The sequence below is a fragment of the Oncorhynchus kisutch genome, linkage group LG2, assembly GCF_002021735.2.
Source record: "Oncorhynchus kisutch isolate 150728-3 linkage group LG2, Okis_V2, whole genome shotgun sequence".
NCBI classification, from domain to species: domain Eukaryota; kingdom Metazoa; phylum Chordata; class Actinopteri; order Salmoniformes; family Salmonidae; genus Oncorhynchus; species Oncorhynchus kisutch.
In genome coordinates this window covers 23,347,230-23,419,318 of record NC_034175.2, presented here as the reverse complement: position 1 = coordinate 23,419,318, position 72,089 = coordinate 23,347,230, and the positions used below count along the sequence as shown (strand labels likewise).

General features: G+C 41.4%; 1 protein-coding gene across 1 annotated transcript; it reads left to right on the top strand.

Moving 5' to 3' along the window:
• The first annotated feature begins 39,983 nt into the window (after positions 1 to 39,983).
• On the top strand, positions 39,984 to 67,476 carry LOC109902152 (R-spondin-1). The gene is made up of 6 exons (XM_020498268.2): positions 39,984 to 40,406; positions 50,861 to 51,583; positions 53,938 to 54,129; positions 59,188 to 59,331; positions 60,516 to 60,722; positions 65,682 to 67,476. The coding sequence occupies exons 2-6, from the start codon at positions 51,484 to 51,486 to the stop codon at positions 65,957 to 65,959; spliced, it is 921 nt and encodes a 306-aa protein (XP_020353857.1). The 5' UTR covers positions 39,984 to 40,406; positions 50,861 to 51,483; the 3' UTR covers positions 65,960 to 67,476.
• Positions 67,477 to 72,089: the final 4,613 nt, after the last annotated feature.

The following is a 72,089-nucleotide window of genomic DNA, read 5'->3' as shown; positions in this document are numbered from 1 at the left end:
CAACATATTAAGAAAAACTATCAATCAACAGATCAAATATATTTGTAATAAATGCCATAACAGTGAAGGTCGATATAAGTTCACAATTTGATCAGAAGACTACGGCGATCCAGACCAGGGCTTATGATACTCAGCAGGAATAGGTAAACGAGCAAGCTTTCTTCCCATGATTATTTTAAAACATGTCATGCACACGCGCACACACACACATAAACACATACACACACACATACAGATCAGTTGTGGTTGGTGCCGTTTTTTTTATGAGCACGACCTTAATTGTATAATGGATGACTGTCATTCATATTCCATTAACTCAGCTCAATGTAACATTGCTAGGTTCAAGGTGATACTCAAGTTTTCCCTATACCCACCATCAGTGAAACATTCAATACCGTCTTGGACATTCTGCATCTAGCTGATCTATGATGTAATCATTAGTCCAATAGTTGCAAATTAGAATTTCTATTGGACAAAATCAGATATGTTTATCCCCATCTCATTCCATTTGCTTCCGTTTATGAAACATTTTTCTACGGAATCGGCAGAATGAATACACTCCTGATCACACGCAAACACTGTTCACTTTCATTGCAGCCACATACAAACAGCATGATCACTTTGCTAGTTGTATAATCCCTTCTCGCATCTACGCGCTCTACTCCTCTCACCTTTTCCCTTCACTTGTGGACGGCAGTGCACAACAAATCAGCTGTCTGTAACCAGGTGAAAACCCCGCTCCGCTTGAGGCTCCCCCCACTTCGGTGGCGCCTCTGGTGCAGGGATTGTCGCTGGGGGCTTCGGACTGGGGACCGTCGCTGCAGGCTCCGGACTGGGGACCGTTGCTGGAGGCTCTGGACCGTCGCTGGAGGCTCCTTTCCCTGGATCTTCACTGCAGGCTCTGCACCATGTATCATCACTGCAGGCTCCGCGCCATGTATCATCACTGGAGGCTTCGCGCCATGGATCATCACTGGAGGCTTCGGGCCTTGGATCATCACTGGAGGCTTCGGGCCTTGGATCATCACTGGAGGCTTCTTGCCATGGATCATCAATGGAGGCTTCAGGCCTTGGATCATCACTGGAGGCTTCGTATGTGGAGCCGGAACAGGTCTCACCGGACTGAGGAGACATACTGGAAGCCTGGTGCGTGGAGCTGCCACAGGGCTTACCAGGCTCGGGAGACACACTGGAGGCCTGGTACGTGGAGCCAGAACCGGTCTCACCGGACTGGGGAGATGCACTGGAAGCCTGGCGCGTGGAGCAGACACCGGATACACTGGGCCGTGAAGGCGCACTGGAGGTCTCGAGTGTAGAGCTGGCACAACCCTTCCTGGCTGGATGCTTACTTTCACCCGGCAAATGCAGGGCGCTGGCACAGGAGGCACTGGGCTGTGAAGGTGCACCGGGGACACAGTGAGCAGAGCCGGCGCAGGATATCATGGGCCGAAGAGACACACCGGAGACCAGGAGCGCTGAGCCGGCATAATCCGTCCTGGCTGAATGCTCCCTCTAGCCCGGAAAATGCAGGGAGCTGGAACAGAGCGCACCGGACCGGTCACACGCTCCCCACGGTAAGCACGGGGAGATGGCTCAGGTCTAAACCCTGACTCCGCCAATCTCCCCGTGTGCCCCCCCAACAAATGTTTTTTGAGCTGTCTTGGGCTTCCGTCGTTTTCTTAACTCCTTGCATCATCGCTGTTCCTCTCTTGCTGCCCCCGCCTGATTCCATGGCAGGGTCTTGTCCCCTGCCATTACCTCCTCCCAGGTCCAGAATGTCCTCTACTCCATTTTCTCCCAGGCCCAGGATCCCTGCTCCTCCTGGCCATGCTGCTTGGTCCTTTGGTGGTGGGATCTTCTGTAACGGCTCTCGTCGAAAGGAGTGGACCAAAGCGCAGTGTGGAAGGAGTTCATGATTTTTATTTTTTTTAAACACTCAAACAAAATAACCAAAGTGAAAACGAACGCGCACAGTTCTGTCAGGTACAGACACTAAACAGAAAACAAGATCCCACAAAACCCAAAAGGAAAATGACAACATATATGACCCCCAATCAGAGACAACGATAGACAGCTGCCTCTGATTGGGAACCACATACGGCCAAAAACAAAGAAATAGAAAACATAGACTTTCCCACCCGAGTCACACCCTGACCTAACCAAACAAGGTCAGGGCGTGACAAAAATGTTGCATTTGTTCATTTCCATTAACAAAAAGAGTGATCAAATTAAGATCCTACATCTGTATGGGCTAAACTGTCTCAATTCTCTCCACCTCATATCTCTCACACACACTCAACCGTGCACACACACACAAATACACATACAGCCCTATCAATTTACTTGTTTCCCGACTAGGAATTTAGGGGTCCTCTAAAAACCATATAATAGCCATCTATAGGAATAATGCATAATAAATCTCACTTTATAGCTGTCAATTAGTTTATAGGTCCAAAGAGGAAGGGCCTTTGACTTAGTCAAAGTTAAGGAGTTTACAAACATGACCCCAGCCAGACCACCCAACAGATACCATCATTTAAATGCAACAGAAAACACAGAGCCAACACTTTCTTAATGTAAGAATGCATTTGCTGTCTATCAAAATCATATAACAGTGGATTAAATATCATCGTCTTTCGAAACAAAACATTGCTGTAATTGAGACAGCTGGGATGAATTTGGAGGAGAGGGGGCAAGATCACAGCCTTATTTGTTGTTCTTCCTTTGTGTGCAGATCTTGTTTTTTTCTGGAACATGGCTGTTGCTGGTTACCAGTCTTCTTCATTTACTGCATTGGGTTCAAATGCTATTTGAAATTATTTTGAATACTTTATTTGTGCCTAGTTGAGATTGCCTGGCATAATGGAGCCAATGGAATAGTCCCAAAATGGCATGCCCCTCCCATCTGGCCCTTCAGGCAGACGAAAGCAAATGCTCAAAGTATTTGAAAGATTCAAATAGTATTTGAAGCCATGTCTACTGTATTGACTAATTGGCTGGATGGAGATTGTCTTCTCCCCTCCATGACACAGAGTGAATTAAAATGCTCTCTATTGTCCTCAGATGCAAATCAAAGGCATTTATTTGTGCATGAGAATTGTAATCTCTGGGAAAATACGCCCTCTCCAGCGGAAACTTTTCGGGGGATTTTATTTGATGCAAATCTTTCCATTCTGGACTGCATTTTCAACCGCCATAGTTTGGCTGTACTGCTTTGCTTGCATTGCTGAACTCTTCTTGACTTGGTATGGATGGGTTTATTCTGTAGGCTTACATTGGGGTTGTAATGATCACGTTTAAATGTTCACATTTAAGTTCATACTCAATGTCTACTGAATCTATTGTGATTTTATTACAGAAGTAATATCCTACACACCGTTGGTGGATGTCAGTATGATGTCAGGATAATGTGGGGGAAAAGAGCTTATAGCAACTTTTGATCCCCTTTTGATCTGTTGGTAAGATCCAGTAACTGACAAAAAAATTACGAGAAAGTTGAAATGTCAGAATAAGACGAAAAAACGGCAACATAAAGTTCAGAGAAACTGCTCTTTGCTCTGAGTTTTGATTGGGGCAAGTCATTGACATCATCACTGTCTTTTCGAAGACTTTCCTCTTATTAAATATTTAACCTCAACAGAGACGGTCTCCCACTGGAGCACTCTGAGATGAACTCAATGTTTGGGCTGTGAGCAACATGCCAGGAGCTCAACTGACATTTACACTCCCAGTGGTAATTTACTTTGGTGTGTGTGTGATTGTGTGTGTGTGTGTGTGTGTGTGTGTGTGTGTGTGTGTGTGTGTGTGTGTGTGTGTGAGTGGGCGCATGTGCACACAGACTACATATGACCATCAGTATGTACATGAGTAATGGAAGAGGGTTAAAGGCTTCAACATTATCAAACCCTCTTGATGAGTACTGTGTTATCACGTTTATTGTTCAAACAGTGTCATCCAAAACACCAGTTGTAGTATTTTACTGCATAACAAAAACAATCAATGGCCAAATACAACTTCTGTGCTCTATGTCCCATTGAACTCCAATCAGATGGAGAGTTTGAGTCGCTGTATATTGATACTGGCCTGCCTTTAGTTTCAACAAGAAGTGTATGACATATGTGTACATCACCCTTGCCTGGAGTGTGTACATCAACATTTGTGATCACTACTGATTTTTTAGATGGCAAGAAGCCATATTTCTTGTCGCCTACTGAGCAGAACTACTGGGGCTGGGAAGCTCGATTTGACTCATGATGTTTATCACACAGTGACAGACTAATCACGAGCACATTCACGTTTCCAATACATGGTCTCTCTCGTGTTTGATTGCTGCAGATGTGATACTTCTCTCGTAATCCGCAGCCTCCACCAAAGGACACACATGTATGCTCAGGGTTTGTCTTTGCAACATGGGTGATTTACTCTATTTTTAGAACACCCACGCTTGTGCGCAGGTATGCAACCAATGCAAACACATGCACTCACGAACGCACGCACACACCTATGCATTCAAATACACGAATGCACACACACACATCACACAAACACACACAAACACACACAAACAAACCTGAAGATACATAGTAAAAAGGAGGGAAATTCCATCATTCATGTTTCTCTTTGTTGTCAACATTTCGCATGAAAAAAATAAACGACCCAGTTACCAGATACACAATCTTGCTTTTCTTTTATCTGTAGTTGTCTAGTTTATATTTCATTGCGGTAGAGCTTAAATAACTCTAGCATAACATTAATAACTGCTCTCACTCTTGACATGTCCAATTCAGCTCCAGATTGAACTTTCCTGATCTACCGTCTGAATGTGCAATGCCACACTGGTTGGAAAGGGAATGACATGTGAATGTGTGCCTAATGTAAATAGTTTAAAGCCACTGGTCGCCAAACATTCATTTTAAACCACAAGTAGAGTTAGGCAACCAGGGATGGATGGCAGCATTTGTCTGTTTGACGCCTCTGTTTGACACCTACATGGCGGAGAGGGTGCGAGACCGTGAGCGAAAAACTCCACATAGTGAGATATGATGCAAATAAAAGAGAGAAGATCTCACTTCTTGTAAAACTCTTCTTTCAGCGAGGAAACACAGCCCCAGCCCTGGGTACACTCTCTTTGTTGAACTGCTGGTGAGGAAATACCTCCTCTGGATGCCACCTTGGCCATAAGGGCCCCATGGCATGGATATTTGTGTGGAGAAGTGGATCTGCATTAGTAATGTGGGACAAAAATAGGGCCAACTATGTAAATGGGATTTGTGGCAATACAAAAAATAAATATTGTGAAATCAAGTGAATACAACTGTTGACTGTTATGGTGAAACCTGTGAAACCTTTATGGAATTATAAAATACTTATGGGAAACATACTTACCCTCTCCCTCAGATTCAGGGCCTGTATTCACAAAGTGTCTTAAAGTTGGAGTGCTGATATAGGATCAGGTCCCTTGTCTATTCTAAAAGGCTGGTCCTAGATCGGCACTCCTACTCTGAGACACTTTGTGAATATAGACCCTGATCTCAGTAGCCTACCTGTGACTCAGCCCCATGACAGCGCTGCTCTGTAACAGGTTACATTGGAGAACCTGTTTCTTCTTCTTCACCTTTTTCTGTTTAACTAACACTAAACGTGTTGAAATATATATTTATTGAAGTTAGACTGTGAGAGTTGATTCAGATGGTTTCAATTCATCAGCCAGATCGGACATCTGTTCCTGGCTCTCAGACGAGAGAGAGGGAGAAAAAATAGGCTTAACTTGCAACAAAAAAAAGTGTTTATTTTGGATAACTTTTTCAATGGCTTCTCCAAGCCTAACAAGTTGTCAAGTATGTCCAACAGGCAGGTAGGTAGGCTACATTATATAGGGCTGCCTGTGACATCACCATTTACTATCAAATTTTATTAAATGATAAAATGATTTTTGCATTTCAAATCGTTTCAGATTGTGGAGAAGTGATTAGAGAATATACGCCTTGGTTTTATATAAACGTTTGTTTAATATAAAAAATATAAAGTTTTTTCGATCTGGGTTTCGATCTGACCAGGTTGTCTGCATGATTACTTAGGCATTAGCTGGTGAAGGCATTAGCTGGTGAAGGCATTAGCTGGTGAAGGCATTAGCTGGTGAAGGCATTAGCTGGTGAAGGCATTAGCTGGTGAAGGCATTAGCTGGTGAAGGCATTAGCTGGTGAAGGCATTAGCTGGTGAAGGCATTAGCTGGTGAAGGCATTAGCTGGTGAAGGCATTAGCTGGTGAAGGCATTAGCTGGTGAAGGCATTAGCTGGTGAAGGCATTAGCTGGTGAAGGCATTAGCTGGTGAAGGCATTAGCTGGTGAAGGCATTAGCTTGTGAAGGCATTGGCTTGTGAAGCGAACACAGTTCTTCAGGTTACTTTTGTAGTTTGTTGAACCATCTCTGTTACACTTCGTCTGCCATTGAACTTGATTATTCCGCTGTCAGGACCATTAATGCATCACATGCAGTGGTGTAGAGGAGGGTAAATGCACGTAAACGCCGTTCACCTACTTTATTCACCGCGAATGGAGATCAGCGCTTACCCACCTATTTTGTTCACCACTAATTACATGAGTATAGTTCACCGAACCAAACCACCTCATTGATGTGCTACAAAGGTCTTTAATTCATTTGAATCACATAATGATCATATCTTAGAGTGACTGAAAGACAGATGTATTGCTTTTGTCATTACCAGACAAGAAAGAAAACCTGGGCACAATTTGGCTTTTGCTAAAGCACCAATTTTCTGCTTGTCCAGAGCTGAAAACTGTTGTTCCGTGCAATAATTGACAGCCCTTTTAAAATTCCCCTATTATTCATTCCTGAACCCGCCATTAGTGACCAGGGGAGTACGGGGGAAGTTATTTCAATGATTAACGGCTTAGTTTACAAATGAATAAAAATGGTCTGGTTTCCTTTTCCCCAAAAACCCTGTTCCAATTTTCCTTGAAGCCTGAAATATAAAAGAAAATTCATCCAAATGAACATTTTCCAAAAGGTAAAAGGTGTTATGGATATTACACTTAATAGAAATGTCAAGTAAACAGTGAAACATTTTGATTGATCGGGATGCATCCCATATTCCACTTTTGAAATCCCATATTATTTCTTGAGCAGACAAATGATTGAATCTGTTGCACAGGATTGGGGATATATTGCACTGGATGTGAGAAACAGCAAACAGTTGTAAATTCTCATCATCATATGGGTGAGCCTTCACTGCGCTTTAATGAACCTTGTCTGAAGAGACAATATGTCTGGGGCTGCATTCTCTCATATTGGACGAGTTTTAGCTTTTATTGTTTTTGGTTCAGATTTAGAAATTAGGATCATAAATGCCCTACGAATTGGAGGCAGACATCTCAAACAGTATGTATATTATTTGACCACCATGGTATCTGATTTCAGAATCGATTCATGGTGCAGACTCTGCTCTTAAGAAAATGATGACAATTAAAACTTTTGACAACATGTTTTTGACACCTGGGTGTTGAAAGGTGAACTTCAAGAAACTGTTTGGTGAGTAACATTTTGGCTTCGAAGATCACCAAAATCATCCTCTTTAAAGGGGTACTCTGATGGTATTCCTGCCAAAACCAAAATAAGCCCAAGGCCCCTGCCATGGTTGATTTTCTATTACAATGCACAACAAGCTAAGTACTACAGCTTAAGAGGGCTCCAGTCCCCTTCTGTAGTTACTTACTGTGTGGGATGCAAACAAAATGTGGGACATTTGGTACATTTCTGTGTACCCAGACTATTTTCTTAGGGTCATACTTGAGAAAGGGGGTCGCTTAAGGATAGATCTCAGTGGGGAAGTCATGAAGTTCAGAATCTCCTATTGGCTCTGAATTACTGCACTCCTTTGACATCCCTAGAGCAGGAGAGCAGTCCAAGTTTTCTTCCTCAATGTGGTGCGTACTGGGGTGATTCTACCCATGAGTTTTCCCTAGCAGAGGCAGTTCTAAATGCAGTCAGTATCAAATAGAACCTCAAGAAAATCCAACTTTATCCTTCATTTGGACCCCAATAGCTGACGCCGTAGTGACCACTAGTCTTCATGGAGTCTTCCAACTCCTATTCTCTATCAGATGTCACAGACATGAAGACAGTTACATTATATGCCATTTGAGAGGCAGGATTACTGTTAGGCAGGATTGCGATTATGGTGAACAATCTTTAATTGAGACTGCGGATATATTTATAAGGTATTTTATCTGAAATGTTTGGATTTAGGCAACGGTGTTCCCTGACCTAAGCATTCTCAAGACTTTCTTACGCTAGTCAGTGAGATCTGCGTGCCTAACTCAAATTGTTGTGAAAATATCACATTTTGAATCTGACCTTCATTCTGAGCATTGCAGAATAACAGAATGAGCGATAGTCCTTGAAATCTGTTTGGTTGAGATCTTTCCCAAATTGACACTCCGGGTAATATCGTCATAGTTTCACAAGTTTGTTCAATGACTAGCAGAACTGTGTCTTTTGGGGAGACGCATTTTGTAGCCAGCTGTCCAGCTTTTGAAGACGTGCATTTTCTCATTTTACATTGTGTGATCTATCAGGAATGGATAGCTTCTGATTGAGTCTCGGAGCAGGTGTTGCCATTTGATGGCTTTTGATATCTGGCTAAGATATTGCCATTGTGTGATTGTGCAGACATCAGGGCTTTGATAGTGAATGGCCACATTCTGTCCTTATGTGGATGAGCTACTAATGAGTTATTGAGTGTCAATAGCTTTTTAAGGATTTGATGATAAGTGTAAATGTGCGAAACATGCTCCGCAGCTGACTTCAAAGCACTGCATGCCTTCAGAGTTCATCGCTGAGAACAATAAACAGCGTTAATAGCTGTGAAATAACACAGCTCATTGTCCGCGTGCTACAAAATTGTAAACTCTGGCTGGACCCTCTCTGGACTGCAATTAGTCAACATCTGGTGAAGTTATGCCACCATTTAACACAGAACAAACAAGTGTCACACTCTTCTTTGAAACTGCTGAAATATTGCAGAACATTTGAGGAATCACATGTGATGATATTACTGTCAACATAACAGTCTGCTCAGATAGACGTGCTTTTTCACATTCAGAGACCAGCATAGCAACACGTGTACTGTATAATGCGTTTTATTGTGAGTTTAAATAGATAGTTCACCCAAATTACTAAATGGCAGTCTATGGCAGCCAATTCAATCAGTATACCAAGTGGATTCTCACATTTCTTCAAACACCTGGTAAGGCACGTTAACTTTCAAAAATAGAAATAAATTGTATGATTGTTATCAAGTCAGAAGGATCAAAGAAACAAAATATGGTGCCGTTATCTTGGAGTACGCCCAGATTCTTCAAATGTCAAAATATTTTGAAACGTCGGTATTACTTAGACCCTCTTGAACATACTCTTGGAGAGACAACCAAACAACGACCATAAATGGAAGAAAAGCTGATTTTAATCAAATTTCCTTCGTAATATGGTGTTTTGATTTCATAACGGGATGTCTCCTTTCATGTCGGTCACAGTCAAAGATCACGTTTGAATCCAGCGTTTCTCGTCTAAAGCGTTGGCAGCTGAGGGTGTCTTCTCACAAATCAGAAACCAAATCTGACATCTGAGTTCTGGCCTCAATGTTTCCAAACTCACGGTTCAAACCCAATCAGAACATCTCTCCTAGAAATGCCTCCCCAAAAACCCATGGAGAGCATCAAACCTGTGGCTTTTGTTTGCCATTCAAGCTAAAAGACAGCTTGGAGCTTATATAATTTTAGACAATTTCACAAAGTCACGTGAAGCAATCTAATGTCCTTGCTCTAACATTGCCGGGGCCAGGCTGAAATTGTCACGTTCTGACCTTTATTTCCTTTTTTTGTCATTATTTAGTATGGTCAGGGCGTGAGTTGGGGTGGGCAGTCTATGTTTGTTTTTCTATGATTTGGGGATTTCTATGTTTCGGCCTAGTATGGTTCTCAATCAGAGGCAGGTGTCATTAGTTGTCTCTGATTGAGAATCATACTTAGGTAGCTAAGGGTTTCACTGTTTATTTGTGGGTGTTTGTTTCCGTGTCTGTGTTTTTCACCACACGGTACTGTTTTGGGTTTTGTTCGTTCCATGTTTATTGTTTTTGTATTCAGTTGTGTTCACGTTAAGTATTTCTTATTAAAAAGAACCATGGACACTTACCACGCCGCATATTGGTCCTCCGATCCTTCTCGCCTCTCCTCTTCGGAAGAAGAGGAGGAAATCCCTTACAGAAATCAGATTTTCAAACAAAATCTGTTTCCCCCTCCCTTCTCATTTTTGTCCCTCTTTCGTTTTTGTCCTGCCTCTGCTTCTAGGTTTGTCTGTGTTTATCTCTAGTCAAAACAATGTTTTGTAAGTATTAAAGGTAGACTCAGCGTTATGCGATGAGCGCAATGCAAGACTTTGCTCTCACACACTACAGAGTATCTGGGGTATAGTATATAGTATAGGATTTTGAGAAGTTGACAATCGTCTTCCACGGCTATATTTTAACGGCCAACTGAGACACATAAAGGGGAGTGATTAATTAAAGTTGAAAATATTCAGATCTCAATCGTACATCTGTTAAAAAACAAACCTTCTCCCTCGCCCCGCATGGTGCATGGATTCGACAACGGCCAGCCCATGCTCCTCTCCTCTGACCAACGTTGCTTATGTTTTGCCTGAGCAGAATTCTCATCTCACACAGATGTTCTGGAACTGTCCTGGGTGTTAATCACAGGTAATGTCCTCCATGGTGTAAAGTAGCCCTGACCCTCTTGTCAATCTTTTCTATTCTCCCTTCACTCTCGCCCTCCCTTCTCTGGAGCAATGGCTCTTGTGTTTTTCTCATTGGAAGGCTAGTGTGGGAGCCCTCAAGCAATGATGCTGACTGTACTCAACGTTTGGATGGGCACTTAGCTTCTCAATTCATAATTTTGCGTGAACTATTAAAACATGTATCTGGGATTAATTGTCTGGTATACTATTTTCTCTGTATTGTGGCCTTCCAAACTGAGAATATCCTGGTAAGGAAACTTAGTCTGTGTATATTTACCTTAGTGTGAGCAACGGTCTCATGTTAAAATAGTCACATTTGAAACACTGTAGTTAAATGTCACCCAAGCTGACATATTAGTAATACACACCTGTTAACACCTGTTCTGACACCTGTTTGCAGGAATGTGGCATGAATTGAACACGACAGGTGTTCATGATGAACCTGTCAAATCCCTGTATTTCGGCAGATCTCCTGGTCTTGTAATTTACATTCTTGTTGAGTTTTTTCAATTATATTTTTATTGTCATCTCATTTTAGGCGTAGCTACCAAATTAACTCCACATGCTAATTTTATGGGTCATGTTTCCATGGTTTCAAGAACATTATGTTTTCATCATGCTTTCCATTCACTTTGTTCACAGATTTGAATGATTTGGTTCTTACACTGTACAAGGCTACTCTTTCAATAGAAGTGCCAGTTGTTACTAGTATGTCTATATATATGCAAATAATGTGTGTGCAGTGTCAGTCTACGTTTTATATCTTGATGAGCCTCCCTGACATCTTTCACACATATTGAATATTACTGTTTTCTCACATATACAGCCTAAAATGCATCCCTGGGTTTGTTGGATGATATTGGCTTTTAATTGCATGGCTGTATCCCACAGACAGTATATGATTCATTATGAGCAGAAGACGCCTGTCTGCAGTTACTTAGACAAATTTAGATAATTACACATTATTATTTGTGAATTTTGCAGAATCATTAGTAGCACCGAGCCATAAATATTGCTCAAAATCTCTTTGGCTCTAAAGTAACCATACCATGTCATTGTGTGAGCTTTATCTGCTTTTGAATGAACATATGGTACTTGTTTACATTTGAAATGAAAAATCATACTCTGAACTTACATCAGGGCAGGTATGAGGTGTGGTCCTTCACTATAATATTTCCTATTTTTAAAAAGATTGATATGTTAATAGAAAATGGAGTATTTCGTGGTATTCTATTTCGATAATGCACCTCAATAAAGCCATGGGTAATTGTTATTACGGAAAACTCCAAGGGAGTACATTGCTCATCTTCTCCCCTCTTAAATACCATGGCATCCATCCAGGAATAACTTATTGGGCAAACTAAAGGTCAGAGTTGTTGCTGCGTTTACCCTCGTTCTTCAACCTAATTTAATTATGAAACCACACAGCAAATCCCACGTAAACAACTGCAAATAATAGCAAGTCTATCCAATAAAAAACCAAGCACTTATCATAGTACAGGGAAGAAAGGAAAAGTTCAACTCCCTAATCTCTTGATCTGTCAGTCATAGTGACTAGGCTAACCTTATGGCTGTCACATACTACTAGACTATATCCCCATTGTGTCACTTCTCAGGATTTACAGTAGGCTGCATGACCTCTGAGACATTTGAGGAATGTAACCAAGGGCAGTTATCTCAGCACCTTCTTAGAGATTCTAGGTAAATGGTCAGTGATTCTGTTCAGGCTGTTCAAAAGACGATTCCACCCCTAAAAGACACCTGCTGTTGTGGTAACATGGACAGATCTTAAAGGTAGACTCAGCAAGATGACGTAGATGCACAAAGTAAACAGCAGTAACAACAACAGGTCAATTGTTAAACCATGCTTATTTGGGGTGTAGAATAAATGATAAGGTTGTTACAGGTACTTGAGTACCTGCTATGCAGTGTTTACCTAGTGCACTTACTCTTTTATACTTGTCACATAAGTAATAGCCACCTGTGATCAATCCATTGGCCTTTTATTTTCTAAAATGGAGGGCAGTTACAAAATGATTTCCCAGGGACTGATACGCTGTTGTTTGCAACTCCCATTTTCAACTACTTTAGTTTGAAGCTGGCAGACCACACCGTTGTAATAACGGTACTTTGGAAATGTTAAGTCGTCCATAACTTAATCATAGCAGCACTATCCATGTATCATAGCCAATCAAAATATGTTTATAGAACAATGTCTTGTTAGTGCCTGTCTTGATGACAGGGAACATAATACAGTATGAGAGTGAAAAACGAATAGGTTATTTTTGAAGTATCAAAAACATTTATTTCTGCAATATGTGGTTCACATGGACTATTTCAAATCCCTTCTCATGTTGACCTAATTATCTAATAAGATCTGAAAGCGATGCTGACCTGATGAAATTTGCACATTTGCGCTATTTTATCACTCCCCCCATTTACGCAACCTCTTCCTCCATCAAGTTATTTTATTTTTCTTCAGTCAGTCTTCTCTTAATAGCTGAGTTTGCCGTGGATCCCGTAATAATGAAATGGCTAAGATACAGATGACATGAACTATACCCTTGGGTGATTGCCATGGGTGTAGTTTATGTGAACATAAAAGCACAAGCAGTGTTTCTCTCTTAAAGGGATTCAGATTAGGGAGATGCTAGACAGTCAATATATGAGATCAGGGTACATAGTGGAGAGATGTCGCTTGCCAGGGTCAATTCTATTTCAATTCCAATGCCAGTACATGAATTAAAAACTGGTTGAGGGAATAAACTGTTCATAAACAAATTGTATAACTATTTGGAGAACATCGGTTCTGCGGGATACTGACTACTAGCAAAGTTGACTAGGATCTCAGTGTAGGGGGTCTTGCTTAAATTAGTCAAAATGTCTTACCAAATCTCTTGATGAAAAGGTCAAATCTCTTGATGAAAAGGTCAAATCGATCATTCTAAAATGTATCTTAAGTGTTTCAAATGTCAAGGGTTGCATCACTGTTATTCTGTATCTGCCATTTCCTTGGGCTACAGTAACTGTGACAAAGACAGGTGTATACGGTGTCCATATTAGGACCTAGTAACACATTCATAGAAGTTGAGTCCTAATATGGACACTCTGCTCATGGGAATACACCTTTAAAACAATCATTTAAAAAAGAACTTAAGGGTACATTTTGTCTTTCACCGTTTCTGCTTTACTCTATTTTTTCTCCCTCTGGCATTCAGATTCCATGCCACATTGGTTTAGCCCTATAAATATTTATCAGACCAGAGCTGTTTTCCGACACACTTGACAAGCGTTAAGATTCCCAGTCTGATCCTCTGAAAAGCCCTCTCTCAGACATCTCCTGTGTGGTGAAGAGTTCAAACAGAGCCACGCACGAGGGGAAGTCCAACTAACCTGGGTCAGTGTTGACATTGCACAGACATGGTCCAATGGGCTTAACTCATCTACTTTTTGGGCTCATTTTCAGTGGTGTGTCCAGAAAATGTTTTATGGAGTGGCCAAGGTGTGGCACAGATGCAGTTTAGGGGTGCCATAACATGTTTTACCTTAACTGATGCAAGGTGGATCTTTTTCAATATACAGTAATTATGATGGTTCTACGCATTTAATGCTTCAGCATAGGTTTGGTACATTTCCCTTTTAAAATCATAAATCAAATCCAAAAGCCTACGGGTATTAGCATATAGCAGTAAATTCATTTGAAAGTGCCACCCTAAATGTGAATTATACCGTGACAGATTTTTTTTTACGGGACTTCAAATCATTTTTTTAAGGCATTTATAATAACGATATGTAATTTATCTGTAAAAATGTATTACCTATAACCTGTCATGAACACAACCAGTCATATTGTTTTCATCTGATTGTCAAACTGATCACTTCAAAAAGTAGGTTAAAGTTGCACTATACAGAAATCACTCCTGGTTGCTAAAACACTAATAGTTTGCCTAATTTCAGTTTATGTGACAAAATAAGATAGTATACTGTAGAGAATCATTATACTATCTAAACCACTGTGAAATATATTTTCCAATATCAAAAATATTGTTGTTTCAGCTGTTTGAACTGGTGCACAAAACCAAAAGTAAAAGATGCAAAAACAAAACTTAAGAACAGAATAGAACAGATGTACTACTTCTTAGACTTGCTGTCAAGTAGAATGATAGATCTATAACACACATTTCCATGTGAATTTGGTCGGGTCACCCAAAAAGTTACATATGTCCACTTTAAATATGTTACCTGCACACATTCGTCTACTCCAAAATAAGTCAAAAATCCAAACAGTGCACTGTCCACCCGATATTTGAATGTAATGATATTCAGCCAACTAAGTGGTACGTATGCATGGATGCCAAAACAATTTCCAATTAAAAAAATGAACAAACGTATCAAATGTTTCTAATTCGTGTCAATCCGTGTTTCATAACTTTCCTTCAATTTGCAAGAGGTTGAATCTACTTCACCAGAGAAAGCAACCGAGCGAGGCAAACAGCACCCCTATGTCGTCTTAGTATCTGTAGCCCATGTATCTGGTCATGTCTCTTTTTGGTCAGACAGCATCAGATACTGCTCTCTCCGGTGAGATTGATGAGTCTTGCTGTCGGTGCACATCTTGTCAAACGTATCAATATATTCAGAGACGACCTATCAGATCTCAGAATTCCTGGGTGCGGGGGCACTGGGGTGGCCAATCAGATTTCAAGGGGGCCCGTGGCCGCTGTTCATTGTCTCACTGTCTCTTCTTCACGTTTTCCATTGTTAAAGCAAACTCGCCATTTGAGTCACTTCTGATGGCTTTGGTACTGACATAGATGACATGCAAATGAGGGATAGTTCCTTGCATCCTTATAGGATGTGGCTAAAATTATCTGACGCTATGTTGGGGAAAAGAAAACACCTGACAACCTCCGATATTCAGATGGATGTCATAATTATTGGATGTCATAAGCACCATAACATTTTAGTAGGATCTTGACGAGTCATGCCAAGACATACAGTACAATAAACAAATTCATAAAACATAGTTTTGGAAAGTTTTACTGCATTGCTTTTCTGGAGGGTATCTGAAAATTAAACGGGATTTGGAAATATGAGATCTTGAAATCTCGGCAGCGGCCAACTTATTAGTTCACCAGCCCTATTCGTGTGTCTGTCTATGATCAACGAGGTCTTGCTGTTATGGTTGTCTGAGTCTTCATCAAGTTGGCATAAAACCCCTGAAAAGTATTTTTTTATGTTCCACCAACTAATATAGATCATCCGCTTGTACCTCTGCCAAGCACTATTGCAGGTTTTTGGTACTGGTTTTCATGGCCGGCTTCACCTTAGGATGCCTTTGCCCTCACGATGGAGGCACTGGTGCAGTGAAATGAGGGCAAACACTATATGACCAGTGCTTCATACCATGTGAGGTCATACATCTTCCTCCTTTACTAAATATGTGAATGTGTCAGAAAAGAGAGTCAAGACCAACGATCTTACAAACAAATGTATTAACTTAGAGCCTGATGTTATGAATGTAACAACACCGTTTAAGGAAAGAACCTCAACCACAATCCTTCATGTGGATTGTCACGCCAGAACCAGAAAAACCTGCAGCAGTGCTTGGCTTCTCTGTCTCGTATGTTCGCTAGCCTTTTATACCTTCTGGCTCCGACACTTGCTCCAATATCTTGGCTTATTTCTTTGCTGCACTGTACTTTCCTTCACCTGTTCTGGGCTGTAACCTTGGCCTTGGAATCCAAAAATACCACTTAAGCTTCAACTCAATTACAATGATGTAAATTCAAATTGCTGAAAAGTATTTAGAACCCTTTGTATGGAGAATATTGAATTTGTACCTAAATTGCTTTGAGGTTTTTCAGTCAAAATTGTTTTCCAAAGTTTTTGAAACCTTGGAGCATTTTGCTCACCTATTTGAAATTGTCGGGCAATAAAACATAAAATGTCTCAACATTTCCAAACATAAACACCAAGAAGAATTTAAAAGAAATCCCATGATGTTCTACTGCATTATAAAACAGAGGATTTATTCTTTACGAGACATCAGATAACAAAGCATTCACTGTCCTCACTTTCAAAAGGGCATCTTAAATCACTCCCCGTCTCTAGCTGCCCTCAAGAGTAAAATGCTATACTGTGTACTTTGCTGTACTTTGAGTCATCTCTTGCACAGTCCGGGATGACATGTCTTCAGGAAATACCGTAATTCTTAAAACCAGTTACAATAGGACAACTAAGTGATACCTGACGTAATTAAGCAATAAGGCACGAGGGAGTGTGGTATATGGCCAATATACCATGGCTAAGGGCTGTTCTTATGTACGACGCATCGCGGTGTTCCTGGACACAGCCCTTAGACGTGGTATATTGGCCATTTACCACAAATCCCAGAGATGCCTTATTTATATTATAAACTGGTTACCAAAGTCATTAGAGTCACTGATGTGATCTTCCTGTCTGGGTTGCCCCCCCCCCCCCCCCCCCGGCCTTGTCTCAGGATGGTAAGTTGGTGGTTGAAGATATCCCTCTAGTGGTGTGGGGGCTGTGCTTTGGCAAAGTGGGTGGGGTTATATCCTTCCTGTTTGGCCCTGTCCGGGGGTATCATCGGATGGGGCCACAGTGTCTCCTGACCCCTCCTGTCTCAGCCTCCAGTATTTATGCTGCAGTAGTTTATGTGTCGGGGGGCTAGGGTCAGTTTGTTATATCTGGAGTACTTTTCCTGTCTTATCCTGTGTGAATTTAATTATGCTCTCTCTAATTCTCTCTTTCTCTCTTTCTTTCGCTCTCTTGGAGGACTTGAGCCCTAGAACCATGCCTCAGGACTACCTGGCATGATGACTCCTTGCTGTCCCCAGTCCACCTGGCCATGCTGCTGCTCCAGTTTCAACTGTTTTGCCTGCGGCTATGGAATCCTGACCTGTTCACCGGACGTGCTACCTGTCCCAGACCTATTATTTGAGATCATTTATTTGCTGGTCATTTATGAACATTTGAACATTTTGGCCATGTTCTATTATAATCTCCACCCAGCACAGCCAGAAGAGGACTGGCCACCCCTCATAGCCTGGTTCCTCTCTAGGTTTCTTCCTAGATTTTGGCCTTTCTAGGGAGTTTTTCCTAGCCAACGTGCTTCAACACCTGCATTGCTTGCTGTTTGGGGTTTTAGGCTGGGTTTCTGTACAGCACTTTGAGATATCAGCTGATGTACGAAGGGCTATGTAAATAAATTTGATTTGATTTGATTAGAGGAGTAAAAATAAATGTTTTGTCATACCCGCGGTAAACGGTCTGATATACCACGGCAGTCCGCCAATCAGCATTCAGGGCTCAAACCACCCAGTTTATAATTCAGCTTATACCATGGCATTGAATACTTGTTTCTGATTGGCTTGAAGGGCATTCTAGAGCATGCATTATTTCCCTATAATGCACGGTATATTTGCGCTATAGAATTCAATGGCTATAGTTCATTCTTACATGTTCTATGTTTCAGCTGCGTTTGAAAACAAAATCGAAAACATTATTGGCATTGTTGATTTCGAATTTCATAATAGCAAGCTACGACTGATGGTTTGGTTAGCTAAACTGGCAAGTCTGTTTGTTTGAATACCATAGCAACTACTGTAGCTATCTAGTAAACTTGCTAGCAACTTCAGTGCATGTTAAATACATTTCTACCAGTAAATGAACACATTTCTTGCGGCAAATGTGTTAAATTATAGCCATGGTATAAAAGGGATAATCAACTCAGGGCTGTATGCATTCTCTGTTAATAATGCAACTGCGTGGAAGGTCGTTCATTATTTTCCAAAGAACACATAACCCCTCGTTGATTATCCCAATGCATGTCTTGTCTGTCTCTTGTAAGGAGAAGAGTGACAGAATACATCACAATAACACAAAGATTACATTTTGCCGTGCTGGGGATTTTATGAGACAAAGAGAACACGGGTGATTAGTGCGAGAGATAGATCACATGCTTTTTGGCAGTGAAGAGGGTGGCGTTTGCCAAAACCTATTGAACTGAATTGATTACCTGTGAGAGACTAGATCTCTGTAGAAGATGTCATACCTATTTAGCGTCTCTGGCACAATTCTGTCTGTGGGTGGTATAGGACAGTCCGCTTGCTACATCCTTATGACGAACTACTGGCACAGATGCATGAAATTAAGGTGATATTCTGCCTGTTCTTATGAGGACCAATATGGCAAACACATGTTGGCAGCTGCAAATGTTCTGGGCACATTGTTTCCAGTGTGATCAATCGTTAGTTTGAAGCAGTGGGAAGAGTTTCAAAGAAAAGCTTCCCATAACATTCTTGTGTTCCACATACATCTATTCAGATGACAGGATAGCTTTTATTTGAGTGTTCTCGATAGAAATGAATAAATTGGGATGATAAATTACTGTGCGGGCCTGTGCTCATCACAGGTGGTTACAGAGTGATTCCTCACGAAAACCATTAAAAAAATACCATGAATTGGGGGATTTTCACAAAATGCAATCCGTAGAATAGTCCTTTGGAAGAATGATTGTTGACATATTTGACATTTGTGTCACGCCCTGACCTTAGAGAGCTTTTTATGTCTCTATTTTGGTTTGGTCACGGTGTGATTTGGGTGGGCATTCTATGTTCATTTGTCTAGGTTTTGTATTTCTTTGTTTTGGCCGGGTATGGTTCTCAATCAGGGACAGCTGTCTATCGTTGTCTCTGATTGGGAACCATACTTAGGTAGCCTTTTCCTACCTGTGTTTTGTGGGTAGTTGTTTTCTGTTTGGTGTTCTGTACCTGACAGGACTGTTTAGGTTTTCCCTCTTGGTTTATTTTGTTTTGAGTGTTTGTTGATCCAATAAAATCATGGACACTTACCACGCTGCGCTTTGGTCCGATCCTTCATGCAATGACGACCGTTACAATTTGTATCTAAAAGCATACGTGAGAAATAATTCATCAAAGTTGGCATATTTATGAAATGTTGACATTAACCAGGCCTCTTTAAGACTCCATAATGTTTAATCTGAAGACACTACAAAGCAAAAATGTGTATCATATGAAGCTTTACCACTTTCTCTGTAATATGAGTGGTATTTTGATTTCAAGTTTTAAAAAAAATGGACTTTAATTTATAAATATTGAAAAATATAAACATGAAAATTGAAAATATAAAATTTTGGATTTGGCAAATGCTTCTTTATATTGTTAAATATAATATACTCTATGGTAAGTTTGAGTGGTATCCAGATTTCCATCACCTTCATACAGTTCCCATACCACTCCAGGGAATACGTTATTACCGGCAGTGCACACAAGGGATTCTATTTCTTTTTTTTTATGCTAACGAAGTACTAGAAAATTCCCATAGCGGACACTAGCTTGAAAATCATTCCGTTGGTACTTCAAAATACCCTGGTATACAGTATATACAGCATACAGGCCAAGCATGTTTTAAAGTTATGGCCCATTTTATGCAGAGAAATTGGCATAGGAAGCAATGTAACCAATCACAGCCCTCCTTTTATTTGGATTGTTGCATATCCTGCAAATCACCAGCAGAGGGTGACCATTTTGAATCCATTTTCACATTCACTTAGAAATTGGAATCATAACATGAAAACTAGCAGAGATCCCACTCTGGAACTTTGACATGCCTGTAGAGTATATTATGTTCAACAATATTGAAACATTAGTCAAAATTCTAAAATGGTATATTTTCAATATTCACGTTTGTTTTTCTATATTCTTATATATATTTTTTAAGTTCCTTAAATCAATATACTACTCATATTACAGAGCAATTGGTAAATCTCTATATGACACCAATGTTTGCTATGTAGCACCTTCAGATTAAACATCATGGATTCTTGAAGGAGGCCTGTGTAAGGCCAAAATGTAATACATTTTAATTTTGATTAATAATTGATCAATTATGCTTTTAGATACAAATTTAAAAAATAACAATCCTTCCTCAAAAGGACTATTCTAAATAGATCAAATTTGGTGAAAATCCCCCAAATCAGGATATTTTTTTCTGGCTTTCGTAAGGAATCAATCTACAACCTAATATGAATAACCTCATGATGAATATTGTCCACGATCAATATAAGCATTTGTGGAGTTATTGATAAATTATATTCCAACAATGATTAAAGCATCACTTTCTAAAATATCTCAATTTATTTGTGAACATTCTGTGTACTATCAAGATTAGCCAACAGCTGGATAGGAAACACGGGGAGGTAGGAAATGTAATGAAAACATATGGAGCAGAGCAGAAAGTCGGAAGTGTGTAAAAAGCTCCAGGGAATTCCTGTCTGAACCCAACACGGTCAATCGCAAATTTACTGAGTAAATATGGTCAGCAGTAACGTAATGACAGGTTGAATATTTGGAAAATTATTATCTGGGAGATTTTGTACGTTACATATTTTCAGGGAGAATTGGAGCTTAGAGATCAATGTATGCCATCTAAATAGCTGATTATGACTTATCACAAAATAATGTGATCATCTGTGAATCAGTCACCTTTTGATGGAAGTCATGTAACCTTATACTTGAGATCATGCAAATGTATTTGTTAAAAACCATCCTGACAGACACCTCGTTAAGTTCGCTGATGACACTGCCTTGATCAGCCTGTTGCATGATGACGAGGAACACCATGGCCCGATCCTAAATGACTTTGTAGAGTGGTGTGACGAATCACACTCAATACCAATAAGACCAAAGAGATGTCCATAGACTTCAGGAAGCATACAACACCTACCTCTGCAACATCTATCAGAGGTCAGAACTTAAATCAAATCAAATGTATTTATATAGCCCTTCGTACATCAGCTGATATCTCAAAGTGCTGTACAGAAACCCAGCCTAAAACCCCAAACAGCAAGCAATGCAGGTGTTGAAGCACGGTGGCTAGGAAAAACTCCCTAGAAAGGCCAAAACCTAGGAAGAAACCTAGAGAGGAACCAGGCTATGTGGGGTGGCCAGTCCTCTTCTGGCTGTGCCGGGTGGAGATTATAACAGAACATGGCCAAAATGTTCAAATGTTAAGGCAGAACAGTTGAAACTGGAGCAGCAGCACGGCCAGGTGGACTGGGGACAGCAAGGAGTCATCATGTCAGGTAGTCCTGGGGCATGGTCCTAGGGCTCAGGTCCTCCGAGAGAGAGAAAGAAAGAGAGAATTAGAGGGAGCACATGTGGGGTGGCCAGTCTTAGAGATTGTAGAGGAAGAATACAAATATCTGGGTGTCCTCTTGGACAATAAGCATCAGTGGAGTAAATCTACAGACCTGATCTACAAAAAGAGTGAACAGAGGGTTTCTCAAAAAGCTGGGATCTTTTCATGTTAATTGTACTATACTGACTCTGTTTTACAAATCTTTCATTGAGAGTATTTGAACTTTTTGTATTGTTTGTTGGTTTGGCAATTCCCCTGTCAGCCAGAGAAATATACTGAGAAGGATTATCACCACAGCAAGTAAGGTACTTTGGAGTCAAATAGACATGCCTGGATGAGATCTTTAAGGTCACAAAATCATTTTAGACCCAAGCCACCCCCTGTACCCAGACTTTGAACTTCTCCCCTCTGGGCGCAGGTATAGTGCACCCCTCGGCAGGAAAAACAGAACTAGACAATAATTTGTGCCAGGTGTGATATCCCTCCTAAATAGCTCGGGCTGATGTTCCTATCAACCCAGTAAGGCCAGCAGGCTAATGTTCCTATCCACCCAGTAAGGCCAGCAGGCTAATGTTCCTATCCACCCAGTAAGGCCAGCAGGCTAATGTTCCTATCCACCCAGTAAGGCCAGCAGGCTAATGTTCCTATCCACCCAGTAAGGCCAGCAGGCTAATGTTCCTATCCACCCAGTAAGGCCAGCAGGCTAATGTTCCTATCCACCCAGTAAGGCCAGCAGGTTAATGTTCCTATCCACCCAGTAAGGCCAGCAGGCTAATGTTCCTATCCACCCAGTAAGGCCAGCAGGTTAATGTTCCTATCCACCCAGTAAGGCCAGCAGGCTAGTCTTTTTTTATTGGTATGTAATTGTTATGAAAGTTGTATTGTCAATTTGTTTTGTTATTTAAACGCCACTTTAAACCTGTACATAACACTGACACAAATTCCCCATGGGGACAATAAAGTCAGTAAAGTAAAGTAAACCATAGCATAATCCCAGCAAGTCTGAGGAACTGATTCATTTGTGGGAAGTGTGGATTTCCGATGAAATACATATGGGTTGAGTCAACATAATATTATTTGTTGATGTCATGCCAAAGGTGTGCACTATATACCATCCATAATAAAGGCTTAGACGTGGGAAAGAGGAAGAGATCCATCAATACTAAGTCCCCTGAATCATCACCCTCCAACTCTCTCCAGCATTACTAAGTGAAACTCTCCTGTGACCAGATTCTTGTCTGCCTAGTTCTATGAATTAGGCAATGGACCGAAGTGTTCCTGTTTTGGGGGCGGGGGGAGGGGTTATGGGAAGAAGAAAAAAATAACTTTTCTGCAAATGCTGCAGACCCCGTTTGATCTACTAACGCCACTGTAGACAATGTGCGTGCGGGTGGATCCAGAGGATTAGGGTGTCTGCATCGCACCCTGTTTGGGCGACGATTCAGGACGATATCAGCCCATTCAGGGCTGCAGAATCAGTCAAGAGACAGGGCCTGTACTCACAAAGAGTCTCAAGTGGTGATATAGCATCCGTTTTAGGTTTTAGATCAACATAAATAAGATTATATAGACAGGGTGGAACCTGATCCTAGATCAGTACTCTTACTCTAAGATATTTTTGAATATGAGCCCTCGGCCCTGGTCACAGAATCAATGGCAAGCAGCTTCCACACAGAATGGAGGATGTCCTCTCTGCAATCGATTATAGCAGGATACACTCTGTCAGCACATACACAATTATTCTTCTCTGTGTCAGAATCAGACATAAAAGCTATCCCGAGACTGTTGTTTCAAAATAATAAAGGCTGAATTCTATAATTGTATTATTTTTTGCAAACCCATAATTTTACGATTTCAACGATGTATAATATTCTGGCAAAGTAGTCATGCTGAAACGGCGACAGACAAAGAGAACATGACAAAATACAGACCAGCTGATTCATTTTTCATCAGTCACACAATGCTTGTTTTGTCTTTTTTATGCTCCCCAACATTGTAGATGGTGTCCTTCACTCCTTTTTATTCACTTATAGCCCTGCACCTCCTTTCATTCTGTCCATGGCCAAATATGATATTGGGCTGTGGAATGAAGGAAGGAAGGACATAAACTTTAGGACTCGATAAGATTAGGAGGAAGAAAAAGACAAAAACATGTCTCCGATTATTATACGGGTAATCGTTAAGATCAACAGAAAGCCTAAGAGTCGAGAAGGCGAAAAATAAACCAATGATACTGGAGCCAAACTGGTCTAGTGCTCAGCTCTAATAAAAATGCATTTTATGGACTCACTAGAGAGACATTCAGAGATTCAATCAGATGGATATCTCAATCATTATTACGCCTAAAACACCAGTAGCCTGTGTCTCTTTCTATCTCTAGGTAAATCAGATATGCAGGAAGTGTGTTGGCATCTCTGACTCACAGTGGACCTGTCTGCTACACCTCAGCTGGAAAGCGCAGTGTGAATGACATTCTGCCCTAGTCACTGATCAATGTCGATATTTGTTTAATCAAATCTATCTAGTCATGTACAGTGGGGAGAACAAGTATTTGATACACTGCAGATTTTGCAGGATTTCCTACTTACAAAGCATGTAGATGTCTGTAATTTTTATCATAGATACATTTCAACTGTGAGAGACGGAATCTAAAACAAAAATCCAGAAAATGACATTGTATGATTTTTAAGTAAATAATTTGCATTTTATTGCATGACATAAGTATTTGATACATCAGAAAAGCAGAACTTAATATTTGGTACAGAAACCTTTGTTTGCAATTACAAAGAAAATACGTTTCCTGTAGTTCTTGACCAGGTTTGCACACACTGCAGCAGGGATTTTGGCCCACTCCTCCATACAGACCTTGTCCAGATCCTTCAGGTTTCGGGGTTGTCGCTGGGCAATACGGACTTTCAGCTCCCTCCAAATATTTTCTATTGGCTTCAGGTCTGTAGACTGGCTAGGCCACTCCAGGACCTTGAGATGTTTCTTACGGAGCCACTCCTTAGTTGCCCTGGCTGTGTGTTTCGGGTTGTTGTCATGCTGGAAGACCCAGCCACGACCCATCTTCAATGCTCTTACTGAGGGAAGGAGGTTGTTGGCCAAGACCTCGTGATACATGGCCCCATCCATCCTCCCCTCAATACGGTGCAGTCGTCCTGTCCCCTTTGCAGAAAAGCATCCCCAAAGAATGATGTTTCCACCTCCATGCTTCATGGTTGGGATGGTGTTCTTGGGGTTGTACCCCTCCTTCTTCTTCTTCCTCCAAACACAGCGAGTGGAGTTTAGACCAAAAAGCTCTATTTTTGTCTCATCAGACCACATGACCATCTCCCATTCCTCCTCTGGATCATCCAGATGGTCATTGACAAACTTCAGATGGGCCTGGACATGCGCTGGCTTGAGCAGGGGGACCTTGCATGCACTGCAGGATTTTAATCCATTACGGCGTAGTGTGTTACTAATGGTTTTCTTTGAGACTTTGGTCCCAGCTCTCATCAGGTCATTGAACAGGTCCTGCCATGTAGTTCTGGGCTGATCCCTCACCTTCCTCATGATCATTGATGCCCCACGAGGTGAGATCTTGCATGGAGCCCCAGACCGAGGGTGATTGACCATCATCTTGAACTTCTTCCATTTTCTAATAATTGCGCCAACAGTTGTTGCCTTCTCACCAAGCTGCTTGCCTATTGTCCTGTAGCCCATCCCAGCCTTGTGCAGGTCTACCATTTTATTCCTGATGTCCTTACACAGCTCTCTGGTCTTGGCCATTGTGGAGAGGTTGGAGTCTGTTTGATTGAGTGTGTGGACAGGTGTCTTTTATACAGATAACGAGTTCAAATAGGTGCAGTTAATACAGGTAATGAGTGGAGAACAGGAGGGATTCTTAAAGAAAGAACTAACAGGTCTGTGAGAGCCGGAATTCTTACTGGTTGGTAGGTGATCAAATACTTACAGTGGGGCAAAAAAGTATTTAGTCAGTCACCAATTGTGCAAGTTCTCCCACTTAAAAATATGAGAGAGGCCTGTAATTTTCATCATAGGTACACTCAACTATGACAGACAAAATGAGAGAAAAAATCCAGAAAATCACATTGTAGGATTTTTAATGAATTTATTTGCAAATGATGGTGGAAAATAAGTATTTGGTCACCTACAAACAAGCAAGATTTCTGGCTCTCACAGACCTGTAACTTCTTCTTTAAGAGGCTCCTCTGTCCTCCACTCGTTACCTGTATTAATGGCACCTGTTTGAACTTGTTATCAGTATAAAAGACACCTGTCCACAACCTCAAACAGTCACACTCTAAACTCCACTATGGCCAAGACCAAAGAGCTGTCAAAGGACACCAGAAACAAAATTGTAGACCTGCACCAGGCTGGGAAGACTGAATCTGCAATAGGTAAGCAGCTTGGTTTGAAGAAATCAACTGTGGGAGCAATTATTAGGAAATGGAAGACATACAAGACCACTGATAATCTTCCTCAATCTGGGGCTCCACGCAAGATCTCACCCCGTGGGGTCAAAATGATTACAAGAACGGTGAGCAAAAATCCCAGGACCACACGGGGGGACCTAGTGAATGACCTGCAGAGAGCTGGGACCAGTAACAAAGCCTACCATCAGTGTCACACTATGCCGCCAGGGACTCAAATCCTGCAGTGCCAGACGTGTCCCCCTGCTTAAGCCAGTACATGTCCAGGCCCGTCTGAAGTTTGCTAGAGAGCATTTGGATGATCCAGAAGAAGATTGGGAGAATGTCATATGGTCAGATGAAACCAAAATATAACTTTTTGGTAAAAACTCAACTCGTTGTGTTTGGAGGACAAAGAATGCTGAGTTGCATCCAAAGAACACCATACCTACTGTGAAGCATGGGGGTGGAAACATCATGCTTTGGGGCTGTTTTTCTGCAAAGGGACCAGGACGACTGATCCGTGTAAAGGAAAGAATGAATGGGGCCATGTATCGTGAGATTTTGAGTGAAAACCTCCTTCTGTCAGCAAGGGCATTGAAGGTGAAACGTGGCTGGGTCTTTCAGCATGACAATGATCCCAAACACACCGCCCGGGCAACGAATGAGTGGCTTCGTAAGAAGCATTTCAAGGTCCTGGAGTGGCCTAGACAGTCTCCAGATATCAACCCCATAGAAAATCTTTGGAGGGAGTTGAAAGTCCGTGTTGCCTAGCAACAGCCCCAAAAACATCACTGCTCTAGAGGAGATCTGCATGGAGGAATGGGACAAAATACCAGCAACAGTGTGTGAAAACCTTGAGAAGACTTACAGAAAACATTTGACCTCTGTCATTGCCAACAAAGGGTATATAACAAAGTATTGAGATAAACTTTTGTTATTGACCAAACACTTATTTTCCACCATCATTTGCAAATAAATTCATAAAGAATCCTACAATGTGATTTTCTGTATTTTTTTTCTCATTTTGTCTGTCATAGTTGAAGTGTACCTATGATGAAAATTACAGGCCTCTCTCATCTTTTTAAGTGGGAGAACTTGCACAATTGGTGGCTGACTAAATACTTTTTGGCCCACTGTATGTCATGCAATAAAATGCAAATTAATTACTTTAAAATCATACAATGTGATTTTCAGGATTTTTGTTTTAGATTCCGTCTCTCACAGTTGAAGTGTACCTATGATAAAAATTACAGACCTCCAGACATGCTTGGTAAGTAGGAAAACCTGAGAAATCGTCAGTGTATCAAATACTTGTTCTCCCCACTCTATAAACAAATCCATCACCGAAACCCAATTGATTGTATGCTCATGACTTATTTTTTAATATATTTTTTTACCAATCCATACAATAGCCAGCATCTGCCTTTCACAGTCACACCTATCGTTGAAATAGCGAGCGGTGTAAATAGGCTGTACTGTGAGAACGAGAACCTTCCCTCCTACAAAGCCCATGGCAATGCCAGTGCATGGTGTAGAGGTTAAGCCATCCATTAGTGTCTAATCCAGCAAGTTCAGTACTGCATCTGTGTCATTCAAAGTGAGCATGGCAACTGAGATACTGTTTGTGTGCACTCTGGATATGATAACATGGGGTCATGAAGATTTTTGCACAGATGACTGGGCAGATAGCTAGCTAGCTTCACCGTAAGCCTCAGCTGTAGTTTTTTTCTGTAAATAGGAGACATAAGCAAATAATTGATTACTGACAAAATAATGTTGATCTCTTGGGAAGAAGACTGTAAAGGACCTAAAATCATGCAGCGCATACATTTAACACTTCACCAGCCAAATGCAGAATAACATCACACGTGGGTAAACCATCAAACTCATGTGCCACATTGGAGGGTACAGTGTAGACTAAGGCAAGCCACTATGGTAAAATGGTTACAGCTCTGAAGGAGTTAAATAATGTATCCAGTCAAGCATGCACTCATCATGTGAATGAATGAGCTAGTAAGATATTGAACAGGGTTGGCAAGAAGTGTGAGCTTGGATTAGACTTTTGAAGAGACGTGCATGTTCGCATTACTTATGCTTTATTGGTCCCCGTTCTCAATAAATTGCCTCGTGCATTGTCTACCAAGCTGTCTTTGTCGCAGTTTTAAACATTTCCCAGCCAATACAAACCCCCTAAACTCCAGCAGCAGTAAGTGTGATGTCATCTCCGGTGGGGAGTTGAAAGCCCAGTTTGTGTCTGATTGAATGAGAGCTCTGTATTCATTGCATGCAGCAGTGGAAAAGCACATAACTCATTTCAGAGGGCCTTGAGCAAATTTAAAGTGGCTGCAAGTGTAGTAAGTGTGCCTGACTGAGATTTCTTTTAAAGACTCCACTGAACTCATTAGTTCAATCAGACAAGACTGAGACATTCTGGAAGATAGCATTTCAGTTAAGACTTTATCCAAAAACACTTTTTTCCGCCACCCAAATAAAAACATCACAATTTCTTCCCAATTATATTGACTTACATCTAGATTGTTAACTGCTGTATACAATTTCAGCCAACATAAACTTGGGATGTTCTGACTTATTGAGCAGCATCTCATATGAACAGAATGTGTAAAACCAACCCCCTCTGTTTTCCGTTTTTTGGGCAAAAAGATCATCTTAACTGCAGCCAGTAGAACATTTATCCATCTACAGTATCTGTGTTTTATATGACATTCGACAATTATTCCCAGCCAGTCCCATCTATTAGTTTTGAAGTGCTGATGATCAAGCAAGGCTTTGTACATGCCCAAAAGGTTAAAGTACTTATGTTAGCACAGTAGTCTGAGAAAGGCTGTTCTTATATTCTGCATGCTAGGAACTAGGCATGTTTTTGCTATTACGTGGTGAACAACAGGGATTGTGCTTTATTTCATACATTTTTTACAATTTATTTCTTTCCTCTCTTTGGCAACTTAAGTTGATATTATATTCCTTTGTGTGTGATGGATTTGAAGCACATTGATATATTTTATTTTGACATTCATGTCCCGCTGTTCCGAACAGTCCGATTTTGGAGTCATAAACCTATCATTAGGCATCATTAATCCCCAGGCCCCTCGTTAAACTGGCTCTGCTGCACTCTACCCTGGAGGTATTACGACGACCTTAACTACCGTTGGCTGATAGACTTTGACAGAAATTATGACCTTAATAAAGTCTATTTTGTAATATTTGCATGCATAAAAAAATCTCATATCTGACACCAAAAAGACTGTCTGACTCGGTTTTAGGGCTCCCTCAGGACGTCTCTTGGCAGGCGGAGCGAGATGTGGCACTCCAACTTCGAGAGGGATTGCAGTGGATGTGCGTATGACTAAATGACCATTACGGTTGTTAACAGCGACTTATAAAGTGCTTAGGGATCTCCGGTCAAAGTGGCCCCATCACACATGGTTTGTGCTGCTTGTTTTTTTCTCTCTCTTTCTGGTATAATGTGAAAATAACAGTGTTAACTAGAAAGTGGTAATGTTCCTTCTGATGCTCCAACTGAGATCTTAAGTACATGGCTTATAGAGACTGTGTGGTCACCAAATGTAAGGCTCAAGAAAAACACTGTGGTCACATCAAGAATATACAGACAGCCGGGTTGGTGGGTTCAAATGACGGCATTAACTTATTCTAATCTTTGACATGTTACAATCTGACATAGAAGGTGCCAAATTCTATTAAAATAAAAAGTTGGCTTTGAATATGTCGAATAAACGATTAGAAGCTGATCAAGATGGTTGTTTATTACTAGGGCTCTGCTATACAGTGTCAATATGTATGCTTTTGTTCATAATATAATCACCTATTACAAAAACAGGAAAAATCAAACGACTTGTAAATAGGGTCCAAAAAGACAAAGGCATGCCATTTAGGACCAAATGTATGTAAATTTAAGAATCTTTCCATTTTTCTCCCAAGGCTCCTAATAAGAATTTGCCCCCAACTTGTGCTTTGGAATGTGTACAGAGTTCTCGTTTTCCAAATTTAGACGTTTAACAGAACAACTGTAAAGAAAGTACAACAATAAAGCTGGGCTATGATGCTGTAAAACAGAACATGAGGGTGCCCCATGCTGTCTATATACACTAACTGAGTAGCTACAGGCAACTTAAGTTGAGTACCAAGTCAAAACAAAAGCAAAAACAAAATCACACTGAAATCATAAAAAGGGTTATAAAACCCAACAAATTGCCCAGCATGTTGTGAAGACATGCTACTGTAATTATTATATCTAGTCCATCAATCAAACAGACTTGCATCATCTTCAACTAGTGTCTGCATCCAAAACATATAAATCACAAACAAATGTGTGGCAGACAGTACATACAATCAATCTACTACATGGCCGATCATTGGTCGCCACCACAGTGCATACTGTCCCTACCACATGATAATCCCCCTGGTAACTAAAGCTCAGCTCGTTACGGTTTATATAGTGAGGGAAGGAAGACAAGCCAAGTAGAGGCCTGAGGATAAACATGCATAGATGCTCCCTCAAACTCAAACCACATGCCACAAATCACAAATAAGCAAAGCTCACTCTGAATATTAGATTATGCTCACTGTTTTTGATATTTCAAACTGATTACCCCAAATGTATTTGCTCCTGTACTTTCTATATCATTGACATGTTGCAAAACGACCATCTGCCTGTCCATCTACTTTTGTGTTGACCCTCTTGAAATGATGCGCAGGACACATTAATAAAGAGATGGCTAGTGGGGAAGATGACTGTGTTAAAGTTGCCCTTGGGGAGAATGTTGCTGTTACTGTTTAAAGCTGAAATATGTCACTTTTCTGGCGACCTGACCAAATTCACATAGAAATGTGAATTATAGATCTGTCGTTTTCCTTGGAAGCAAGTCTGAGAAGCGATAGATCTGTTCAATGTGCACTGTTTCTAGGCGTTCCTGTTCTTAAGTTTCCTTTCATTTCATTTCACATCAGCTTCAAACAGCTGAAAATATAATATTTTTGATGATGGAAAAGATATTTCACAGCGGTTTAGATGGTGCAATGATTCTTTACACTATACATTGGTTGTTTTGTCACATTGACTGAAGTTAAGTGAACTATTAGAAGTTAAGCGACCAGGAAATGGCGAAGCGATTTGTGCATAATGCACCTTTAATGTTTTGTGCAAGGCCTCTTTTATTGGTTATAAAGCAATTATTCTGTTTGGCATCATTTCAGCTTTTGAACTCCAGTCTTCTCCCAGACAACATGAAGGGTCACTACTATCTTGCAGAAATGGTGAATGCCATTAATATGTAAACTCATGCTGTAGGACAACCATATGTTCCTCAACATAATAATAGCCACTGTTGCTACACTCTTTTTTTCAGAATGCATTGGATTAAACACCTGTGGGGGTGGATTTCAGCAATCACAGATTATTAATTTACTCATAACTGACTGAAAAAAACAGCCTGGTCCATTGAGGAAAACTAGAGGAGAAAAGGACACTTTCTTCAGGCTTGCTTCTGCAAGAGTCATTACTGTGTGCAGTTCTTATACAAAATGGTATTAAAAGAAAAATCATATTTTTGAACTGAGACCGTTTTTCAAGCACTGTTGTATGAGTTGGAATTGCCTTATAAGAAGTTAAATCACCTCTGTTCGCCTTCTTCAAAGACTGCTCCCCTTGTTGGGATCTCTCCATGCTTATTTTTTAATACATTTTTTTTAAATTTCACCTTTATTTATCCAGGTAGGCTAGTTGAGAACAAGTTCTCATTTACAACTGCGACCTGACCAAGATAAAGCAAAGCAGTTTGACACATACACCAACACAGAGTTACACATGGAATAAACAAACATACAGTCAATGATACAGTAGAAAAAGTGTATATACAGTGTGTGCAAATGAGGTAAGACAAGGGAGGTAAGGCAATAAATAGGCCATGGTGGCGAAGTAATTACAATATAGCAATTAAACACTGGAGTGATAGATGTGCAGAAGATGAATGTTCAAGTAGAGATACTGAGGTGCAAAGGAGCAAGATAAACAAATAAATACAGTATGGGGATGAGGTAGTTGGATGGGATATTTACAGATAGGCTATGTACAGGTGCAGTGATCTGTGAGCTGCTCTGACAGCTGGTGCTTAAATTTAGTGAGGGAGATATGAGTCTCCAGCTTTAGGGATCTTTGCAGTTCGTTCCAGTCATTGGCAGCAGAGAACTGGAAGGAAAGGCGGCCAAAGGAGGAATTGGCTTTGGGGGTGACAAGTTAAATATACCTGCTGGAACACGTGCTACGGGTGGGTGCTGCTATGGTGACCATTGAACTGAGATAAGGCGGGGCTTTACCTAGGAAAGACTTGTAGGTGACCTGGAGCCAGTGGGTTTGGCCACAGTACAAATTATTACTGAATTGTATATTTTGCATGTAAACTTGTTTGTCTACTACAGATTTGGAGAACTACAGAATGAAAATGTATGCCTGTAAAGTAGAAACATAAAAAATGCTATATACTCCAATGTACTACTATGATGATGACTATTATGATTTTACTTAACAGTACATTTTTTAAACATTTGATATTAACAAGATCAGAGATGTACTGTATGTAACAAATCAAATCAAAGTGTATTGGTTGCGTACACCGATTAGCAAATGTTAAAACAGGTGCAGCTAAATGCTTTTCTTTCTTGCTCCTACAGTGCAGTAATACAATATCAATAGAATACAATACCGATACGCAAATAATCGAGAACGTCCGAAACAAGCGAGAAATGCATCCCCTATATACAGTAAACATGTTTTACTAAAATTGCATTGGCCAATACAGTAATATATACCATTTATGGAGCAGAGACATTTATCCAAAGTGACAACAGTCCACACATTTTGGTATGTGACCCCAGTGGGAATCAAACCCGCAACTCTGGTGTTGCTAGTGACATGTTCTTATGAACTGAGCCACATACAGGACCACTACGATACATAAGAACAATTCAATACTGTACATTACAATACACGATTCTACATCCGATTGCTTGCTCTCTGGGGTTTTAAGCTCGGTTTCTGTATAAACACTTGGTGACAACTGCTGATGTAAAAAGGGCTTTATAAATACATTTGATTGATTGTATTACTTGATTAAAAAACAGGTGGAAAATGTATGATTACCATCCCCATGAGCAGACCACCCTCCGACAGGCCATCGATGAGGCATGAAATTATTTCAATCCAGACCTATGTTAGGCTTGGATTCGCCATGCCAAAAGGTTTTTCCCCAGGTGCATGAACAATGAGGATATTTACCGCAATGTCGATGAGAACCTAATGCCAAATGCTCAATACATTCCCTATGAGCGTACCACCCTCCTCCAGGGTCCATTTTAATGGGTAGTGTAAGTCTATTGCCAAATGTGAAAACAGTGTAATGTACTGTAATTTACAGTACTGTAGCATACAACATTCAAAGGGCAATTTTGAAATGTATCTTACAATTTTTGCTATTGGATTAACTGGTTGTTAAAATAACTAGATTGAGAAGATATGATTATGTTGTGTTTTGGCGATTAACCAATGTACTCATTATATTTCACAGTATATTTTGGATCAATGGTCACTTACATTTTGGATCAATGGTTGTGTGGTAAAAGATGTCTACAAACAAAATGAATACACAATGAAAGGTTTTGAATGTAAGACTGGCTGTGTTACAAGTTTGGAGTTTTTACTAAGAATTTTAAAAAATTCACCACATACTTGTGAATATAGTACCAACGCGATTTATAAACTGTAAGTTGTCTCACATATTGTGGTTTGAGCTAGAGGAGACAGGGAACCTCTAGCCCAAAATTCACAGTTTACAAGGATCACTGCTCTGAAGAATCTCCAGGAATTGCTGTTTATGGCCCCCTGTTGGATTATGAGGAAATGGAAACTGTGTTGAGATTGATGTTAATTTAACATACACTGAGTGTACAAAACATTAAGAATACCTTCTCTTTCCATGACATAGACTGACCAGGTGAATCCAGGCGAAAGCTATGATCCCTTATTGATCTTACCTGTCAAATGTACTTCAATCACTGTATCAGGTATTCCCAAACTGGGGTACGCGCAATATAAATGTGATTCACATTTAAAATATATATATATAAAATAATTTTTCAAACAGTACATTTATATTTTCCAACGGGGCTATTACATTTGGGCGAGTTTTTTTTCCTCCACAGTAGCCTCGTTTCACTGCCCAAAATAAAATATAACCATCTAGTGTTCAGTGAAATAACAACACAATGTCAAATACAGGTAGCCTAGTCAAATAATTAACATCCAATCACAGAAACCATTACTCTCTCGCCTTCACCTTCACTCTTGCGCAGAAATTTAGAAACGAACCATGACAATTTGAAAAATAATCCATGGGAGTTTTTTGAGCGAGAATAAAGATAACTTTCGCGGAGAAGACATGTATAAAAGCAACAGATACCATTAATAAGAAGGGGAAAGAAGCATCTTATATGGTGAGCTACCGAGTGGCTAGGACAGGCAAGACCCATACTATTGTGGAGGACTTCATTCTTCCTTCTGCCGCGTATATGGCTGGGACAATGCTGGGGAAAGGGACAAAAAAACTATACAGACAATGCATTCATCAAACAACATTGTTTCACGACACATCAGTGACATGCAGGAGATGTTTTGAAACAATTACAGCTTCGCATACAAGCCAGTGAATTCTATGAGTTACAGCTGGATGAGTCAACAGACGTGGCGGGCCTGGCACAGCTCCTGGTATATGTCTGTTACTTTTATGGGGGGTCAAATAAGGAAGACATCCTCTTTTGCAAACCACTGGAAACCAGGACAACATGAGAGGATATTTTAAAGTACTGGACAGCTTTGTGACATCAAATGGACATTGGTGATCAAGATGTGTTGGTATCTGTACTGATGGCGCAAAAGCCATGACAGGGAGACATAGTGGAGTGGTAACGCGCGTGCAAGCAGTTGCTCCCGACGCCACTTGGATACACTGCAGCATCCACCAAGAGGCTCTTGCTGCCAAGGGAATGGCTGTTTTGACCACTACAGTAAAAATCGTTAACTTTGTTAAAGCAAGGCCCCTAACTCTCGTGTATTTTCTGCATTGTACAATGATATGGGCAGCGACCATGTAACGTTTTTACAACATACAGAAGTGCACTGGTTATTAAGGGGCAAAGTATTGACCCGTTTTTTTTTTAATTGAGAGACGAGCTTAAAGTTTTCTTTACTGACCATCATTTTCACTTGTCAGACCACTTGCATGATGACGAGTTTCTGACACGACTGGCCTATCTGGGTGATGTTTTTTCTCACCTGAATTATCTGAATCTAGGATTACAGGGACTCTCCGCAACTATATTCAATGTGTGGGACAAAATTTAGACTATGATTAAGAATTTGGAGCTCTTCTCTGTCTGCATTAACAAGGACAACACAAAGGTCTTTCCATCATTGTATGATTTTTTGTGTGCAAATGAACTCAAGCTTACGGACAATGTAAAATGGGATATAGCGAAGCGCCTGAGTGAGCTGGGTGCGCAATTACACAGGTACTTTCACAAAACAAACGACACAAATAACTAGATTCGTTATCCCTTTCATGCCCTGCCTCCAGTCCACTTACTGATATCTGAACAAGAGAGCCTCATCGAAATTGCAAGAAGTGGTTCTGTGAAAATGTAATTTAATCAGAAAACACTGCTAGAATTCTGGATAGGGCTGCACTCAGAGTTTCTTGCCTTGGAAAATCATGCTGTTAAGACACTGATGCCCTTTGCAACCACTTACCTATGTGAGAGTGGTGAGTTATTCACAATTTTTGATGAACAAATAAGATTTTATATGTAAGATGGCTAAATAAAGAGCAAAAGTCTTGATTATTATTATATAGTTATTTGTGCCCTGGTCCTATAAAAGCTCTTTGTCAATTCCCACGAGCCGGGTTGTGACAAAAACTCACACTCATTCTTATGTTTAATAAATGTATTGTATTGTGTGTGTGTGTGGCAGGCTTACAATGATGGCAAAAAACAACATTTGAGAGTGCGCTGACCCTGGTGCTAGTGGGGGTACGCAGCTGGAGGTTGAATGTTTGAAGGGATACGGGTCTATAAAACGTTTGGGAACCACTGTTGTAGATGAAGGGGAGGAGACAGGTTAAAGAATAATTTTTAAGCCTTGAGACAATTGAGACATGGATTGTGTATGTGCCATTCAGAGGGTGAATAGGCAAGACAAAATATTTAAGTGCCTTTGAATGTGGTATAGTAGTACAGTAAGTGCCAGACGCATTGGTTTGTGTCAAGAACTGCTGCAACGCTGCTGGGTTTTTCACGCTCAACAGTTACCCATGTTTATCAAGAATGGTCCACCACCCAAAGGACATCCAGCCAACTTGACACAACTGTGGGAAGCATTGGAGTCAACATGGGGGTAGGAGGGGGCAACTCAATATTTGGAAGGTGTTCTTAATGTTTTCTACACAATGTATACTGTCAGTGCCGAAGCTTACTAAGCTTGTCATTTCTTCTACGCTTGTCATTTCTCTCCATCTTCTCTCACTCTCATCCTCTTAATCTATTGGGACAAATACTCTGATTGATTTGACATGAATTGATTTGAAGAGAAACAAGTATGCTAACAGTTATTCATCACTGGGAAAGAGAGAGAGTGAGAGAGATTGATGGAACTATGAGTTTCCTATTACTAAACAACACTTTAAACATGATCATTCCATGTCATGCAAGATTGGTTTATATGAGGCCAGTTCTGGTATAAATAATACATAATCTCTTTTAGGTTGATTGGTGGGCCAAAACTCATTAGAAAACTTTCCTGCTCCTTATTAGTGAGTAGCACGCACTCTCAACCTTGCCCCTCTGTTAAATGGAGAGGTGGTAGGAAGGAAATATGTGGGGAGCGTTAAGAGATACATGACCGAAGTACACCATATTAGTTTAAAAAGGCCCATGGTTTTAGAGGTAGATATAATATTTGCAACTTTTCTGTTGAAATTGTGTTTATTTTGTTCTCTGACTGGATAGATTATTGTTCATGGCAATAAGTGCAACATTTTGGGAACTCAATGGCTTATTCAACAACTTGCCATGACTCCAGGACCACTTTCCCTACTAGTCTACACAGCATAGCCTCCATTTAATAATGCCCCTTCTGTCACAGTTCTATAATCTTATGCAAAACAGGTGGTTTTAAATAAGTTATTGAACATTAGAAAAGGTAGTACTTTTATACCATAGTATAGAGGGCAGATAATTTGAATTGTATTTTATTTTACTTACTTATTTAAGTAAGGGCGGCAGCGTAGCCTAGTGGTTAGAGCGTTGGACTAGTAACCGGAAGGTTGCGAGTTCAAACCCCTGAGCTGACAAGGTACAAATCTGTCGTTCTGCCCCTGAACAGGCAGTTAACCCACTGTTCCCAGGCTGTCATTGAAAATAAGAATGTGTTCTTAACTGACTTGCCTGGTTAAATAAAGGTAAAAAAAAAAAAGGCAAGTCAGTTAAGAACAAATTCTTATTTACAATGACGGCCTACACCGGCCAAACCCGGACGCCGCTGGGCCAATTGTGTGCCGCACTATGGGACTCCTAATCACAGACAGGCTATCAATTGAGACAAATGAACTAACCTTGCTCTTCGAAGTCATACTGTATGTCCGAGTCATGCCCATGTAACAGTTTCTTCCATCCTTCTCATTGCCTTTCTTTTCTACCTGAAGACAAGGACAGTTCTTTTAAAATAATGATTGGCAATCAGTGGTGTAAAGTACTTACGTAAAAATACTTTAAGGTACTACTTAAGTCGTTTTTTGTGGTATCTGTACTTTACTTTACTATTTATATGTTTGACTACTTTTACTTTTACTCCACTACATTCCTAAAGAAAATAATGTACTTTTTTCTCCATAAATTTTCCCTGACACCCAAAAGTACTCGTTACACTTCGAATGCTTAGCAAGACAAGAAATTTGTCAAATTCACACACTTATCAAGAGAAGGTCCCTCGTCATCCCTACTACCTCTGATCTGGCAGACTCCGTAAACACAAACGCTTAGTATATAAATAACGTCTGAGTGTTGGAGTGTGCCCCTGGCTATCCTTAAATGAAATAAAACAAGAATATCGTGCCATCTGGTTTGCTTAATATAAGGAATGTGAAATGATTTATACTTTTACTTTTGATAGTTAAGTATATGTTGGCAATTACATTTACTTTTGATACTTAAGTATATTTAAAACCTAATACTTTTAGACTTTTACTCAAGTAGTATTATACTGGGTGACTTTCACTTTTACTAGAGTCATTTTCTATTAAGGTATCTTTACTTTTACTCACGTATGACAATTGGGTACTTTTTCCAACACTTTAAGCAATCAATATTACTTTAGCAAAACTGGACACTTCAAAAGAATCAAACATACTTAGATTAGCTTGACATTTTTCACCTTGTTCGCACATGGCGCCAAAACGCCCAGTTCTCGTGGCAAGCACCTGTCAAGGACAGTTAAGTGTTATCAGCAACTGCAAATAAAATGACAGATGCACAACTACCATGGACGATATATTTTGGCTACTATCCTAGATAATAAGAGAAAGGTAGCACTTTTGGTAAATTACAACTTTTGTATCCTGTATAGCCTTTGGCTATGAGTAGAAAACATTGCCCCTCAAATTCATCCAGTATGTACTCTAGGATGATAGCATGGTAATGGCATAGCCTAGCTTGTAACCAAACGTTGTTACCTCAAGTCAATACTATTTCATTTAACAATTCAAATTGGCAGTTAATATTAGCCTACCACAAATATGGCCAAGTCTAAAAAAATAACATTAAAAAAAATAAACGACCACCTAACTCAACATTTGAACGGTGATTTCGATTTGGGCATAGTCTACTTTTGCATTTTTTGCACCGTTCTTACCCTGCGCCAAAAATGCACCTTGACGCGCTGGCAGAAAACAGACGTCTAGGAGATATATAAATTATCAAATGTATTCAATAGTCTTATTAGTGTAGGTCTAGTTGTCAGTAAAAATGACTAGGCCTGTGCACAGCCACTAAAGATGATGTATTTAAAAGTAAAGTCAAAATATAATATCTTTTTAGGAATTAAAATATTATCGTTATAAAATTCGTTTGGCCCGTAAAATAAGATTGTATCCAATCGGTTGTCGGAATATGCCTAATTTAAATGTCTCACTTTAAGCGTAAACCAATCCAGCTGGGCAAGGCTTGATGGCCGAACGTTACGGATATTTTTTCGTGCTTCATTACAACACAGATTAGCACTAATGGGATTTTCCAAGATTTGATGACATTAACAAACAGTACACTCCAACTGAGTTCCACCTCTGGTTTTTCGTCTCGCAGTCTGTGTGAGTTTGAGGGGTGGGGCCAACTCAACTTCATGCATGCGGAGACTCCGGCAATAGATGGGGTTGGACGCAAATAACCCAGGATTATGAGTGACTTGTCTGAGTTGGAAGGTTTCCGACGCTTAAAAGTGGATTTATGTGGAAATTGCATTAAGAGAGTGACTTACTATCAAGAGCCTTCTTATAAATAACTGCGCTGACTGAAAGAAATAGCAAAATACATACAAACATTTTTCAGTGGATTGCATTTGAAAGATTACTTTCTCATTTTATTTGAAATGAGTTGCAGATTTTTGAATTGCCATAAATAATGCACATGGAGAGTCCAAATGTTTGATGGCAACATAAATTGCCAACTGATAAAATACAACAAAGGGAATGATTTGTCTCTCTATAATGATGATGGATCTCTTTCCCATCTCATGTGGAGGTGTCATGTAGGAGGAGTTCTTTGAAACCAAACAAGTTACGAATTTTCCCTTATAAAATAGGAAATTGAGACCCGACACCTCACTGGATCTCACCATAAGAGGTTCGCAATGCACAGGTAGGTGGAATATTCCAAGATGTTATTACGCTGTGTATTCTGTATGACTGGATACTGATAATGCATTTTGGAATAGTTTAGATCTCTGTAATTATGGTAAATATTATGGGATCTCTAAGTAATATGGGAAATAAATTTTATCATCATCTGAATTACATATTTATTAGGCTAGCCTATTAGCTTACTATGGCTTAATTAGCTTTTAATTAATGATGAAATATAGGCCTACCTCTAATAAACAACCCTCATTTAAATGTCAAAATGAAAGTATTTTTGAAGAGTTATTATTATTATGTTTTTTTTTCATTATGGCAAATCATGTTAGTATTCAACCTTTCAAATGTCAGTGACATTGAATTTGATCTTGTTTTATTTTGTCTGCTGTTATTATGTAGAACCAGGTCAGGTGTAAGGAAAAATAGTGTTTGTCTGAACAATATATTTTCTGTTATTAACACTCAAAAATGCATTTTCGAAAGAGGAATCATCTAATTTTCAGTAACCTATGTGCATGAGGAACCCCATGATGTTTAATAAAATAGATTTCTCACTTTTTCTGGAAAGAAATCTGAAATTTGAGACATCCTAAATGCCTCCGTTTGTATCCATTAGGGGTGCCCTGATTGTATGGAGGAATGCTTTTGGTTCTGCTGGTCGCTATTCAAGCATATTTAGGGAATAGAGTGCGCAGCAATTGAGCATTTATTTTGGCACTCCACATGTGGCAGCAGCAATTTGGCAGTTAATTAAAACAGCACTGGCCTCTTTTATCTCCCTCTCTCCTTCTTGCTCTCCTCGTTCTCTCTCTCTTTCTTTCTCTCCGTTTTTCTGTATCTGTCTGTCTCTGTCTGCTTCTCCACCAGTCTTACATAAATACTGACCCCTTGAGTTCCGCTTCAAAGAGAGAGTGATAGGAAAGGTGGGAGACAGACAATTGGAGACTGAGATTATGGTTGAGAGAGATGCTGGAGTGGACTGGGGCAGGTGGAGATCTCCAATAGATTTTATTTTCTCCTCAGAAGACCATTGTAGGCAGCTGAAAGTCAGCATGGTGTGCTAGCATGTGCAGCTAACCCTGACTGCTGGCGCCCCATAGACTATGAGTGCGTTTGAAAGGGCAGGGTGGTGCTGGTAACACAGAGGAATTCTCCTCCTTGTAGATCTCAGTGGGAGCTACCAGACAAGGAGTTGGAGGAGGAAGTAAGGAAGGAAGGAAGGAGAGAGATCTACTGTACTGTACAGAGCAGGCAGTCCTGTAGTGTTATAGTCAACATCTGTAGCACATTTTACCCAGCTTTCCCTGTACAGGAAGTGATTACCCAAATGGGCTGTGGAGGCTCCTGAAGCATTCCAGTGGCAGAGCCAGGTGTTTTTCGGCACACGTGCACATGCAGATGCCCTGCATGGTGCTACTACTACCTGCTGCTTTAGATTAGAGAGTGTTGATGGTGCTGAGCAGTCTTTCGGGTCTAGAACATGAAGGAGAGTGACTACTGATAACGCTTTCCTACCATCTACAGTTGAAGTCAGAATGTTACATACACTTAGGTTGGAGTCATTAAAACTCGTTTTTCAACCACTCCAAAAATGTCTTGTTAATAAATTATAGTTTTGGCAAGTCAGTTAAGACATCTACTTTGTGCATGACACAAGTAATTTTTCCAACAATTGTGTACAGACAGATTATTTCACTTATAATTCACTGTATCACAATTCCAATGGGTTAGAAGTTTACATACACTAAATTGACTGTGCCTTTAAATAGCTTGGAAAATTCCAGAAAATTATGTCATGGCTTTAGAAGCTTCTGATAGGCTAATTGACATCATTTGAGGTAATTGGAGGTGTACCTGTGGATGTATCTCAAGGCCTACCTTCAAACTCAGTTCCTCTTTGCTTGACATCATGGGAAAATCAAAAGAAATCAGCCAAGACCTCCACAAGTCTTGGGGGCAATTTTCAAACACCTGAAGGTACCATGTTGATCTGTACAAACAATAGTACGCAAGTATAAACACCATGGGACCACGGAGCCGTCATGCCGCTCAGGAAGGAGACGCATTCAAATCATTCCCAAAACAACAGCAAAGGACCTTGTGAAGATGCTGGAGGAAACAGGTACAAAAGTATCTATATCCACAGTAAAACGAGTCCTATATTGACATAACCTGAAAGGCCGCTCAGCTAGGAAGAAGCCACTGCTCCAAAACTGCCATAAAAAAGCCAGACTATGGTTTGCAACTGCACATGGGGACAAAGATCGTATTTTTTGGAGAAATGTCCTCTGATCTGATGAAACAAAAATAGAACTGTTTGGCCATAATGACCATCATTATGTTTGGAGGAAAAAGGGGGATGCTGGCAAGCCGAAGAACACCATCCCAACTGTGAAGCACGGGGGTGGCAGCATCATGTTGTGGGGGTGCTTGGCTGCAGGAGGGACTGGTGCACTTCACAAAATAGATCACATCATGAGGGAGGAAAATTAAATGGATATATTGAAGCAACATCTCAAGACATCAGTCAGGAAGTTAAAGCTTGGTCACAAATGGGTCTTCCAAATAGACAATGACCCCAAGCATACTTCCAAAGTTGAAGCAAAATGGCTTAAGGACAACAAAGTCAAGGTATTGGAGTGGCCATCACAAAGCCCTGACCTCAATCCTACAGAAAATGTGTGGGCAGAACTGAAAAAGTGTGTGCGAGCAAGGAGGCCTACAAACCTGACTCAGTTACACCAGCTCTGTCAGGAGGAATTGGCCAAAATTCACCCAATTTATTTTGGGAAGCTTGTGGAAGGCTACCCAAAATGTTTGACGCAAGTTAAACCATTTCAAGGCAATGCTACCAAATACTAATTGAGTGTATGTAAACCTCTGACCCACTGGGATGAAAGAAATAAAAGCTTAAATAAATAATTCTCTCTACTATTATTCTGACATTTAACATTCTTAAAAGAAAGTGGTTATCCTAACTGACCTAAGACAGGACATTTTTACTAGGATTAAATGTCAGGAATTGTGAAAAACTGAGTTTAAATGTATTTGGCTAAGGTGTACGTAAACTTCCGACTTCAACTGTATATCCTCACTATCATTGCTTCTCTCCCTCTCTTCCTTTCTATCTACTCTCCTCACTCACTCACTCACTCACTCACTCACTCACTCACTCACTCACTCACTCACTCTCTAAATTAATTTCAAAGGGATTTTTTGGCATGGGAAACATATGTTTACATTGCCAAAGCAAGTAAACATATAATTTCCACGTTTTGTCACCAAAGCCCCATATACCACCCACCACTGTGACCTGTATGCTCTCGTTGGCTGGCCCTGGCTAGATATTAATCGCCAAACACATTGGCTCCAGGTTTTTGTGTGTTCTAGGGCAACGTTGTCTAGATGGAATTTGTATTTGTTGTCCTGGTATGTGGACCTTTTTTGGAACATCATTATTTTTGTCTTACTGAGATTTACTGTCAGGGGCCAGGTCTGACAGAATCTGTGTAGAGGTTCTAGGTGCTGCTGCGGCCCCCCTTGGTTGGGGACAGAAGCACCAGATCTTTAGCAAACAGTGGACTCTCTCTCTCTCTCTCTCTCTCTGTTTATGCTGGACTGTTGTCTCGAGGCAGCTGGCCATTGTGTTTGTCTCCCATACCATCGACCTGTGGGCGGGTTTGGCTAATGCGACTGGAGCTTACAGCTCGGAGGCAGAGATGGGAGTATAATAAAGTAAATCAAACATTGATGTACTGTATGCCTGGGTGAAAGTGCACATAACCTCCCTGTTTCTTCGCTGCCTGCAGTTGTTGAACCAAATAATCTGGATCTGAATCCAAAGAAAAGAAAAAAGGCTCAGTTAAAAGCCCTTACACTGGAGCCAATCTCTCCATTCGGTGCCTATGTGGCAGGCACCACCTAGCAGTAATTTCATTATATTACAAAAATAGGAGGTGTGTTGGAGTCCATAAGTAGCACCAGATCAGGCTCTGTAGGCTGCCACAGTTTTTAGGTGTTTCCCTGTGTCTGTGTGGAAGCAGAGGAAGGCAAGGCAGCTTGTGGGGCGGACAGGGCCTGAAATTTGGGAGTGGAACGAAACGCTTGTGTGTACTCTTACTTTATTCAGTGCTTTAACACAGGTTGTGTTTATCGCCTGTTTACTGCTCGGCTCTTGTTCATTGTCTCACTCACACTTGCTGCTGATTGCGACTGCCAGAGTTATCTTTCCCTCATAAAGTAGTGTCTAGTGTTCTGGGTTTAAAGGTGCACTATGTAGAAATCTCTCTGCCATTTCCTTGTTGCTAAAATTCTAATAGTTCACATAATTTCAGTTTATGTGACAAAACAAGCAAGTGTAGAGAATCATTGTACCATCTAAACCGCTGTGAAATATATTTTCCGCAACCAAAAATAATGTATTTTCAGCTATCTGAAGTAAAAGATGCATAAGCGAAACTTAAGAACAGGAAGCATTGAAATGGCGCACATAGAACAGTTCCACCGCTTCTTAGACTTGCTTTTAATGTGAATGATAGCTAGAACTCATATTTCTATGTGAATTTGGTTGGGTAGCCCAAAGAGTTACATATTGCAGCTTTAAAATGGAAAAATATGATAGAGAGCTAAAGACAGTTTTTAAAAATATTGTTGGATTTAGGTGCAGTTTTTAGGTGCAGTTTTTAGGGAGTTTTATTTACATAGAAGTTGACAGTGGAGATGGCTGTTTTGGCTTAATGATTCTATAGTATAAGCAGTGCTTGATTTAGGCAGGAGATCACCGGAACTTAGTACCGGCACCTCTGATTTTCTATTGCTTGAGTTCTTGCACCTGTTACAGAACAATATTATTAGCTCAAAAGTATTGCTGAGTTCCTGAACCTAATTCAGTCCAAGTCAAACACTGAGCATAATTATGTGTCTGATTTTAGGACCCCAAAATGTACAGTGTTCTGGGAGTCACCATCAGAACATTGGTTTTGGCTAACCATAATAATCAGGAATATTTGAATGCACTTTTGGTCTCTTGAATGTCGTTGAATTAACTTAATTTACATTATGCAATAGAGTATGGTACAGTGTCACTCCATTACTGCTTTACTGAGCTCACATTTTCTTGTACTGCTCCTACCACATCAGCCAGTGAATTAGGCCTCTGAGATCTAAATTACGTTATTTTGACAGGTTCATCGGTAGGCTAGGTTTCTGACTCTGAGCTCTGTGTAGTGGCACTTTCTCAGTTTCGACAAATTCCCAGAGGGCGGGAGCTCCCTTTCACTGGAGCCTGCCTGATTTAATAATTGATTCATCAAAAGGACTTACAAAGCAGGGCAATTGAATCTCCTGACTATTTGATGAGGGAGTTCAGTTCCATTCAGATGACTGGAGCCGGCTGTGAAGAAGGGGACACAGTGCTTGTGTCTGTTTAATGGATGAGGGAACCGAGACAGAGCACATAGAAAACTGTCAAATGGCACTGTGGCCCCAGAGTAGCTCAGTGAGATGTTCCTCATATCCAGAGGACAGGTCAGCTGTCAATGTGGAAGGATGACTCTCATGTTGTCATGTTGTGTGTTTTGTGTCCATCTTGCTCTTCATCTGTTTTACTGTATTATCACTCTACGTATTTTCAACCATCTTTCGTCCTCATATCTCTCTCGCTCTCTCACACGCTGCACTCTCTCTCGTTATCTCTCTCTCTCTCCTCTCTAGCACCCCTTCTCTCTCTATCTGAGTATCAGTCGTCCGTTGCCACCTCTAGGCTTATCGCCACGCCGTAATATAAAGGTCTGATACGGATGGATGGGACAGAGTGTGCTTCATCGGCAGGTAGTAAAGCGTCGTAGGCGGAGTGCGGTGTGAAACATCTCTTAAATGACTCAGCCCTGGTCTGGACGTGTTGTTCTAGGTTGTTCATTCCCCTGGTCCAGGACATGTCCCCCTTGCTCTCCAAGCATCCCTCTCAATTAACAAACCTTATCGTTTTTGGCTCTTGACAGTAAATATAGGGGTAGGTGTTGAAGAAATGTCTCTAATATTCACCTCAAAAGGCAAATAAACCCGGGCAGCAGCAGAGGAGAAAGCTTGGGTGCAGGTGGGTGTTTTTGGAGATCATTTAAAAAATGTTTTAAATCCTTAAGCTGGTTAACTGAGATCTTTGACATGGCTTAGCAAGGCTAGTCTGCCTAAAGGAGTATTTAGGGTGTCAAACTGTTTGTCCGTATGCATGTGGATCACAGTATGCGCAATTGCCTTCATACTGTGTGCTGCTGTGGTGTGTTAGTGTGTGTGCCTGTTGTTGTTCTGTTTCAGCTTCTTTGCTGTGTGTGTGTTTGAAGTTTGACATTTTATTAGTCGTATGTACAGGATACACATGGTATACGCCATCCAACGAAATCCTTACTTGCAGGTTCCTTCTCAAAAATGCAACAACAATAAGAACTAATAAAATATGAGAATAAGAACATAAAGTAAATGGCTCAGTAGAATATAATACATATTTTAGCATAAGTATAATACAAGAGGGCACAATTTACAGACCAATATTTACACGTGTTTTGGGGAGCAACTATTTAAATTGTGCAGTATATAGCAATCCTAATAAGGGTCTGGTAGCAGCAGTTGTGATGTGTGTGTGTGTAAAGCATGAATGTGTGTGTTTGTGTGTGTGTGTGTGTGTGACTTCTTCACATACTAACTCGCCGCAACAGAGGGACCCAGTCAGCGGCCCTTAATCTCAGAGACTCCCCTCGGAGAGACACTCTTATTCATCATGATGGACGAGACCCCTTAATTAAATACTGTCCCTGCTCACATTAATATTGTTTTACAATAGCAAGACATTTTTACACAAATGGGCTCACTGGGGAGGGGCTGTCTGGTCGATCTCAGCCACACTGGCTATCAATCTAGATTCATGTTCTGCCGTGTAGTTCAAATCAAATCCAATGTTATTTGTCAAATACACGTGGTTAGCAGATGTTCATGCGAGTGTAGTGAAGTGCTTGTGCTTCTAGATCCGACCGTGCAGTAATATCTAACAAGTAATCTAACAATTTCACAACAACTACCTTATACACACAAGTGTAAAGGAATGAATAAGAATATGTACATAAAAATATATGGATGGAGCGATGGCCGAACGACATAGGCAAGATGCAGTAGATGGTATAGCGTACAGTATATACATATGAGATGAGTAATGTAGGGTATGTAAACATTATATAAAGTGGCATTGTTTAAAGTGACTAGTGATACATTTATTACATCACATTTTTATTATTAAAGTGGCTAGAGATTTGAGTCAGTATGTTGTCAGCAGCCACTCAATGTTACTGATGGCTGTTTAGCAGTCTGATGGCATTGAAATAGAAGCTGTTTTTCAGTCTCTTGGTCACAGCTTTGATGCACCTGTACACGATCTCGCCTTCTAGATGATAGTGGGGTGAACAGGCAGTGGCTCGGGTGGTTGTTGTCCTTGATGATCTTTTTCGCGTTCCTGTGACATCGGGTGGTGTAGGTGTTCTGGAGGGCAGGTAGTTTGCCCCCGGTGATGTGTTGTGCAGGCCTCACTACCCTCTGGAGAGCCTTACGGTTGTGGGCAGAGCAGTTGTCGTACCAGGCGGTGATACAGCCCGACAGGATGCTCTCGATTGTGCATCTGTAAAAGGTTGTGAGTGTTTTTGGTGACAAGCCGAATTTCATCAGCCTCCTGAGGTTGAAAAGGCGCTGCTGCGCCTTCTTCACCACGCTGTCTGTGTGGGTGGACCATTTCAGTCTGTCCGTGATGTGTACGTCAAGGAACATAAAACTTTCCGCCTTCTCCACTACTGTCCCGTCAATGTGGTTAGGAGGCTCCTTTGTTTTGTTGACATTGAGTGTGAGGTTACTTTCCCGACACCACACTCAGAGGGCCCTCACCTCATCCCTGTAGGCCGTCTCGTTGTTGGCAATCAAGCCTACCACTGTAGTGTCGTCTAAAAACTTGATGATTGAGTTGGAGGCGTGCCTGGGCACGCAGTCATGGGTGAGCAGGGAGTACAGGAAAGGGCTGAGAACGCACCCTTGTGGGGCCCCAGTGTTGAGGATCAGCGGGGTGGAGATGTTGTTTCCTACCCTCACCACCTGGGGGCGGCCCGTCAGGAAGTCCAGGACCCAGTTGCATTAATGCCACGTGGATGTATGGTTTGTCATTTTTCATTCCAGTCCTCCTTAGTTTATTAAGGCAGGGTAGCCTAGTGGTTAGAGCGTTGGGCTAGTAACCGGGAGGTTGCAAGTTCAAACCCCTGAGCTGACAAGTGGTATTTTGTTTCTGTCGTTCTGCCCCTGAAAAGGCAGTTAACCCACTGTTCCTAGGCTGTCATTGAAAATAAGAATTTGTTCTTAACTGCCATGACTCTTAACTGACTTGCCTAGTTAAATAACGGTAAAATTAATATAAAAAAATACAGAGTTCACCGGATTACACTCTGTGTTTTAATTTATCTGGATTGTTTGCACAGCCACTTGAGATTAGGGTCAGAATTGGAGGCTAAACTGCCTGGCGGGGTTGTGGCAGTAATGTAAGAAAAGCATGGTAAGATCTAGCTGGGATTCTTGCAGGTTTGATTCAAACTTTCTTTAGGGACACTATAGTGCGTGTTAGGGACATTATAGTGTATTGTAGGGATATTATAGGTCATTATAGAATGTTAAAGGGTGTCTGCACTTCCTGATCTGGCCTCGTTTTCGATTTGGTTCATTAAGAAATGCTAGCGGCCATGACTGAAGTTGGTTTTGTGGTGTGGATTGATGTGCATGTCTCGTGTTTGTTTGCAGGTGGGAAGAGATAGCTCAATTATTTTCACAATTAGCTTCAGTTGGCTGGTGTGAAACTGTGGCAAAATTGGCTTGACTTTGGATAGCCTATCTCTGAGGCTCTTTAGGGACCGTCAATAAATTACAATAAATTACACAATGTAAATCAGACAATATTTTCATGTTGCACACCGTTTTTGTTTTTTCATTAAATGCTTTCATTATTTGTATATGAATTTTTAAGTCATTGGAATTTGGAGCAATTGGAATTTTTACATTTTGTCCTATGTACACTTTGTAATTTACCCTATTGTCCCTAACTAGCCCCATAGGGATATCCAAAGTCAACCATGCAGCTAGCTGCACTCCGAATTTATGATTGTGCTGCCAGCTGACGGCATGTGACTAGGATTGAAACAAATCCAACTTTAATATCCGTTGTGATGCAGTCACAGACACAAGTTTAAAAAACACACAAAAAAACTATGTTTTGGTTGAGACTGACTATGACCAAAACGATCCTATTTACACTTTGTAGTACATTATGACAGTAGAATAAATGTTTGTGACTCATGTCTATGCCACATAGGCTGTTTTCTGAATGAGAAGTTGCTTTTTTTAGGGGCAGTTTTTTAGGGGCTTTAAGAACTCACCCAAAATGTCTTTGTAGGCTTACTCTGTATGATTCACAAGCCACAATAAGTACAACAGCCAAATAAGGCCCTGTTTCACTCTTGGGGTAGGAGACCCTGTTTGCACTGTTCCAGACAAGCTATGCCTTATGTTTTCCGTATATGCAAGAGCTGTAAATATAGCTTGACACTATCTGAGAAGATCTCTGCACCACTTGTTCATTCCAAGTGTTTGTAGAAGGAGTATTATGTGTTTTTTCATTATTTTACTTTAAGAATGGAGGAAACATATTTTTCAAATCAACTCTCTTCTCCAAAGGCAACTGGAAGTGTAGCAAACGACCCAAAACTATTTGTGGTATTTTGTTTCATTGTGCCATAGCTGCTAATACTTTGAATGAATCTGCATCGATTTCAAAGTTTGGAAATGACTGCGGTCCATTTAAATCTGGAATGAAAGTGCATTATCTTATGCTTTGATTTCAGGTCAAAAGACAAATGGACGCTGATTGCCCTAAACAAGTATTTTACTTATCAGATATAATACTGTGTATTTTGGAAATGTTTCAATACGTTTTCCCTCAAAGCAGTTTAAAGAACAGAGGAATCAAGTTACTGTTTTTGAATTCCAGTACTTATCATTGGTTCACTGTTGGTTGACATGGTTGGAATTGATATAATTTCCGTTCTTGTTACAAAACCTTGTATCTGTTTCAGTCTTGGCCAAGAGGTGGATTTTCTCTTGACATGCTAACTTAATGGCTTGGTGTTTTAGAGCTCATGTCTCATTATTTCTCTCTCCCCATCACACACACCCCTTCCCAACTCCCCTCTGTCTGTCTGTCTGTCTGTCTGTCTGTCTGTCTGTCTGTCTGTCTGTCTGTCTGTCTGTCTGTCTGTCTGTCTGTCTGTCTGTCTGTCTGTCTGTCTGTCTGTCTGTCTGTCTGTCTGTCTGTCTGTCTGTCTGTCTGTCTGTCTGTCTCTGTCTCTGTCTCTGTCTCTGTCTCTGTCTCTGTCTCTGTCTCTCTAGCAGGTCCTGGCACAGACAGATGCGTTGTCACATGTAGGAGTCTCCAGCTTTTTTTAGCAGCCCCACTCCTGTCCCTCCCCCCACGCCTCCTCAGAGCATCTTTAATAAGACACATGCTCCTGGGCTCGGGTGCTCATTCACACCAAACGCTCCTTGGCGATCCTCCAACAGGCTGCCTGCTCCCCTGCTAGCCCCGCCGAGTCTTCATGGGTTGAACCAACAGGAGTGCCACACTCTCCTCTCCTCCTTTTTCCACCTCTCCTCTCCTCTCATACTCCACGCATCGCTCCTCCATTACATCGTCAACCGACCCCCCCCACACTACCATTATGGCTTGTACCCCGGGCATGTTTGGATTTGCAGCCGCAGCAGCATAATCCTCCGCTGAAGGGAGTTGTGGACACAGCAGCCCTTAGAGAGAGAGAGAGAGACAGTGAGAGACAGAGAGAGAGAGCGAGTGAGAGAGAGAGACCCAGCGGACAGCAGCAGCGGAGGGAGGGAAGCAGCAGGGAGGAGCAGCAACAGCAGCAGAGTGATCCACCTGTCACAGAGTGGAAGGGGCCCCCCGCCTTATCCGTCTGCCTGCAGGGGGGACCCCGCTTGGCCGGTCAGCACCAGGGACTATGCAGCTGGGACTGGTGGCTCTGGCGATGGTCTTTCTCGGATCCATGGGTCACAGCGACAGCGGCCTCAAGCTCTCAAAGGGACAGAGGCAGAGACGGAGTGAGTTACCAAATCCTCAAATCCCTTCCCCTCTTTCACTCTCTCTCTTTCTCTGGTTTCCATGCAGCCACCGAGAGCCACAGTGGTACATTTCTTATAAACATTTAACGGCCGCAGTAAAGATTACATGTTGTTTATTTTTCTTCCTCCTCATTATTTGTTTTGCCAAGATGGATTATGGTAGCCTCAGCTGTCTTTGAATGACCCTCTTTTCTTCCTCTTTTTATGATTTACGCCTCTCTTGATTTATGTTGAGCTTTTATGGGTATTAAGAATGTTTATAGTCGGGTTTTAGGCGGATTCACCCTGGGTTTTACGGCTAGAGCTTCAGCACCACAGTTCTCTCCATGTCTGCCTCTGAGGCACTGAGAGGAACAACTCTCGGACACTTCAGCTCATGGTTGTTGGACCATGTTCCATTGTTTGGTTTTCAAGCAGTTTTATAAACACTTTTCTGACCTCATGCACCCACAAATACAGAGCTTACTCTCAGCCTCAGTGTCTGCCCTCAGAGCGGGGTGAATCTCAGTGCAAGGCATTACCACTGGTTTTAATATAATGCCTTTTCCCTCAGAAAAGCTTTTAGAGGATACCAGCCTTTGCCCCCCCCCCCCCCCCCCCCCCCTACACCATCACCTTACAAAAACATCCAAGCAGTCAGGAGAGGTCAGAATTGTATTGAGCTTGGCGTTTGGTAAATAAAGCTTGGCTTCGGCATGGCTATAGATGTCCAGAGGAAAGGCATTATCAGATGTGTCTTGTTAGAATTGTCATGTCTTTTCAATTGCACAATAAATACCTATTTCTAATGAGCAAAGTGTGTTTTACTGTACCGTAAAAGGCAAGATAGCAATGACCTACGAATCATGTGTCAATGATCATTTAAGAGGCTTATCCTTGGTGAACAGTGTTCCCCCTGAATTTTGAAGTGATTTAAAAAAGTTTATTTTCCTGGTTATTTAAAATGTACTAGAACACCCTCTATAGAGACTGAGACACAAAGTGAGATTGACACGGCAAGGAACCTTCAGTTGGTTTAACCCACAGACTATGTTACCCACTGCTGTTGGCTGGCAGGTAGATAATCATGTTGTTGATGTGCATGATTTAGTGTTATTCATGTTGTTGTAGTTAGGCATTTTCATCACATCATCTCTATATGTTCTGTGCCGGTCTTTCCTGGTTCGACAACACCTCATCCAGAGGAGTAATACGGCTCTAGTACATGACCTCTAGCAGTAGGGTCAAAAACTGTCCCAACATACTGTCCGAAAACACCTTACACCCCCCCCACCTCTGGTTAACTATTGCACAGTGTGATTATTACTTTTCTATCATTATTAAAGTATTAAGAGTCTGGCTGTGTGACAGCTACTTTGGCTGCATCCCCATGCGAGGTCACCATGACTCAGCCATGGCGTAATTGATTTGCGGGGAGAAAATTTTTAAAGCTTTTACCATCCCAACTTATCTCTGGGAGACAGGGATGGCAGATTGATTGCAGTGTGAGTGTGTATATATTTAGATGCTGATACCACATAGGCCTGTAAATCAACCCGGGATGACCGCCATTTTGGCACCAAATGGCCCCTAGAAACAGGATGTGCATATTGACACGCTTTCTGAGCAATCATTTAAATTACTGGCTGCAGCAGAGCAGAGTCTCCGAGTTCTAGCCTTTTTGGAAGATGAGGGAATAGGGATATGAAGATATGAAGTATGATCATGGGATTATATGTGGATGAGAGCCAAATGCAGATGGGGTGCTTTGAGACAGAGTTTTGTGGCTTAGTACAATTCTTAGATTGTTATATTCAGCTTCATGGGCGGATGGTTAAAACACCAAAAGACGTTCGGCTCTTGGGAAGAGACTTAACGCACTTGTGCGCATTTCCCTTTTTGGCCGGCACGCTCATGTAATTGGCGAGATCCCGATGGCTGAGTCACTTTTCGTTGACCCCAGGGGGGGCCCTGCTGTGTGATGTCATGGCATGATGTGGAATCGATCATCGCAGGATGTCAGTCCGAAACACTCGGACTTCTCCAACCAAAATCTGTTTAGGATCTCCGGCGAGCAGTTTCAAGTAAACAGTGAGAAAACAGTTCAAACAAAGATGTTTGGCATGGCCCCTGGTTAGATTATCTGCAACATGAACTACTGCCAGGTTTATGGCTATGTGGTGCAAAAATAGACAAGGGCCATGTCCTCACTGATATTGCCAGTGTTGAATGTAGTGTTTGTCTCCAACAGATAAATACTTATTCACTTTGTGGTAACTGGACCTTATATGCTGGTTTTTAATGACTCTTCTCTTTCTCCCTCTCTTTCTCTCTTTCCCCATATATTTCCACAGTTAGCACTGAGGGGCCACCATCTTGCTCAAATGGCTGTGAGCGATGTTCCGAATACAATGGCTGTATAAAATGTAAGCCCAAACTCTTCATTCTCCTGGAGCGCAACGACATCCGCCAGATAGGCGTGTGCCTCGCCTCGTGCCCACAGGGATACTTCGGCATGCGGACTCCCGATACCAACAGATGCATCCGTGAGTTTGGATTCTTGGACTTCATTGTTCGTTTTTTTAAATGCATTGTGTCCTAAATAGGGCGACACGTTTTTCGTGACTATGATGTGAACTGACCAGGAAAGCCCCAGTAAGAAGGTTTCCTATATTTGTATTGACATTTTTCGGTGTTGTACAAAAAAAACCACATCCAATGATGTTCAAGATATTCCCCAGTACAACATTCATATCATCACAATGTGTCACCATAATGGTAAACACACAATGGGCACTAATGTGGTCCAGTGGTAAGTGAGGTGTAATTTCCACTTTGAACTGCTGTGCCATGTGTGGAAGGAGCTGTCTTCACCACATGACCACAGCCACAGCAATGACATGCAACACAACAACACACTCATAAAGATCAGCAAATAGCATCTGTCAAGCTGGAGATGGGCCTTGAACTGAGACATGGCAGGAACATTATTGTTCTGTTGCAGTAATATTCAGACAGTTTAAAGCTAGACTCAGCGGTAGGACACAGATACAGAAAGTAAACAGCAAATTGGGTCAATTTCCACGACAACTAAGAGCGTTGAATCGTGATGCTCAACCTCCGATGTTTTTGTGAACAGCGTGAAAGTGAACCTGTGCATATGGGCAGATAGTGTGTGTGACTGTGTGAGAGCGGAGTCCTGCATCTCGCTCGTCTCAATATCTGTGCTGCTGCACGTGGTAACATCATTTTGCCGAGTCTACCTTTAAAGACCAACTGAATCAAAACAGGACCTTCTATTGTCAAAATTGACTACAAAGTGGAATCATAAAGTCAGTCTCGTCCAATACAGAGATTTGGAAGATGATTAAGGAAGAAAATGTAAGTCATGGAATTAAGGTGTAATTCCCATGGTAAATTTGGTTTGACTTTGGATATCCCTATCAGTAAATTACACAATATACATGGGACAATATTTTAACATTTCAATAGCTCCAAATGTCAATGACTTAAAAACCCTTAAACTGTCTATAAATTGTAGAAATTCATATACAAATATTGAATGCATTTAATGAGAACTAAAACATGAAAATATTTCCATTTACATTGTGTAATTTATTGATGATCCCTAACTAGCCCGTCAAACCTTTTTTTCAACGGTCACACCTGAAGCTAATTGGCCAAAGAAGTTGACTAGCACTAGCTAGCCTTGCCTAATTCCAGACACAAGACCTGGTTAGACTGTTTCAAGTTATCTAGAAGAGTGAGTGACTGTAACTGTGTACTGTTTTGGCAGAGTAAGTGTAGTAACGCTTCCCACATGCGAATACACACCCACATTATACCACACCCATAAGACAACTCTCATTTGGCTTCAGTCATGGCAGCTGCATTTCTTAATGAGCAAGCAAAAAAAATTAGAACAAATAAGTAGGTCCAGCCCTTCTTTAAGGGGTGTGGGGTGAAGTAGGGTGGAATAGGTTTGGTATACATGTGTAATGTTTACATTACTCCTCCATGTTGGTTCTGGTGGCACAAACACCTTTTTTTCTGAACCAGGGGTGCCAAGGGCCCGGCTCGTGGTCTGTTTTCTCTTACTTGTGGGTGGAAAACAGGAATGGAAGAAACTCAAAACAAAAACATTTCTGATGCACTGCTGTTTGTCTGTTTTTTCAAGGATGTCTATGTTTTTTATATTTGTCTCGCGAGCCAGTGGTTCATGCCAGTTCACAGTCCATACCCGTTGTGTTTTAACATTTATGTATCAAAACATCCATGTTTTTAAAGTAAATGTATATTTTCTGGACACAACTGAGTTATTCATTTTGCATGTTCCCTTGTGAATCATACAACTAAACTTGCCTCTCCAATGGTAAATTAGATCAACTTCTTATTTTTGAGGAAAGTGCGTATGATGATAGGCAATTAGAGCGCAAGGCAGCTTGTAGTCATTATATTTTGTTACAGGAAGAACACGCAGGCTGTTTGGTGTATGCAAGTTGTTGTTTTGTTAGATAGGTTGTTGCAACATCATTTAATACCAGATGTCTGTAATGTTTAGTTTTTTCTATTACAAACAAACTTCCTAAAAGCTGAACTCATGACGCAATACAAATATGGAACTGAAATGGTTCAGGGGTATTTCCCTTTAGTTTTTCGCCCTCAAGTCATAAGGTACATATCTTTGAAAACAGAATCATGTCACATTTGTCACCAAACGGAAGAAATCTGACTGAAAATGGGAGGGAATACCTTGACAAATAAGAAACACTCCTTTTAGTTTTCTGTTGCAAAACATCTTTTTTTTTTAAAGAACATTACCAAGATTTACTAGTAGTCTCGAAACAAACAGTAGTGTCTTGTGGTTCTCCAGTCAAAAGTTTGGACACACCTACTCATTCCAGGGTTTTCCTTTATGTAGACTATTTTCTACATTGTAGAATAATAGTGAAGACATCAAAACTATGAAAAAACACACATGCAATCATGTTGTAACCAAAAAAAGAATCCACTGCTAATGGACAGCAATAAGAAGAAGAGACTTGCTTGGCCCAAGAAACACGAGCAATGGACATTAGACTGGTGGAAATCTGTCCTTTGGTCTGATGAGTCCAAATTTGAGATGTTTGGTAACAACCGCCGTGTCTTTGTGAGAAGCAGAGTAGGTGAACGGATTATCTCTGCATGTGTGGTTCCCACCGTGAAGCATGGAGAAGGAGGTGTGATGGTGTGGGGGTGCTTTTCTGGTGACACTGTCTGTGATTTATTTAGAATTCACAGAACGCTTAACCAGCATTGCTACCACAGCATTCTGCAGCGATATGCCATCCCATCTGGTTTACGCTTAGTGGGACTATCATTTGTGTTTCAACAGGACAATGACCCAACACTTCTCCAAGCTGTGTAAGGGCTATATGACCAAGAAGGAGAGTGATGGAGTGCTGCATCCAATGACCTGGCCTCCACAATCACCCGACCTCAACCCAATTGAGATGGTTTGGGATGAGTTGGACCACAGAGCGAAGGAAAAGCAGATGACAAGTGCTCAGCATGTGTGGGAAGTCCTTCAAGACTGTTGTAAATGCATTCCAGGTGAAGCTGGTTGAGAGAATGCCAAGAGTGTGCAAAGCTGTCATCAAGACAAAGGTTGGCTACTCTGAAGAATCTCAAATATAAAATATATTTTGATTTGTTTAACACTTTTTTCGGTTACCATATGATTCCATATGTGTTATTTCATAGTATTGATGTCTTCACTAGTATTCTACAATGTAGAAAATAGTAAAAATAAAGACAAACCCTGGAATGAGTTGGTGTGTCCAAACTTTTGACTGGTACTGTACATACTGAGTTATAAGAAGCACTTATTGCTTTCTTTTAAACAGTGTTTCCCTACTCTTTAACCCTGGTATTTTATAGCTCTTACATTGAGAGGAAGGTGAGATAGCATACAGATTTACACAGCTCCTCCTGGACGAGTTGTAACTGTCCAGATGCCTTCGCAGCAGAGAAGCTTACTGTCAATCAGCTGGTTGGAATAAGGTTGGAATAAGGGGGGCTAGTATGTGTGATACTCCTCATACCAGCAACATGGACCGATATAGGGGCCTGTTCAATTAAACAAAGAGTTATTATCCCACATAGCGTTGTTTACACATGTGGCTACCTGAAATCACATTACAAGATACATAATGAGGATCCACCTGAACATAATGGCCTTTGCTTCAAGATATTTATTTGAAATAGCCTGACAAACTTTGTACATGTACAATATGTGAACATAAACACAGGGCCATAACTTCAGAGCATGTCTGTCTGCTAGGTACTCAGGAAGACGGTTTTGGAAAATAGTCCAATTTGGATAAAAACAACAAAAGTTCTGGCTCACTCTAAATCCCCACATTTTTGTTCATGTTTTACTGTCACTTGAAATTAACTTAGCCTCAGTCTTTATTGTTTCAATGTTGTCCACTGCATCCCGAAAGGCCGCTGAGCATGCTGGTTAGTCTCCTCAACCTCCTCCTCAAGCCTCTCCGTGGCTAACCTGCTGTTATTATCCAGTCAGCCGCTTCAATTTCGGACATATCGAAATCCCCAAGATGTCTTGTTAGCCACATGTATTTTACATTAGGGCTACATTTGTCAAAGTATTTGCTCCGAACATCAGTAACGTCAAATTTAGCTGTCAAGAGCTTAAAGTAATAATTGAGGTTAGGGCATTAAAATCCCAACGAGGATTCTTCCCTTTGGCTCGTTTCGAACTCCTGGCAAGACTCCAGCCGACTAGACATTCTTTATTTTAGTTGTTTATGGGAAAGGTGTCTAGTGTTTTGTGACTGGATACTCACCGATATTCCAACCCAGAGATGTAAGGATTACATCTGTGACCTTCGCTTAGCGTGCCTCTGTCTCCACACTCTGGTTTTGGCAGAGAAAATGTTATTATTTCAGAATAAGATAATGATGGTCATGAAATAAGGGGGCTAGGAGAAGGGTTGGGATGAGAAAGGGGGGCTCTTGGTAGTCCTCTAAGGTGTCTGTTTTTCATTCTCCCGCGCCCATAATTACCCTCAATTTAAAGTAGTTGCTTGTTTGACTGGAGAAGCTGTGTTTTTAACGAGGCAAAGGTGCGTGGAAATCCGCTGACGTGCTCTCTACTCTTGGCCCGCACCCGGCCACCCGCTTTCCAAAAAATATAGCCGTGGTATGCATATGCTTTTAAGACATGGGTGTTATTCATGCAAAATCCCCCCGAAGAGTCTCTCCCCATTGTTTTATCACTAATAAATCTCTCATTGTAAATACAAATCAGGCTACATTCTTGTCCTCCCCCGAGGAGAAGAGGATCCCTTAGTGCAGTAGGAAGGCTTCACATTTTTTAAACATACTTTGCTGTTTTTGTATGGTAATACTGTATCATTCTGTATTAACGCGGAAGCTTGAAGCCAGAACAATGAACAGTGGTGTGTTATGCTGTCAGTTAATGCAAAGTGTACATGTGTACTATGTTAACACAATGAATATGAACTAAACTAAGTGTGATTTGATTTTCCTCATTCTTTCCTCTCTTTGACTCATGTTTTTGTCTCCCCTTTTCCTTTCAGAATGTAAAATAGAGAATTGTGAGGAGTGTTTCAATCGAAATTTTTGCACAAAATGTAAGGAGGGCTTATATTCACACAGAGGGCGATGTTACCCCAGCTGCCCTGAAGGCCTCAGCACCACCAACGGGACCATGGAGTGCGTAGGTGAGTGACCTCTCACCTCTGACCTCTCTTCCTTTCACCCCCTGCCACAGCTTCACTCACAGCTGACACTGAACTGGATTATGATCAATGAGTTTAAGGGCACATAGCCTTTTGACACATATTAGCTTTTGAATAAGATAATATTGCTGTAAGTCCCACACTACCCATACATTGAGTATTAAGCATATGAAGTTGAGTATGATGAGTTTTTGTGGTGAGAGCCTGTCACAAAGTCTTGAATGTTTCTCAGGTGTGGGCTGCATATTTGATCCCATAACATACCCAGTTCACCCTAACCCATCACACATGGTATACTAAATGCCCTTCAGCTATCAGCAGCCAAGTATGTTCTGCCTGTCGGATGAATATCGCCTGCCATATGAGAGTTCAGTTCGAGACTTCAGTGACGTGGAGAAGCTGTGTTCCGTTGAGCTCTCTTCCTCCTCTGTTCCTTTTTTCTTCTTTCTCTTTCTGCTGTTTCTCAATCACCAGCGAGCCAGCTGAACTTCGGAGGGAGGCCGGCAGGATCATTTTATTGATTTCTTTTGAAATTATTTCTGTCACAAGTAAGCAAATATCGCACTAATGGCATTAGTGCTAGCTGGCTGCTCCAGGCCACTTGACTTCTCAGAATGTCAACCCCCAGGTTGACATTCTGGCATTGCCCCTGCTCCCTTACCTTACAGAAAGTGCTCATTCCAGCCGCTCTTGTTATATATTCTCTAATTTCCTTGTTATTGTTTTTGGCAATATCAAGTTTGCTTGCTTCACCCCCACCCACCCCCCAACCCTTAACAAAAAAGTCAAAATATTTTCCCAGAAAAAGTTTGACATTTCCCCCACAATGGAAACCAGCTCTTGACAGATAGAGTCATGACTTAAGCTCAACATTATGTCACTAGCGGTAAAACAGTGGAGGTCTCTAGATAAACTGGACAGACTTGGTAAGATAGAGGCTTTGCACTTGACAAGGCCAAATGAGTGATGTCTGTTTGGGCTGGATAAGTTCCTCTGCATTACTTTCTCACTCTGAACATGCAAGACCTGTTGAAATCTAAAACTTAATGGGTTTCAATTTGGGCTTGTGTGTTCTATGTGTGTTCTATGTGTGTTATATGTGTGTTCTATGTGTGTGCATCTAAAACTATATTTAACTTCTGTCCTTCTGTATATCCCGTCTGTAGAATGTGAACTGGGCGAATGGAGCCCATGGGGTCCCTGTATGAAGAAGAACAAGACATGTGGCTTTAAGAAAGGTACACAGACCAGAGTGCAAGAGCTTCTTCAGGCCCCCAGCCCTGACACGGTCTCTGCGTCCTCCCCCCGGCCCTGTGCTCCACAGACTGAGAGACAAAAGTGCACAGTGCAGAAGGCACCATGTGGGAAAGGAGGTGAGCACTAACACATACCTACATTAGGAGAGTGGCAACGAGAGGAAATAGAGTGAAACCGACAATGAATATATGGATGGATAAAAGACAGGAATGAGACAGTAGAGGAAAGATGAAACAAAACAACAGTTCAACACAACTACAGAGTCAATAATATTGTGATCAGCATCTTTTCTGATGAAGTCCTAAACTCCCTGTACTAAATAAGATTTTTTTTCTCTGCAATATTAGAAATGTCCAAGGCAATACACAACACCAAACCCCTGTATGACCATGACCTGGTACCTCAAAGGTGTTTGTTCAGTAAGGACACGGAGTCTCTGACTGAGAACCATGTAAACAAACATTCCAAAAGAGCCAAACAGGCAAGACAGATGGGAGGGTGCCACAGGCAAGACAGATGGGAGGGTGCCCCCTTTTTCTCCCCAATTTCGATCTTGTCTCATCGCTGCAACTACTCAATGGGCTCGGGAGAACCGAAGTGGTCATGCGTCCTCTGAAACATGACCCGCCTAACCGCGCTCCTAAACACCCACCAGCTTAGCCCAGAAGCGAGCCTCACCAATGTGTCGGAGGAAACACCATTCAACTGGCGTTGAATGGTGTTGCAGGAACCCGGCCCGCCACAAGGAGTCACTAGAGCGTGATGAGACAAGTAAAGCTCCCCTGGCCAAACCCTTCCCCATCCCGGACGACGCTGGACTAATTGTGTGCCGTCCTGTGGGACTCCCAGCCACGGCCAGTTGTGGCACAGCCAGGGAAGGAACCTGGGTCTGTAGTGACGCCTCTAGCTCTGTAATGCAGTGCCTTAGACCGCTGTGCCACTTGGGAGGCCCGGTCAGTAGGTTTTAATGAACTCTGCCTTATAAAATAAAACGGACCAGTCAAACCTTTATTGAACAGCATCGCTGGGATACTTAGCTTTGTGATCGACACAATAAAAAGGTAGAGAAAGGTTTGGAGTGGATTTGTTAATGTTGATTTGAAGTGAAAGGAGTTGTTTTGTATGGCTGACAACAGTGGGCCCATTTGGCCACAGTTTCTATCTCCTAATTCTCCCACTGTAATTCCTGGTTTTAATCCATGTGAATCTTTTATTTGGCAGCTAATTCATGTACATGTTGAATCAAAGTTGGAAGCTTCCATTTCTTTACAGGGACTTAGTGTGCAGTAAACAAGCAATATTCCCAAACTTTATGAGCGGGTGGTACGCTTATTGGATTTCAGGGCTGCTACTATTTTGAGTAACAGCTTTCAACGAATGTCAGTTTACCCATTGTAAAGAATCAATGAAGAATTATGTCAGTTATGAAATATGTAACAGATGGAGTACGTAAAAATGCACACAGCAACAGCATTATACAACATTAGATGAAGAAATCCTTCGAGGGAGGATATATACGAGCTCTTGCTTGTAATTCTTCAGGGAGGAGTGGACTTGCTTCACACTGGACAGGACCAGGACAGCACTGTTTGATAAATGAGAGGCAAATTTACACTGCATGACGCCTGCATCCTGGAAAGAATTTCCACCACGGATTGAGAAGAATAATTAACGGTGAAATATTATAAACTGACCCATAAATGTGTAATGCCGAATGCCAAATTTCTAAACTTAGCGAGTGTTGTGAAAGGAGGGAAAATGAGGGAACGGGATGCTGTGTTGGAGCAACAGAGTGTAGTGTGTCAGGACTCAGGAGTCACCCGCATCTTGAAGGAGATTGAGACGTATGATGTGACTCCATTTGTGAAATGTTGACAGTTTGACTTTGAGAGATGATAGCCATTAGCTTCAACTTATTTTCCTTATTCTGGTGTCAGAATACACCGTTGTGAAAATGAGTAAGGATCTCCTGTCAAGGCACATAACAAATACATTTTCTTCTCGTGTGAATGAACTCATAAGCGATGGTTATCGTGACCTTGTCTAAGCCCTTTTTCATGTGCTTAAAAAAACTTGCCATGTGCTAAATTAGCGAGGTCGCGAATCCATCTGCAAGACTTGGCCGACGGGGCCGCTGTAAAAAAACACAGGGGGCAGTGCTTGTATAACACAAGTGATTTACTGGTCTGCAGATCTCACGCTTTGTGTCGATTTGGCCAAGCTCTCCCTTTTTCTTCCTGTAGCTTTTTACAAATGGGCCCACATGAAAACAGAATTTGCTAAATGCGTGATTGCCTTTGTCAGGCCACAGTTGTTTAGCTTGGATGGAGTGGAGCTGCAATCATGGTTGTCATAAATTGATGGAGTCCCCCTCGATCCATTACCGGGCTTGTCAGGGGACTAATTAAGTCCTTACACAGTGAGAGAATCAACCCAGGTCTTGCTGTGCACACTCAACAAATGGCCCTTACTGTAACTCCCCAGGTTCACTGACTAAAGCATATTACTCTAAACAGAAACAAATGTCTTCCAAATTCAAATGGTCTCCATTTTGTTTTCATTAGTGGGAGAAATTAATCCCCCAGAAATTGTTTATTTACTCAAGGCAGGCAACACATGCATACTTTACAAAGCTAGAAATCAAGTCTTGTCAACACTCCCCTAAGAAATGTGACACAGCCCCCAATGTCAAGGGCCAATTGGCCAATAGGGCCCTATAGTGACAGATGCTTTAATGACTTTGGCCCCTCGTGTCTCAAGAAAAGTTTACATCAACTACGTCTAGTTAGTGGACTACTGTATTGGGTCTGCCTCTGCCTGTTTTCTACCAAACAAAGGGAAAGATACTGCACACCTGTGCTCCTGCCAGGTCCTCGTTAAATAAATGATAGGAATGCTTATTGAAACTCATTTAGTTTCAGGGGTCTCTTTATTCAAAATATGCGCCATTAAATGCGTAAATGTTTGCAGGTTTACTGCCAAATAGGTATTTTCATTGGTTTATACTGAGATACATGTCTATGGAGCAAATTTGAGTAATAACAAGGCTTTTTGTCTTTGCGTACTTTCAAATACACTCAAATAACAAAGAAATGATATAGAAAACAAGCTAAAAGGAGCACGTGGTGCAGAATGGAGGAAATAGACGTAGGCCTATTACAACAGTTATATAATTAAGCAATAAGACACGAGGAGGTGTTGTATATGGCCAATATACCACAGCTAAGGGCTGTGCTTAGGAACGACGCATCACTGTGTGCCTGGACACAACCCTTAGCCATGGTATATTGGCCATATATCACAAACCCCCGACGTGCCTTATTGCTATTATAAACTGGTTGCCAGCGTAATTAGAGCAGTAAAACTAACTGTTTTGTCATACCCGTGGTATATGTTCTGATATACCATGGCTGTCAGCCAATCAGCATTCAGGGCTTGACGCATTGCGTTGTGCATAAGAACAGCCCTTAGCCATGGTACAGTTTATTGGCCATATACCACACACCCATGTGCCTTATTGCTTAATTATTAACTGGGTGGTTCAATCCCTAATTGCTGATTGGCTGACAGCCATGGTATATCAGACTGTATACCACAGGTATGACAAAACGTGTATTTTGACTGCTATAATTACATTGATAACCAGTTTATAATAGCAATAAGGGTTTGTGGTATATCACCAATATACCAAGGCTAAGGGCTGTAGACAGGGCACTCTGCGTTGCGTTGTGCATAAGAACTGCCCTTAGCCGTGGTATATTGGCTGTATAACACACCCCTTCCGGGCCTTATTGCTTAAATATTATATTATATTATTAAAGCAAATGAACAAGAATGCTCCATGAGCCTCCTGTTGTCAAACAGTTAGCCTTAGCGAATGCTCTCCAGCCCCTTTAGTGAGTGTTTTGAGTCTCTGTTTCTAGGGAACATGGAGACTCAACACACAAGTTCATAGCAAACATTCCTCAGCCTAACTTCCTAGTTTCCTCTCATCGTGGGAGCACTCATCAGCCGAGTATAAACAACCACTGTCTGACACCTGACACAAACATCCATTCCCGTTTATGTGCGTGAAAGGTTGTTCACACCCGCGCGAACACACGAGCAAGCCAACCACACACGCACGCACACACACACAGACACACACGCACACACGCTGTCATGAGAGCTCCGATGTGTTAACCTCTTTGTGGCTTAGTGGTGTAGTGGCATAGCGCAATTTACATCAACAATGTCAAGAGGATGTCAATGAGTGCTCGTATGTTGAACAATCTATAGCTGCATGTACAGGACATGAAGGACTCTTGCACCCCACTTCAACAGTGTTGATTTACTTTAATTCCTCTGTTTTATCCTTTCCTCAACGTGTTTGATGGTGTTTCCATCCCGAGTACCAGGAAAACTACTCTTAATGGATGTTTGTGTTTAGGGAGCAATTATGCACTTAAACTGTGTGACAGGTGGAAGTCCAGACAACAGCCTACAGCGAGAGTGAGAGGAAGAGGAGGGGAAAGACGAGGATGCGGGGGGAGGTAGAGTGGAGAGGGAAGGCAGACGTTAAGAAGGAGCTCACCTCGACCGGTTCCCAACTGTTTACATGAACTATTATGTTCCATCAGCCGTTGTCTCTGCGAGTGTTAAGACGTGTCCGGCTCGGAGTCACACTCCTCACAAAGGCTTGATTACTGTTATCCGGGCTGTCATTATGGCACTGCTGTGTGTTTCCTGTCAGCCAAATGCAGCACTGTGTTGCATCATGGTGGCATTTATGAAAGGCTCTGGATCCTGAGCTGCATGTCTGGGGCTTAGCGGCAATTAGCCAGTATTAAAAGGGCCTGTTAGGAAGCTAGAAACCGGGGTATCCACACAATGCCACTGAGAAACATGTTGTGAATATGGGCTAATGGGCTAATGTCAAGGTCTACCAAGCTAATTCGGACTCTACTGTACTTAAAACACACACCAAAGCCATCAAAGCCCTGTTTATAAAAGCTTAGCCCAACTACCCTATTATTTTGGTGTCGTAGTCCGTGTAATAATGCATTTCAATCTGTTATTTTCCTCTCTCTATCCAGATGGGAATAAGAATAAGGGCGAGCGACGAGACCCGCAGAGGAGGCAAGACAAAGAAAACGTCCGAGGCCATGGCCACGAGGGCAAAGAGGGTGGCAAAGAGGCTGGCAAAGAGGGTGGCAAGAAGGGGGGCAAAGAGGGAGGAAAAGAAGGAAGCAGAGAGGGTGGCAAAGAGGGCGGGAAAGGAGGCAGAGAGGGTGGCAAGGGAGGCGGCAGGAGGAAAAAGGGCCAAAACCAGGCCACCACCACGCCCAGTCTTACCCCTAGCACTGTAGCCTAGGCTTTAGTCACGCTGGGACAAGGAGGGACAAAAAACGAGGCAACACCCACCTGCATTGGCCATTATTAAGAGACAGACAGTGGACTGAGGTGACAATATCAAACTGATGAAGAAAAGGATTAATGCTGCTATGCATTCTAGAAGATGCTGTAAGAGAACTGGAGGATTGCTGCAATACATGAGGAGCAGGACTTGGACTTATCAGACTTGGAGGGAAGAGGGGGAATGTGCACTGTGGAGGGTTCCACTGTAAGCCTTGCAGTAGGGTCAACATGTTTCATTTCACCGCTTCCAAGTTTATCTTAGAGTTGGCAGATGGAGATCCCAGTGGCTGAACAGTGGAAGACACTGAATATGAATATGAGCATTTCAAGATGGAGGCTTCACAATGATCAAGGATCTCTTCAGTCCATTAGAATCCCTGATGTGCTTTTCAAAATCTATTTTTCATTGTTGACTTGACTCATGTTTTGTGAACGGTAGCAAGTAGATATTTCTAAGGAGATGTTGTTGTAAGTGATATAAAGAAAATGAACAGTATTAAGATTCTTTATTTTAATTATATTTTTTGATGAAACAAAAGAAAGGCACTGGAACAAATGTGTGGTTTTGAAGGAAAACATATTTTAATAAATTTTTTGGTTTGAAGGGAATCCGCTCCAAAACAAACCAGCAACAATATAGAGAAAGTTTAGACGGCTTTAGTTCAAATCCTGATCTGGTGTTAGACAAAGGTTACCCACTTAATAGCTTAGTTCTTAATTTCAAGTAGAATAATGTTTTGGTATCTTCAGCATAAAAAGTTTAGATTTGAAAACTGGGTGCGTTGTGTATGTGTGTTGTGAGTGTATGTCTGCGTGTGTCTGTGTGTGCATTCTTGCCTGTCTGTATGTTTACAAAATTTAAACAAAATGTTTTTGTGAAGTAGTGGTCACACAAGCCTATGTATACTTGTGTGGGTGTGGGTATATTGTATGTGTTTCTGCACGTAAGCTTAATGTGTGTGTGTGTACGTATCAATCTGGTAGAATGGGAAATTTGATATAGACGATGAGAGAGACCATTGTAAAGGCACAGTTATATATCAACGCATCAATATTTCCATAATCATATGGCTCTGGTTACATGTAAACCCTCTACAGCTGCTCAGTAATCATGTATGTTTGCAACAGGGTCCGACATATCGGTGTTCTGTACTATATACACCTCGGTCAGTGGAAAGAATCATTGCATTATACAGCTACTTGTCAGCCTGATACGACAAGAGCGACGAAAGTTTTTGTACCATTTGACACTAATCTTTGAGCAACCGCTGTCACGTTTTGTTTAGCTTGCCCTGGGTCTATTTGCTTTACACCAAAAAAATAAATATTAGCTTCGTGAGAATGTATACGTTAAATATGCGTTCGTATTGTGGATAGTGGTACTGAAAATGTCAACATCAGTATATCATTGGTATATCTTATTACTTCTGTGAAAGCTTGAATAAAATGCAGATGCAGTAAACATGGCAGACACACTAAGCATGATCATTGTATATTTTACGGTAGTCAGTCTCTTCCTGTGCAATCAAATATTACTGTGGTCTTTCCATATCCATGTTTCCATTCCCTGTTTGTTCTCCCGTGGTCTCTCAATGGTTTTCACTTGTCACACGTACAGTAGTTGGCCTGTATATGATCTGTATTTGTGTACTATACCAGTAAGTATACGGTCACCATAATAATTGACACACATATTAAGACGGCCTTTCACAGGCTCTTTAAATGTATAATGACAGCACCTGAGGAACTCAACATTCGCGGCATATGTTTGTCATTGCTGTAGGAAGTGCACAAATCTCATGTGATGTCTCCATAAAAACTGAACCACAATGCACAAGCCCAAATTAAAATGACATAAATCTGACAACATTGCGCAGTCCCCTCAGTCAATCTCTCCAACCGCTCTATGATGTCTCTATTATAATGTTGATCTCATTCAGTGTCACAGTAAGAGTAGAGCAACGGCAGGGATGGCAGTCCACGGCCTGGGGATCGATTTCCCAAAATGTTTTAGGGGAAATCAAGTCGAGTCTCAATTTACTGTTGAGAGTTAGAATAGTAAAATATACAAGGTGCAATTCCAAAATGTGGTTGTGCATCAGCATTTTTTCTCTTGTTATGTCAGTCACTGACAGTCACACAATTAGTCTATGTCAGCTAAAATGTTTTGGATTTGTAAATTAGTCTAGACAGCTATCTAAACTTGTAATAACCATGGTGGAATTACCGATTGGGGGCCCCCACTGATTTTCTTAGTCACTTTCACTCAGATATATTAAGGATTGCAAACATTTCTCTCCACCGTATGGCAAAATGTGTACAATCGTAGGAAATTTGCTGTAAAATTGCACATTTTATCTCTCCGCCCCATGGCAAAATGAGTAGAATTGCATGAAATCGGTTGTAAAATTGCTAAATCTTTCCCACCTTATGGCTACATTTGTAGCATTGCAGCAAACTCGCTTAAAAACTACAACATTTTCTCTACGGCACAGGCAAAATGTGTAGAATTGCAGGAAAAAAAGTTCCGCTGTCAAGAGGCGGATCCCTAACAACATTTCACTTCGGGTCCCCAAAAGGCTAGGGCCAGCTCTGACTGCATGTGTGGATTTTTTTTGTGGCCCCAAAGTTGCCCAAAACTGATATAAAGTATAATCATGCTGGGCTGTGTTGGTGGTACATTCAGCGCTGGACCGTTAACATAGGCTGTATAAAATGGCTGTGAATAGCCAAATGGATACAATACTGTATTTCTTCCATTGAAGCATGGGAAAACTGCTTGAAATGTGGGGCAGGTTGGGGAATTCCGGTTAATCCAGTGATGGCGGTTTGGAGCAACAGTATGGGAAGTCAGCTTCCGCGCTGCATGCCGCTGGGAGTGACAGGAGACCATCTTGGGAGGTGGAACGGGAATGGCCCAGCTGGCGCAAGTGGGGCGGCAGTCTCCGAGCGCTGGGCCAAATGTTGGCGCCTGGGCAGGGGCTGTAAAAGCAGGGACAGAAATAAAAACTAATGATGTGTCATAGCCAGGGGGATGGGTCTACTCTGGTCTAATCTACCAGGCCTTCGCCCTGTGCAACAAAAACAGCCGTTTCTCATTACAAGAGGGGGGGGGCAGGGGAACGGTAAAGTTTAGATTGTAAATTACACTTTCATCCCTCTTCCTGACTATAAATTCTCAACTCCGGCTCCATGGGACTGAGCTCTCCGTCACATTCAAGCTCCAACTCTCTTTTTTCTCTCTCCCTCCCTCCGTCCTTTCCAGGGAGAGAAATTGATGGTAAGTCTCAAGAGTATATAGGTGCCCTCGCTTTTCCAGGATCATAAACACTTGATCTCATTACTTTTGCTTAGCTTTTAGGACACAGTCTCTATGTGTGTGAAACCTCATCGCCACGTCTGTGCTTGCTCACTTTTCCTTGTTTGTACTGTACCTGTCACCCCTATTAGGCCCTGCTTGCCAAACCAACCCCCTGCACATAATAGAGATGGGAATCCTTCCTGTTGTCATTTTCATCATTCACTGAGAAAATAGGCCCCGGAGCCATGGTTAGTTCCCATAGACTGAAGCAAGAGACCGGGGGCTTTTCTGAGCCACTGCCGCCCCCATCCCCCTATCAGTGGGGGTGACCGGGGGGTTGGGGCCACATGAGGCCACTGCACTGCTAGTCACAGGCTCAGTCACAGCAGCAACTCCAACAGCGGTGCACTACATTAGGGTTTACACTGTTATTACAAATTACCCATAGCTGTCCTCCATTCAAAGCCTCTCCCCAAAATCCAGTGGAGCTCGCGGCTTCCATCCAGCTCTCCTAAAATGAACCCACTGAGACTTCCCCCCAGAGACTACACTGATCCATGGTTTCCATCTCTGGAGCACAACAGTCTCTCTCTCTCATGGCTACAGATCTGAGAGGTAGACCAGTAGGGGCCAGAGGGAACATTCAAAGGGAGGCCTCGATTACTCCAGAATATATATTTGGAAATGTGTCAAGCCAGAAAGTGACTGACAGGCCACACTTTTGATTTTGAAATGGCCGTCCATCGATAGTGAAGCTGAGAAACAGTATCACAGAGAGCATAATGTCTGTGATCATTAAATGCCATCAATGTCAATGCCTTAGCCCTACTCACAGCGAGTACTCTCATTGACTGAAGAAACTGACTGACAACATTAAATCGTCCACATATGTATCTGACGACAATTACAATTGAGACTATAAGGCCAGTTGGCCTGTATTGTTGATGAGTCACTTATGCTAAGGGATGAAGACTGAAAACCCCAAAGTCTTGAATGCATCCTCGTTGCTTTATGTACTATACTGCCCCCCTTTGGGGTAAACCAATATTGTATCAATATTGATACAGTAGATCTACACTACCGGTAACTGCCAAAATAAAGGAAACACCAGCATAAAGTGTCTTAATAGGGCCTTGAGCCATCATGGGCCAGAACAGCTTCAATGCGCCTTGGCATAGATTCTACAAGTGTCTGGAACTATATTGGAGGGATGCGACACCATTCTTCCATGAGAAGTTCCATAATTTGATGTTTTGGTGATGGTGGTGGAAAACGCTGCTTCAGAATCTCCCATAAGTGTTCAATTTGGTTGAGATCTGGCAACTGAGACATAAACACACACACACTTTAAACCCTCGATGCCCCTTTGAGAGCTCCCTTTCAAAGTCATTGAGATCTCTTCTTCTACCCATGGTAGCCAAAAATAATGGCCAACTCTGCATTTTTATACATTAAACTATAGATGGTGGGCCGAAGCCTTAAAACGTGAAGTTGATCGTTCCCCATCGAGGGAGTAGCAAATGTTTTGTATATGACAGTAAAACATTCTTACTATAAAATTTGTTGGCACCTTCAATTCTTGCACATCTTTTTTTTTAAATTGCATTTCAACACTCGGCTGTTCAGGCAAATTTGCCGAACTACTAAACTTGAAACCAATCAAACTCCAGTACATACCCCTCGTGGGTATGATGAATGCAGCCTATGGCCTGCTTCTATCTGCGATATAAACACGGCCTCATGAAAACACCCAGCTGCACTCTGACGAAGAGGTACAGATACAGCTGGCTAGATCCCAGCCTGAAATTAGATAAATATCTGTTTTCGAGTTCACTTTAAATATGCATCATGCAATACGAATTGTCTTGATCACATGAAGAGGTAACTCCATTGACCATTTACCCAATTTATTGAAAGCTAGCCAATGTCACAGACTAGCCTAGCCAGCTTCTGTAAATATCAGCTTGTGTTTCGTTAGCTACCTCTGTCAGTTAATTCAAATGTCGACTCATGTTTCTGGCATTATTATAGGTCTCATTTAAAGCAGCTAGCTGCAGGCTCAAAGAAACATTCAATCATATACTTTTCATAGAAACCCAATGAAAACATGCAGATAGAAAGATGTGTGTGTGTGTGTGTGTCACGTGTGCTAGAATGGAGGTTTAACAGCTGCAGATGCATATTAGCCAATACATAGCCCACACATATGACATACCTTGTAGTACAATATTTTTCTAAAAACAGTTGTATAATGTGCTCTGTAATAAAATAACTAATCTGGTTTAGAAATCAAACTCTGGTTATCAAATAGCAGCTGCCCAATACAATGGGGGACATGCATAATGTTGGATGCATTGGAAAATAAGGTATGGAGAATGATAGAGCCTGCAGGATTATGGAAACAGCAGTTAGGAAATTAGTGTTTGAGCTTCAAATACTAAATGTTCAGTGAATGTGAGTATATTTAGGGGGTTTAAACGATTCCCTTTCCTGCCAAACCTTCTAAAAGTTAGGTGCCAAAATCCTGCATTCATTATTCTACAAACTATGACAGTGTGAGACATTTTTTCCAGAATGTATGTTTCCTGCATGTACTGTATGTGCGAATAAAAAAACACCATCAAAAATAGTTTCACCATTTGAGTACAGAGACAAATAGCAAAGGTGTTTCAGGCAATATTTGGAGTATCTACAGTACATTTGTCATTTAGCAGACGCTCTTAAGAGCGACTTACAGAAGAAGCTAGGGTTGAAGAACTAGCGTTAAGGGCCTTCCTCAAGGATA

Coding starts and splice junctions, on each gene's coding strand:
- LOC109902152 (XM_020498268.2), top strand. CDS start 51,484: ATGCAGCTGGGACTGGTGGCTCTGGCGATGGTCTTTCTCGGATCCATG. Junction 51,584..53,937: donor GGGACAGAGGCAGAGACGGA/GTGAGTTACCAA, acceptor ATATTTCCACAG/TTAGCACTGAGGGGCCACCA. Junction 60,723..65,681: donor GGCACCATGTGGGAAAGGAG/GTGAGCACTAAC, acceptor CTCTCTATCCAG/ATGGGAATAAGAATAAGGGC.